The following is a 72,089-nucleotide window of genomic DNA, read 5'->3' on the forward strand; positions in this document are numbered from 1 at the left end:
TACACTTCTGCATTTAGAAGGGCAACACAAGTCTTACCGGGCTGAAATCAAGCTGCTCAATGGATTTTGTTCTTCTCTGAGAAATTCTGTTTTTGTTGTTTAGGCTTTGTGTGGCTATTTGCCTTTCTTGGAGTCTAATCTTTCTCCATTTCCAAAAACGGCCATGGAAGTTTGAATCTGCTATGACAATTGGGGAGTCTTCCTGTTTTAAAATCATTTGATTGCTGTATTTTTGCTGGGTCTCAGAGGAATAATACACAAAGGAAGCATGACAAACGTGTGTGTGAGTGTGTGTGTGAGTGTGGATGTGCAAATACACACCTCCCGTATCATGTTTTCTTTGTGAACAGTCCGTTTTCCAGCCCATGAAGTTATGACCGAATTTGAGCCAAAACCTTAGAATGTGATGGAGACAGGAGAGTGGTGGGTGTCCTACTCAAGAAAACACAAAGTAATCTCCTGCGTTGTCCTTGATGTTCTCACTCCCTAGTAGCTTTGTCCATTTACAAAGCTTTGGGGGTGGAAGAGCCCCCTGGAGAGAGCACCGTGGATGTCTAATGGATTGCATAGATAAGGGTGACCTGGCCTGCTGTGAACTGTGATGTGAGACAAAACCAATCAACCGCAATTGAAAAGTAATTGTTGCTTAGCCCAAGGGAGTTGTTTAACACTTCTTGCTCAATTCGCAGTGCCCTAAGTTTAGGAGAGCACTTCAATGTGTCTGCACTGGCTTGAGGTTAAATAAGTATTGTGTTTTGCCTGAATGTAACACACATTGTGCCAGTCAGAAAGCGCGCATATCATCCTTATAAAATGCATCTTCATACATGAACAGAGTTGTGAGGAGCAACTCTAACTGCAGCTTTGAAAGCGTGCTGACAGTTTGGACTGTCCCTTCTCTGACTCACCTCAGAGGCCATACCTGACAACCCACCCACCAAGCCTTTGCAGCCAATCCCCTTGGTCCTCACCCATCTACCAAACCCCTGCTGTTCCACCTACCCCTCACACCGCCCTTCCATCCACTCCTTCCTCCCTTACTTCCTCCACTCTCCCCCTGCTCCTGCTGTGGCTTTCCCATCCTCCTCCTCCTCCCTTCTTATTTTCCTTCCTCTTGCCCACTACCCCTCCCCTTGCAGGCAGGAGATGTTTCCTTTCGCTCTCTCCACTTTCACTCCTGCCCCTGTTCCTACCTTGGTGGAATAAAAGAGTTCCTACGTACCTTGCTGCATCATCTGTTATTTTGGCTTTATGGTCAAACTTACCCTGAAAAAAGGACCCTGCTCTGTGTAAGGACTTGATCTCACTGAGAAACTAACAAGACTAACACCAGTCTTACTCTTGTGACGGTTATTCTTTTTTTCTTTCTTATTTAAGAACTTGAGATAATAATAATTTGCCAAATTGGAGTTGAGTTATTCCCCAGTAAAAGGTGTGTTTGTGTTGAACACTACATAAAATATTTTGACTTTAATTTGGAGAGGGTGGAAGAGCTAGTATCACTGTGCCTGTGTCAACTCTTACGACAGCAGTGTCTCTCTGTCTCTATGGAATGCTGGCTTGCAAACCCATTTATTACAGAAAATTCTATTTCTTTTTTTATACTTATTTATTAAAAATTTAAATACAGAAATAAAAGCACAATCTCCCACCCAGTATACAGACAGCCACATAAATCCCCTTCCCTCTAATCCCATTCCCCAGAGGTTATCACTGTGAACAAATTAAAGTATATCCTTTGAAACATTTTCCTTTGTATATACAAGTATATATAAACACACATAAATGCACTTTTGCCTTTTACAAAAATGAAATCCTGTAAATTTCTATCTTCATTCATTCAATATACAGAAAATTCACAACAAATCTGATTATCAGTCCTCTTGGGTTCGTTTTCCATTATATAAAATTCATATTCAAGCATCAATTACAAAATGCTTGGTAATATACTTCCTGCCATCTTTGAGCACTCCAGTATGAAAAGACTGGAACATAAATTACCTTAAATTCTTCCTGAAATAAAGGCAGTACAATCAATCAAACAAACAAACTAGGAACACACTCTGTCATTCCTAGATTTTGGCCTTTTCACTTTGTGTTACATTCTGCCTGGACTTTTCCATCTGGCAAGTCCCTAATTCTTCCAACAATCAGCTTGAAAATGATCTCTAGAAGACAAGACTTCCCAACTTTTTTCAGTCCTGTTAGGTGATTGGTTCACCTGATGAACTAGGAATTACAATGAATTTTTCTTACTATCCTTAGATAAAATGCTTTAGCAAAATAATAATAACAATAATGAGTAACATAGGTCCAAGGCAGGACCACCCTGAGGATGCTTTTATGGAGGTATCAGAAAGGTTTCAATATCTTCCTAACAATATGGTATTTAGAAAATACAGTAACAACCATAACCACTCATGTATTTATTCTTCAGTGTATAATGTTTTCGTGTGTACAGAACATTTAATTTGGTGCAAACATCTTTTGAAATTATGCATGTGAGGGTTCTTCAAAAGTTCACAAAAATACATATTGTGAAAAAAAACTATGCATAGATGTAAAAAAAAATTTGCACCATAATTAGGGTATCTTTTCATTCCACTTACATGAGCTTTTTGAAGTACCCACTTATGTACTCAAAATGTAGTAGTAGTGATTCTTCCTATGAGGAGATTAACTTCATGAGTACAAAAATTTTTACCTACTATTCATTCTTTTCCAACACCAAGAATGGTGTTTGACATACATTGGAATTTGGTGGCTATTTTGTAGTTAAATAGAGGAATGTATTATCACATAGATGTTTAAAGAAAAAGATTCAGAAAGACTAAGTGATGAGCCCAAATAACTAATTCAGCTTGAACCCAAAGGTGTCTGAGAAAAAGACACAAAAATACAATTTTACAAATACTACAAGGACAAAACTGTTACATCTTATCAGCCATCAAAAATTCATATTAAAACAAACAAAAAAAACTTGTTTTATGGCCCAGGTCTGAAATGACTTATATGAACATAAAAAGAATATGGTGTTTCAGCTAAATATAAAAATGAAAATAGACATGAGACAGCTGAATAGTACCCTAAAACCATTTTAAGGCCAATAGCAGCTGGTTGTATATAAACTAAAATTGAAATGTCAATGAAGTAGTCACAGGATGTGGTTAAGAACTTGTATTTTCTAACATATTGGTCACTCAATACCAAGTCAATTAACTCCATAATGTTGTAAATTGCTTTTGTTATGTTATGGCTTTTCATTAGACAAGATGATATTCTGCCAGCTCTACTTTCAGACCAGGGATGGTCTCCCAAGGAAACTGTTGAATTTATTTGGACAATAAGATGCTGAACTCTATACATGGTACATGCTTGCAATGAAAGAAGCATGACTGGATATGAACTGCACTACTGCAACAACATGGAGGAATCCACCATGGGGAGAGGGTATGGGGAGGATATGGGGGAATCCCAGAGCCTATGAAACTATGTCATAAAATGAAATCAAATAAAAAAAAAGAATGTGGTGTTTCAAAAAAAAAAAAAAGACATAATCACTTCTCTATTTACACCTATACTTTATAGCTAGCTTCTTAATTGTACTTATCTCACAGTACTGCAGTAATTCATTTACATGTTTTGAGTTACCTTTCCATCCAAAGGCTCTGATGGAGTGTTTATCTTGGAGCAGGTACTCAGTAATTTAACTGTTGAGGAACCAATGCTTTAGGAACATTTGCTGAGTACCTACTATGCACAGAACCATATCCCAAGCATGAAAAGAAACTTACCATTTTGTCCTAAGGAACTTACCATTTTCCTATTATTTTCCCTGGGTGGATGGGGGAGGGACAGAACACATTTATTATAAGACCACATATTGCTTCTGACATACAGTTGGTTTCAAAAATCTATAGTCATTTGCCTCAAATTCATTTAGGAACAAGGCATTGCATAACCAAATAAATCACAAAATAACGAGTAGTTATTTTGTGGCTCTGTGCCACATTTAACAGACCTGCTGGACAAACTACCCGAAAATTCATTTTCTTAGTTAACTATTTATCCATGATCCCTTGAATGACTCACTTTTTTTTTTTCTCTCTCTACCCTTCATCTAAATAACTTGTTTGATTTCTCGAAGCCTGTCGAGGGCATCTTTTCCTGGGTCTACAAGCAACGGAACGGGAGAAAATCTGCACATTACACAATCAACAGGGGACTAATATCCAGGATTCACAAAGAGCTTCAGGAACTCAGTGACAGCAAAACAAACATTCTGTGAGGCAATGGGCAACGAAAATGAACAGCCACTTTTCAAAAGAACAAATTCAAATGGCTAATAGACATATGAAAAAGTTCTCAGGGTCTCTATTATCAGCGAAATGCAAATGAAAACCACATTGAGGTTTCATTTCTCTCCAGTTACATTGGCCTACACTTAGAACACCACTAACAATACCCACTAGCATGTATATGGGAAGAAAGGTATACTTCTTCACTGTGGAGGTTCGGGGGAGTGTAGGCTAGTACAACCACTACAGAAGTCAGTATGGAGAGAACTAAGAGAACTGAGAATTGACCTGTCGTTTGAGCCAGGTATCCCACTGCTGGGAATGTACCCAAGGAAATGAACTCTGCAGATGAGAAAAGGATCTGCAATTCTATACACACACAAAGTATATGATCTATATCACAGCACAATGTGCAATAGGAAAGGCATGGTTGGTAACTTTTTGTATCCCAGTGAACAACCCAAAAATACATAAGAGAAAGTGAACTGATCAGCAAGGATGCAATTGCAATAAACAAATGAAAGTGGCAGCAGTGGAAGCAAAATCTAAACAGAATGTCTGTGGGACCATAGGATGGATAGCTGATAGTAAAATTGGTAAAACCGCTGACATTCTGGAGACTGTGTACGGAAGTGTGGCAAGTTAGCTTATGGTTATGATATGCAGAAAGAAGCTATCCCAAAGCAAGTGAAACAGTAACAAAATAAAGAAAACCCTCAACCAAACCAAATCAAACAGCACAACTGTCCATTAACAGAACTCTGAAGAAATGTTTGCTGCATTTGAATTGTGAAGAATAATATTCATGTTTATAACAGAGTTATAATAGCTTTCAAGCCAAAGAGAAATGATATTTCTTTTGCCAAAGAGTATATGGCAAGGCATGAATGAGGGCATTGTTAAAACTTATTTTTGTTTGGATAAGGGGAGGGAATAATACGATAATCCTCAGTTTATCAAACATTTAAGTATTGATTAGTAGGCAGGTATTGGAAGGCTGTGAGGCTGAAGTGCTGCTTAAGATTTGCACATGCCAGACCTGTGTCCCTGTGTCCCTGTGTTTAGCATCCAGCTCTGGTCCCTGACACCCCATTCCTGCTAGTGCAGACTCTCAGACGTAACAGTGTTGGTTCATGTACTACATCTCTGCTACCTAAGTGGGAGCAAACACCTGGTTTGGGCAAGGCTCAGATCTTGCTGCTGCAGGCACTTGGCGAGTGACACCTGAGTGAGACCTCTGTTGGAATGTCTTTACCTTTGTCTCTATAGACAGAGATTTTATAAAATGAAACATTAGCACTTTTCTTCTCACTTAAAAAAAAAGATTTATTCTTATTGGAAAGGCGGATGTACAGAGAGGAGGAGAGACAGAGAGGAATATCTTCTGTCCGATGGTTCACTCCGCAAGCAGCCGCAATGACTGGAGCTGAGCCGATCCGAAGCCAAGAGCCAGGAACTTCTTCCAGGTTTCCCATGCAGGTGCAGGGTCCCAAGGCTTTGGGCCATCCTCGACTGCTTTCCCAGGCCGCAAGCAGGGAGTTCGGACTGCCAGGGATAGAACTGGCACCCATATGGGATCCTGGACATGCAAGGTGAGGACTTCAATCACTACGCTATCGTGCCGGGCCCCTTCTTCTCACTTCTGCTTGAAATAGATTATGGACTTATTCACACTAGCAGTACTGAGGGATCTTAAAGAAGTTTGTGGGAAATTGGATTCAAGTGGTAAGTATTCCATGGGCACTGCACTGCAAGGGATTGAGCCAATGCTTGATTTGCACACATTCCAAGTCCACATGCTAGTTGGAGTCATGCTTTTCTTATAGTTGTCTGCTTGGGAGGTGGCACATGACGACGCTCATACTTCAGTAGGTTCCACATGTATGGGAATCCTGATTGAAGTTCCCAACTTCTGAGTCCAGCATCTCTGAAACCCAATCCCTGTGGGTGTTTGGGGAGTGATTCAGCAGATGTCTGTCTATCTATCTGTTTATCTATCAATCAATCTCTATCACATACCTTTATTTTTGCTACTCATCGTTATGCCTTTCAAATAATTATGCTTTAATTTAATTTTTTCAAAGCTGTTCATAGAAGCATATGTAAAAACATATTGTACAAAAACTATGCAAGAATTTCAAAATGATTTTGCTCATAAGCAGCTTTTAATCACACCTCTAATAAATGTGTTTATCAAAAAGATTTATTAACCTGTTTATTTGAAGAGAAAATCAAAACACAAAAGGATAGACAGAAGTTTTCCACAAGAGTCAGGATTAGATCAGATCAGAGCCAAGAGACACACATCCCATCAGTGTCTCTCACAAGTACTAAGGCCCCATCTGCTGTCTCTCCAGGCGTTATAACAGGAACCACGGCCAGGAGCCAGGATTCTAATTATGAGCTATGATAGGCAATAGTGTCATCCCAAGCTGTACCTTCCTGTTCCACTGCACCTGACCCAAGAAAAATATTTTAAGTCTAAAAATACTAAAAATAAAAAATCAACAGAGCATGTATCTGTGTCATTGTAAACAATAACATGCATGAATAAAATTCTAATCATAATAGCAAGTGTGAACTGGAGACTTACATGACATTGGACAGTAAATTGCCGAAAATTTAAATAAAGTCTATTTCTTTGGATTCAAGTATCCATAAGATACAGATTCATATTTCTAGTAAATAATCTAATTTCCTGATGTTATGTCTCACCATTTCGGTGACTTAATAATTCCCATGTGAAATCAAACTACTTGATCATCTGTTATCTTCTATAAATTGCTTTTAAGAGTTAAAGCACTATGTGAGTCTGTGTGACTTTTGCCCATGTCCACATAGGCTGGATTTGCCATTACTGGTAATATGCTTAATTCTATAATCTCTACTGCCCTGGTAATTCTGAATCAAATAGTGCGTTTAGTTGATTTGGAAGCATTTTACAATATGAATTACTGATATTTTCCTTTTTTATTTGTATTTTCTCAACTCACAGAAATGTTTTGAATCAGGGTACTTGTAATTCTGTGTCTAAAGAAAATTCTAGGGCCCGGCAGCATGGCCTAGTGGCTAGAGTCCTCGACTTGAACGCCCCAGGATCCTATATGGGCGCCGGTTCTAATCCCGGCACCTCCACTTCCCATCCAGCTCCCTGCTTGTGGCCTGGGAAAGCAGTGGAGGATGGCCCAAGGCTTTGGGTCCCTGCACCTGTGTGGGAGACCCGAAGAGGTTCCTGGTTCCCGGCTTCGGATCGGCACAAGCAATGGCCGTTGCGCTCACTTGGGGAGTGCATCATCGGATAGAAGATCTTCCTCTCTCTCCTCTCAGTATATCTGACTTTGTAATAAAAATAAATAAATCTTAAAAAAAGAAAATTGCATTAGTATATGATATATTTCCTTTAAACTTCTTTAAAAATATATGCAAGCTAATATTTTATGTCAAAATATCAAATGAAGGGGTCAACATTTCGTCTTGGTATTAATGGCCAGTAAAAATATGTGTGTAGTGTGTGTGTGTGTGGGGGGGTTGTTTATGAAGCTACATAAGAATGTGTGTATGCAGGCATAATTTTAATTGTTGAATACATATCCATAGCCTAAATCACATCATGAGAATCACACTTAATTTTTTCTGTGTATAATTTATTGTCCAACATGTAACAGTTAGAGAAGTACCCAGTGTCCACATCTCTTTAGCATCATGCTCCTGGGATCACACTGTGATAATTCACGCTCTGCAAAGCCCTCAGTTCACAGGCCTCTCTGACATCATTAGTCCTTTTATAATGTCATGTTAGTCACGTTTGATTAGCGTTTGGATTATGGTTTCACTATGGGCTTTCTACTTATATTTTAGGAAAAATAATCACGTGATTTGCTAATTCGATTCTTGGAACAATTTCTAAGGCATGGATATTTATCTAAAATATCAGTTTTAAATTACATGTTCAGATTCTGAAAATTTGTAGGACAACGTAATTAAATAAAAGGTGTTCTTCCCAATGGGCTCTAAGCCATGTAGGTTCAAAAAGGTGTATGCTATTCCAGCAATACTGTCAGATGTGTGATTTTTTGCATTTCACACAGATATGAAGTATTAAAGCAAAACTAACATTCAATTACAGTTCAGTGGACATAATAAAACTGTCAAATTTCATTGAAATTTGGCCTATGACATTAATGTTTTAACCTTACAAAAGCTCTAAATATGCACCTACTTTTATTTGAATAAACTACCTCGATTATCCTCTTATATTAGTTGGCCAATCATTTATTTTCCTTGTTCAATGTGATACTAATTGATTATCTAAACTGTAGTTGTGTAATCAAAGTGTATTCATGCACAGAATTCATTGACAATCTAGATGAATTTCCACTTATTCTCAAGTCAGATTCTTTTGAAGAAATGAAATAAGAAAAATTGTAAAAAATATTTTAGAGAAGTATCTTGTTAGTTCCAAACACTTAGTCCCAAATGCCATCAATCCTACCAGAACAGGAAAATTCACTGTGAATTTACATAAGTTCTTCTGCTACCAATTAATACGCTGTATACTGAAAAGTAATGTATTTCTCAAAATATTGATATTGTAGATGCTTTCAAATGTTTACAATACCTCCATTAACCACCTGCTCCCTTGATTGAATTATGATTCTGTGTTCTTTTGAAGAAAAAAAGTCTGTTAAAGAATTACATTAGAATTTCTTAATGTGAAAATTGTAATGCTGCTCAAAATGTTAGAATGAAGGAAAGCACACACACTTGACAATGCTTGGTCATTAAAGGACAGTGTTCTAATTAACATTCCTTTGTTTCACTGTGCGAGATATTGTCAAAAAGCTAGTGATGTGATTGCATCATGGTTTCATTCAGGGCTGACAAAAAGTATCTAACATAAGATGAATATTTTCTTATATTTGCAGTTATGTGAAAAACATAATATAAACTTACATTGATTTTACTGCAAGATAAACATGGCTAACTTAATAGCAGAAACTTGTATTTAGAGATTGCTTTCTGCTTAAAAAAACCCAACTGTGCGGCATGTATTTAAATGTAAACTATTATCATCTTTTCTAATTGCCAAGGTTCCCAATGCCTTAACATGAAGTTCTGCAGTACTTTTTATTATTTTTGTTGACAACACTTAGAATTGAGTTCCTCTGCTGCTTCCTCTTGCCTTTTGAGAAACAGTGCTGCAGAGAACGATAAATTCGTTGTGCAAAGAGCTTAATCTGGGCCAACCTCAGCCACAGGGGAGCCCGAGGCTGAGACCGCCAGTGTAAGCTAATGTCTTTGTTGTCGTAATTTATTTTCCTAGGCTACTACAGCTGGTTGGTTGAACCTGAAGTGGAGCAGATAGACTGTGAACTCTGCCCACATGAGGTACTAGTGTTTTATCTCCTGGGACTGGTGCTGTGGGATAGCACATACAGCTCCAGCTTGTGGTGCTGGTATCCCAGATGAGAGCCTGTTGGAGTCCTGCCTGCTTGCTTGCTGCAGTGACAGCTGAGTTCACTGTTAATGCCTGTGAGAAAGCATTGGGAAATGGCCTGCGTGCTTGAGCCCTTTTATCCTCATGGCGACCTGGCAGAAGCTCCAGGTCCCGGCTTTCTACTGGCCTACCTCTAACCCTTGAACCAACAGATGGTGTCCCTCTTTTCTCTCTCACTCACTTTCTCTCTCTCTCCTTCTTTCTTTGTAAATCTGCCTTTCTAAGTAAATAACATTTTCCTCCCTCCCTACTGATTTTCCCTCTAGTATTATAATGAGTAGTCCTTCATGAATAGTTGTAAGTGCATCATTTCATTGTTGAAGTGTTCCCCAAAACTGCAGGTATGGACAGTGTCAGAGTCCAGCATGCTATTGTCAGAATACATTTCATGGTTTCATTGGGAGTCCACCTTCGGTCTGCAAGCAGAGATACATACTGCATTACGTCTCCACATCTGGGCATGTCAGTCTCTACTACACTTCTGTTATACATCCCCTTAAATAAGAGCCAGAAAACCCAATTCACCACAGGGAGAAAATCAGAAAATTTATATCAACATGAAATTGAACAGCGTTCTATAGAATGGCCAATGCATTGCTAAAGTGATGAGACAGAAAGCAACTATGCTACAGTCCTGATAGAGAAGTTTGCTGGGCATGATGCAATCTCTTAGTATTCTTGCCTTTTTGTATTGGAAATAATTAAATTGGTTAAGGATCAATTTTCTTTGTCCAAAGCTAAACAAGCTGAATATATTCATGTGACAAACCATAGATTTCGGTGCATCAGCATTAAAGCTCTTGCTGGTTATATCTGATAATTGGAGTATCTCTAATTTCCTTATCTAATATTTGGAATTTATTTTGGCAGGATTACAGCTTCATACGCTCAGGTGGGGGCTTCCATCTAAAACTCCAGCATCCCAAAAGGATAGTCGGGTCTTCAGTCAGAGGATCAATTACCGGTTTCTAGGAGCCCGTCTGGCTGCCATAGCTGGGCCACTCCTCAGGTCCTGGCAGCTGCTCTAGACTCACCTGCTACACGGATGCACAGTGCCAGGTGTAGAGAGAGGTCATTACTGCTTTTGCCCGCTGAGGTGGCAAGCTCCACCTCGGACAGATGACTGGTGCCTTCGCTCGGGATGAAGGTGAGGACCCAGACGTGGTAACATGAACATATATGGCCCACACTCATACTCATTTCAGAGTTGTCTGAGGTCTATTAGCTCATTGCGATTCGACAGAACTGGTCTGAGCCTGGGGACAGGCCTGGAATTGACAGCAAGTGCTTATTAGGGGTTTTACTGGAATTGTTATTTCATGGGTGAGGAAATGAATGCATGTAGGGTTTATGTAATTAGCCTCATAAAAAGTAATTGAAACGTGAATTGCAACCTCTCGTTTCTGAAATCCCATTTTTGTAAGCAGCCGACTGTGGGTGAGGTTTTTCTGTCATCATAGCCTATTACTGTTCTTGGCTTGTAGCATGGTTTTGCTATTGGTTACCGAGTAGCCATGAGAGCAGTATTTACATCTGTATGTGGAAAATTAACAAATAGAGACAATATGCAAGTTCCTTCCAGAATAAAAGCAGAACAGATTCACATCGTCCCTCTGTGTAGCCAGCCAGCCAGCCGTCGGTAACCACAGGACTCATAACTTCTGTGCGTTTGCCAAAGCTGAAGCTGCGTGTTTGACTTGCGTTCCTCCAGCAAAGCTTCATATGGTTGTTTGCCATCTTGACCCAGAATGCTGTTTATTGGGATAAAGTACTAGGTTGGAATCTATTTTTTATCTCTTTAATAATTTAAAAAAGAATCTTACTCAACTGATTTACATATACTGAAAATGCAGGATTTTGTTTTCATGAGGATTGTGTTGATGCACACATGAAAAGCATGTCTTGGGCCGTTATTTCCACCTCAACTCACATGCTCTACTAACAGTACCCTGCTGAAAACACTGTTCACACCCCTCTCCTGACACAGAGCACATGGTGATGAGACATGGACCCAGATATCAGCAGCATCTGATCCCTCGCTACATCCAAGTGACAAAGTTCTGTGCCCCTGGCTGTTGTTACCATGCTAGCACTGATAACATGTTCCCCTTCTAAATTCTGCAGTTTGTTCTCTGTTCTCTGACGTGTGTGTGTCTGTCTTTTGTCTCTTTCTCTTAGCAACTCTGAGATTCCAATGCCAGAGTCCGTGTCTGTCTTATTAACCACTAGGAATCTCCTTGATGCCTCAGATAAATGGTAGAAAGTGTTACGTACTCAAATAAATATTTGTTGAATAAATGATGGAAGTAAAAACGTATTGTTTTCAATGATCTCACTACTGATCTACATAAAGAGACTTAATTCTCTCTGATGTCCCTTTCTCACTTTCAAGTTTATTTTATAATATTTTAAATAATGTAAGGATTTTAAAAAGATATGCTGTTTAACATGTTTCACCTACATGTATTCAACTTCTATATCCCCAACTACAATGAACGTTCTTTGAGAACAGGAGCAATTTATGCCAAATATCTTGAAATGTGTAAATTCTAAATTAAAGTTGTATGATAAATAGAACTGTGAAATGTCCCGTAAAGATGACAGAATTTAAATATGGCAGTGGTACACAACTTTCTGAAATGGTATGGTTGATAAAGAGCATACCATAGCAAAACTTTATACGGACATATAGCCGTAGCAAAACTATATACGGACGTATAGCCATAGCAAAAGTATATCCGGACGTATTGGTACAATATATTTTTCAGGTCCAGGTAAATATTTTGAAGAGGAATATATTCACTGAGGAAAAAAGTTATTTTCTAATGGATAAGGGAGATATGAGAATCAGGAGATCCATGGAGCTAGCAATAAGGGAATTTTTAAAAATATTTTTAAATTTTTAAATTGCATTTTGATTGCACATGTTGATTGTACATATAAATGGATTAAAATTTGATACATATAATTGCTAACTCATAGACAACAGATTCGAATCAGCATTAGACAATAGTTAAACTACAAAGACATATAAGGGGAATTAAGAGCGATACTGACAACCTCTTAACAGGAGGTCATATGCACAGAGCAGGGGGATACCACAGAGTGGAGCAGGTGGACAGCAGGAGGCTTGTATCCCAACCTTGAAGACTCATGGATTCTCACCAAGGACCATCAGTACGAGCACCAAGGACTACATCCCAACTGCCAAGGAGACCACAGGGAATTGGAGTGCCTTCAGAGGCCAAGAACTCTGAGGTCATCCACTCCCGCTTGGATCTACCACATGGGATGAAAGAAATCCAAATCCTTCCTCGCAGGATCTAAGGGCATCAGAACAACAGCTAGGAGCCCTGAGCAGTCTGCAGAAACAGAAGAACAGTAAACTTCCTTCGGGACTAGGGAGAGGAACTTTCTCTGGTCCTCGCTTGGTTCCAACTTTGGGTCCCAACCCTGTCTCGCAATGACCATCAGGATCGCTCCAGAAACCCCTCAAAACAAACAAACAAAACTCTAGAATAGATAGAGAACAACCAGGAAATCTTTGAATCAGACAGGAAACAGTCAGCGGGGATACACTTATACCTTACTAGGTGGGACACAAAGATTGGTTACTCCTCACTAGGGTATTGAAGATTTCTCTGCACACCCCTCTTTAAACTGTTCTGCACCTCAATTGTTGACATATGTCTTGTTAGAGTTATAAGCCAGTCTAGACTACCCCCCCAAAAAAACCAAGTTGAGCAAAATTATGCTTTAACGCTATATAATGCTAAATACTAAAATTAAAATAGACACGAGACAGCTGAATAGTAATCTATTTTTAAGTAAGCCATTTTAAGGTGTATAGAACCTGGTCTTGTATAAACTAAAATTGAAATGTCAATGAAGGAGTCACAGGATGTGGTAAAGAGCTTGCATTTTTTTTCAACATGTTGGTTACTCAATACTATGTCAATTAATTTCATAACATAAATTGTTGCTGATGTTATGTCAGGGCTTTTAATTGATCGGGATGATACTCTGCTGGCCCTACCTTCAGACCAGAGATGATCTCCCCAACAAGCCGTATAATTTGTCTGGACAATAAGATGCTGGACTCTATGCTTGGTATATGCTCGCAATGAAAGAATCTCAACTAATCTTGAACTGTAGTAATGCAACAAGGTGGAGGAGTCCACCATGGGGGGAGGGTTTGGGGAGACAGGTGGGGGAAATCCCAGTGCCTACAAAACTGTGTCACATAATGCAATGTAATCAATTAAAAAAATAAAATGAAAATTTAAAAAATTGATGCATATTTATATCTTTCACCTAAAACATCTACTATTTCTTCCAGTGGACCTTCCAAATTCTACGCTTTGCTGTTTTGAAATAGAGGATCAGTTGTTGCTACCTGCAGGCAGCCTTCTGTGGGCCAGAACGCAGCCCTCACCAACGACTCTTCATCGTTTCCCATTCCTCTCCCCTACCTTCCTCTCTAGCTCCTTTATGCTCTCTACTTGGGTGGGATCAAATATTTCAGAGTTCATACAGCAGTGAAATAATGCAGTATTTGTCTTCCCTGCATGGTTCATCAACACAGTGACCTCAGTTCTTCCTGTGCTGTCACAAAGAAAAGGATTCCATCATTTTATGGCGAAATTGTATCCCACTGAGTACAGTATCGCATTCACTTGATCTCTTCACAGAGTGACAGATGTATTTCACATCACGGCTGGTCTGAATAATGAGGTAATAAAGATGGGAGGTACAGGTACCTCTCGACACACTAATTTCATTTGCTTTTGCTACACACCCAGCTGTGGGATTTCTGCATCACCCCAGTTTGTGTATTCTTTTAGGGAACCATCACGCTTCTTCCCACAATGACCTTATTAATACATGTTCTCACTAAGTAGGTGTTAATTGTTTCTTTTCTACACATCCTCTCCCACACGTCACTCTTGCATTTTTTTCCATAATAGCCACTACTATTTCAAGGAAGTTATATATTATTGAACTTTTTATTTGTTTACCTGATGATGGACTTTTATTTTTTACACACGCACTGATCATTTATGTCTTCTGTTGAGAAATGCGTCTCCTGATCTATGGTCCATTTTTAAAATTGCATTCCTTTTTTTCTTACAGACTTATTTGAGTTCCTTATGTATTCTGTATATTAAACCTTGTTAGATGAATAATTTTTGCAAATATATTTCACTTTTATGTAGGTTGCCACTTCACTCTTGTATCATTGATCATCAATAACTTTCTCCTTTGATATAATCTCACTTGCTTAATCTTACATTTTCTACAAAAAAAAAAATAGATATTGGGGAAAGGGACAGATATGGTGGGAAAGGAGGATGGGGAGTAGGGAAGAGAAATCCCTGAGCCTAAGAAACTAAATCATGAAAAATAAAAGTATGTAAACAGATATAGATATACACACAGATGAATAGATAGGTAGGTAGGTAGATACATATATAGATAGATCAATCAATCTTGACAACAGAATGCTGGACTCTGTACCAGTGTCTATACCTATAATGCCCTGCTACATTTAAATAGAAGAACAATGCACTCCTAGCAAACATTAGTTGTTTATTAGAAAAAGCAGAGATAGAGAGTGAAAGAATCATAAATCCACCTGTGTGTTCTCTAAATGGTTGCAACATCTAGAGCTGGGCCTTTCTCAAGTAAGTAACCAAAAACTTCTTTCAGGTCTCTGCTGTAGGTACAAGGTTCCAAATACTCAGGCCGTCTTCCACAGCCTGGTCAGACTCACAGCAGGACTATGTAGAGGTGGAGCAATCAGGTCTCGAACCAGAGATAATCCTGGATGCTGGCCTTGCGATTGTAACGCTATCGGCTACATCACAAAACCAGCCCTTACTTAATTTTATTGCCTACGCATTTTTCCTCTAAGCAGCCTGAATTCTTTTCATTTTTGAGAAAATATGTTGTAAGTTTGCATTGCGATTGAATACTCAATAATTAATTAAGAAGTTTTTAATTTTTAAATCAGCTGTGGTTTGATTTTTACAGAATGTGGGCGTTTAATGCCATTCTCTTGCAGGTGGAAATCTAATTCTCCAAATACTGTTAATTGAAAAGATTACACTTTTCCCTGTGTGTGTCCCTGTCACTTTTGTGATAAATCATTGGCTTTTGATATATGGATTTAAATCTGGGCTTTATATATTTTCTTTGTTCATGGCTCTGTTTTTGCATCAATATCCTGTTTTGTAAAATATCTATTTGGTTTTTACTTTATATATTGAAAGGCAGAGTTACAGACCTTCACTCCGATAGTTCACCCCCACATGACCACAACTGTCAGAGCTGAGCCAATTCGAAGCCAGCACCCAGGAGTTTCTTTCAAATCTCCCACATGTGTGCAGGATTCTAAGGACTTGGACAATTCCTTAATGCTTTCCCATGCTATAAACAGGGAGATGGATTGGAAATGAAGCAGCTGGGACTCAAACAGGTAGCATGTAGTGTACCAGCACCATGAAGCCAGGCTTAGTCCTCACACTGCTGTCTGGCCCCCGCGTCGTGCTTCTGAGAGAGCAGTACAAGGCATGGTCAGATTTTACTTGATTTTTTCCCTCATATTTGTGGACATATTCTTCCTTAAAAACTTTAATGATATTTAGCTACCATTGAAACAGATTTCTGGTAATTGTTGGGTATATGAAAGTAAGATTAGCCTCCCTTAATGTCATGTACAATTTGGCTTCCTCTCTCTTTCAAAGTTGGTATGTAAGATACATCGTTGTAATGAGCTAATCAAAGGAGAGACTTGATCTGACTGCTATTAGAACAGTAGTAACTGATCTGAAACACATGCAGCTCAGGAATTACATGCAATTTGGTTTTCCTCGGCTGCGCTTTGACAATGTCGGCCTGCTGTGAACATCTTACCAAATCTAATGAGCAACCGCCTGCTCCAGGAAGCCCTCGGCTTGGTTCTCTTTGTGTTTCTTGGGTCCTCTCAGCTGTGTTAAAAGCACATTCCCGGAGATCCTACTTTGATTGAGTGTTGCATTATATATGGTACTTCAATGATTTTCAAATAATTTGGAAAGACATTTTTATGTAATTGTGAATATTATACTTGACCTCCTGGTGATAGAAAGCTTCCAAGCTGTATTTTAGTGGTTACTGAGTTTCACGGGAATTCAGACATTATTCAAATACACAATCCATACAGCATGCATTTTTTTAAAGATTTATTTATTTTTATTGCAAAGTCATATATATAAAGAGAGAGAGGAGAGGAAGAACTTCTGTCCTATAATTCACTCCGCAAGTGACTGCAACGGTTGGTGCTGCACCGATCAGAACACAGGAGCAATGAAACTTCTTCCAGGTCTCCCACGCTCCAGGTCTCCCACACTCCAGGCCTCCAGGCTTTGAGCTGTTCTCCACTGCTTTCCCAGGCTGCAAACAGGGAGCTGGATGGGAAGTGGAGCCTCTGGGATTAGAATCAGCACCCATTTGGGATGCCAGAGTGTTCAAGGTGAGGACTTTTGCTATTAGTCACAGTACTTGGTCCCATACAGTATGCTTTTGGAAGCAAATCTTAGAGAACTTCACTTTAAATTTGTTTCATTTCGTGCATTATAGAAAGTTCATGTAGCTGAAATATTCTACCAAAAGCTATAGTAAGCTATTCAACCCACCTTAAAACATATTGTTATAAAGTACAGCAAATTTGCAAAATGATAAAAATGCACAGTGGACATGAACACACACTCTATGTTTGGTATTCTCTCTGTTCTCAGGTTGACCCTGATGAGCTAGTGATGCTACATGGTTCTGTTGATCAGGTTAGGCGTAAGAGTCACTGGGATGGGCTAACAACTCCTCAAATGACCAACTGTGCTATTTAAATTAAATTAGATTAGCCCTGTAGTGTGGTAGCACATAGCTGACACTTACTTAGTGCTAATTACCTGTATTAGCTATATTATTCCATCAGCTTTTAACAGCATTGCATGAGGCAAAGATAACTGGATCGAAATTGTACTGCAATAAACCAAAAAAAAATTAGTTCTGCCGTTAGCATTTGAAGAAACTCCCAGAGAGCAATGGGTCTTTTAAAAGATGCTCCTGTAAAATGTTACATAGAAGCCACCGTGATTTTAATTAAATTGAAATTTTACATTCATATTTCTTCTTCCTTCCAAATAATTGACCTTGAGTGGGTTGCATTTATTTTGTAACTGCTCATGCAGAAAGACCAGAAAATTGTATTTCTGAAAAGACAATGAGTCTTATGAGTATTATTGGAGCCCACTTTCCTCTATCGGTGACAACATGGATGAATTTGGAAGACATTATACTGTGTGAAGTAAAACACAGAAAAGGAGATACCACATCACGGCCTTTGTAGGTGAAACCTAGAAAGTCAGCTTCAGGCATTGAATACGTTGGCGGTTACCAGTCGCCACGGCAGAGGACAGCAGGGGAATCTCACTCAAATAACAAGAAGTTTCAGATAAAAGGAATAAATTCTTGCAATTATTGCATGATATAGTCATATAAGTTAGTTTGTTGAATGCTTAAAAATTACCTAATCATTTTAAATATTTACAACATATGCAATGATATGTATACAAAGGGAAAAAGTGTAAGCCCGACTTAGTCATTCTGCAATGCTGTATCAAAGCCCCACGTTTTACACTTTAAATACACACAATTCATCAGCTAACAAGTTTAAAATTAAAATGGAAAAATTATTTCTTACAAAAAAATCCATGTTAGTACAGCTATAACTTTTTGTTTGTTTGTTTGTTTTTACAGCTATAACTTTTTAAAGTTTTGCTTTCGTTTTGTTGATGATTGGTTGGTTGAACAGTTGACCTGCTAGAAAGGCAGAGTGACTGGGTGCAACGCACTCAGATCACCTGTTTGTAGTTTCACTCCCCAAGTTAGCACAGCGGGCAGAGTGGGAAGCCGAGCAAGAAGCAAAACTGTGACTCTGATCTGAGAGCACCATCACCAACAGCTGCTTACCCTGACTCACTACAACACTGGACCACTAGTAGCTCAAGTACTGAATAGGCTTTAAAAAAAAGATTCACTTATTTTCATTGCAAAGTAAGACATACAGAGAGGAGGAGAGACAGAGAGGAGTATCTTTCATCGAATGATCACTCCCCAAGTGACTGCAACTGCCAAAGCTGAGTCAATCGAAGCCAGAAGCCAGCAGCTTCTTCCGGGTCTCTCACACGGGTGCAGGGTCCCAAGGCTTTGGGCCGTCCTCAACTGCTTTGCCAGGCCACAAGCAGGGAGCTGGGATGGAAAACAGGGATGTTGGAATTAGAATTGGTGCCCATATCGTTCCTGGAATGTATGAGGCAAGAACTTTAGCCACTAGGCTAGCACGCCGGGCCCCTGAACAGGCATTTTTTAAAAAAGAAACGCATCAGGCCTGGTGCAATAGCATAGTGATTAAAGTCCTCACCTTGCATGTCCGGGATCCCATATGGGACGCCGGTTCTAATCCCGGAGGCCCCAGCTCCCTACTCGTGGCCTGGGAAAGCAGTGGAGGACAGCCCAAAGCCCCAGCTGGGACCCTGCACCTGCGTGGGAAACCTGAAAGAGCTCCTGGCTCCCGGCTTCAGACTGGTGCAGCATCAGCCATTGCGGTCACTTGGGGAGTGAATCATCGGACGGAAGATCTTCCTCTCTGTCTCTTCTCCTTTCTGTGCATCTGACTTTCCAATAAAAATAAATCTGTCTTTAAAAAAAAAGAAAAAAGAAATGCATCAATGATTTTGATTTCATGAGTCGTAAGAATCTTCCTTTTTCTTCCCAAACATGGTGGTTTTGGAGATTGTACCTGCAAATAAGTGTTTAATTTCATCTTAGTTGGGGATTTAACACTACCAGTGTGATAGGGTGCTTTCACAAGCAGAAACATCTCCTTAAAATTCTTACTACAAGGAAAGATTTTAAACTTGCCTCAAATAATTCTAACTCGCTCAAGTATTTCAAAATATCACCTTTAATCATGGTGATCATTCTAAAAATGCACTTTCTTATACCACCTAATTAACTGAACTTTCAGAATCTGCTTCCAGATATTAACTACTTCATCCACAAGTCAATATCACAGGATAAGAACGGCTTTACATAATGCACTCCACTTAGTAAAGGCGGCCTAGGATCTGGGCATCTTACAGTGACAGAAAACTTCAGCTCCCATGGTCTTAAGTATGATTATTTAGATCATTTATTCCAGAGAAAGACAAAAATTGAAATAAAAAGAATAATCAAGTGTAATCCTACTATGTGGAAAACAATGATTTTTTTTTAAACTTAAGTTTTGAAAGCTAACACTGAGCTCATTACTTTGAATTGCTCAGCCAAGACAGTTCTGAGCTCTGTATGCATGCCTTTCTATCTATCACACATCCTGTTTTGTGGATATGCAATCGCAGCTGTCTGGCTCACTGATGCAGGTGTAGAACTTGGGCATTTATCACCACCCTATCCCAAGCCAGCCTTCTGGCTTACTCAGACCATTTCTGCACCCTCTTAAATGAATATGGCTTCGTGGCTGTCACAGCTTCCCCCAGATCAATGATTAATCATGTAACCAGAATGGTCTTATTAAATTATGATGGGTCATGTCACATAGACCCAGCCGCCAGCATCCTACTTGATTGAAAGAAAGAAGTTTATTTATTCTCCACATAACTAAGCAGTTTCACATACTCTTCTAACCCCAGTCTAGCAAACCTCCTCTACTCTTTCCACTTGACACTGTTTCTTGTGCTTTTACCATCATGCCACACATTTCCCCTTGCTGCCTGCATGGAGCTGGTCCCTAAGCCTGACTGCTGATTTACTGTGTTCACATGCCTTGCTCATGTTCTCAGTAACACTTCGGATCAGGTATCAGATGTCAAAACATGCTCCCCATGACCTCTTTGTGTCATCGAACCCACATGGAACTCCTGAAATTTAGCATTGTATTTTCATTTACTGCTTCCTGTCATTTTCAAGAATAATTTTCTCTAGGGCATATAAAATATATTATCTCAACATATGGCATATTGGAAATTAACAAAGAAGAGTAAATCTTCATTTTCCTTTTACTCACACTCATCAATTAGAAAAATAAATCCATAAACCAGAAAAACATCCAACAATGTGCATCACTCAAATTGGCTGAGGTCAGAATTTAACCGATCTGTTTAAAACTTCAGCTGTTTTATGTTCACTAAAATTTTCATAATTAGCTTCTTATTTACCAAATTAACAAACTGGAAATGTTCAAGTTGATGGGCTTGAGTTGGTCCTATTTTGAATTTTGGAAGTTATCAGTTAATGACTGTACAACTTTGCCTAAACTCCTGTTTCCCTCTCTGCAAGAGATACGGTAATAGATCATCAAATGTATACAGAATAGATTGTGAGTAGTCAAGATTTATTGGAATCATTCATGTGAACCTTTCAGCAATTTACATAGCAAAATGTGTTCCTAATAAATGCTAATTATTCAGATTCATGAATGCATCTCCAGTAAGAAAATATGGATACAACACTAAAATTGAAAAATGTCAAAATCTGTACCAAAAATGGCATAATGGTAACAGTCCTTCTTCACAAAATCTAAAAGCCATAAAACACCCGCAAATGTATTAATCATGTTCATTCTTGAGCACTATTTTTGTGATTGTCACTACTACTAGTGACAATTACTAAAGTGACAATTAGTAAAATGACAATTGGTGACAAAAGCAAAGAGAACTTAAAGCCCTTTGGTGTATGCATGTCTTGGTGGAATGAGTCAACAGAGATTAACAATAGGAATCACACTACAGTACGCTCATCAGCGGTGTTTGCTTATCCAGTTTTGAAATTGCCACAGAAAGCAGAATAAAAATGTCCTTTAAGCTTTCAGCTGGCTTTATCTGGTCATCGAAGAATTAACATAATTAGGTAGAATCTGGAATATACAAGCATGCTATTATAATTGACACATGGCACACATTTTGAGTGGCCTTTCATAATTTTTCAAAGAAAGAAATATGTTAATATATAAATAGATTGACATTATGAATACATCTCTCAACCGTAATGATATCAAACAAATTTTGAGAACTATAAAAGGTAAAAGAATAGAATTGCTCTATTATTAGCTTGATATCTTAGGAGTTACAAGAACATACTATGATAAATTTTCATTTCCAAAAATAGGAGGAAGATGATTTTCATAAGTTCATATAGCTAGGAAAAGTACATAATGTTGAGTTCTATGCCCCATGAGAAAGGAAATAAAGAAATTTAGGAAGCTGTGTAGGAATTTGTGGGAGATCGTCCTTGGAGTTCTGCTAGCTTAGCCCATGTGGGAGGGTGTAGGTACATGGCACACAGTGTCGCTGCGAGACCCTCTGAGAAGATTCTCAACTGAGCCGCCAACATGGCCTGTTCACTGGGCATGCAGCACGTGTTCTGGGCTGCACACCCATCTCTATTATCTGCCTCTTTAATGAAGTAGGTTAGGGTTTTCCTTGGTAAGCAACGCTGGGAAATCAAATGCTGCATCCATCCTGCAGGTAGTTAGTCTGTCCTCGGACTTAGCTTCCTGCGCTTCCTGACCTTGAACTTCATTGGAGGGTCCACAGAAATACATGCATTAGCGAGTCACAATGTTGTTGTTGAGTGGAAGTATTGCTGGGACTGCCTTTCTGCCTGCCCCCTTCTCCTACCCTATATAAGCTCATGACTTCTCTCAAATAAACGGACGTCTCACACGCCCAATTTGTCTCCAGTGTTTCTGCTGCAAAAGAGCACTGCAACTTCACCCTTTGTTGGTCTTGGGGACTGATACATGGAAGAACCCTAAGAATTGAAATGAATTCTGGAATTTTCCACTTTATGTGTACAGGCATGTTCAAATTTTGTAGAGTTCAAACACATCCTCACTATAATGCATATCCAATCTAGTAATGAATGCCTTGTATTATTGAGCTGAACCTTGTAATCATTTTTAAACTTTTTTACATTATTATTCCATGCCTTTAAAAAACATATATTTGTTTTACTTTATTTTTAAAGAAAGAGTCACAGAGAGAGAAGAAGATAAAGAGAGATTTTCCATCTGCTGTTTAATTTCTCAAATGACTTCTGGAGTTGTCCCAACCTGAAGCTGAGAACCATGAGCCTCCTCTGGGTTACCCATATGAGTGCCGGGGACTCCGCTGTTAAACTGAGCCATCCACCACATCTTTCACAGGCGAGCATGGAGAAGAATCAGAACTTGAGCAGCCAGAACTGGGATGTACACAGCATGTCATGATGATGGCCCAAAGCCAATGCCTTTTTTTAATCTCATCTTTTAGTTTTGTTAAAATGTTGAATGTTTCACAGGGATAACTGTTATCTCAAAATTCTTTTGTAAAAAATAATGTAGCAAATATTTTCCCAAATCAAGGAATTGCTTCATATTTTACAATTTCATCTACAGATATTTGTTTATTAATAGTGTGTTTGTTAGTACATGGTGAAATCTTTATATTACACAAGTAGTTACTACTTGATACTTTTGATGAAAGGACACATCATAAATTTCCAGAATATATGTGTTGTGTTTATAATAATCTAGAAATTTTAGTCTCAGTTTTGTAGTATAAATTAGCAGATAAACTAATACTGTGATCAATATGATACAAGAAAGTGCAATAAGAAAAATATGTATAATAAAGAAACTACTTTGTGCCTTATTTTCTTTCCCCTCTCAAATTTAAGTTGACACGCTACGCATCTTGCATAATGACACCAATAGTTCATTAATTGCCGTATCGTTAATAGCAATAAGAATATATGCTACTGTCTTAAAGGAATTTGGACTGCTTAGTTTGGGGGAAAGATGAGATCAACTTTCTAAATGTTGTGCTCATCCAATTATTTGGGAAGGACAGCTGTGTTAGATTTGCCACTTGCCAAAATGTTAGATTCACTGCTCACCAGGGAAAGACCAACTCAGCTGAATACATGAAAAGAATTTAGATGGCCTTTACTTCAGGGAACCATGGTCACGGGCTTCCCTTCCCCACGCAGTAGAAAGTCAGATGTGAAGGAGTGGGCTGCGGGGAAAGACCGCGGAAGAGACAGGGAAGGGCCTTGTTAAAGCAGTTGGTTAGGGAGAGGGAAAGCAGCCTCAGGACAGCTGCGCCTGTGGATAATTCCACCATTTGTTCAGGGTTTTGGTTGGAAGCAAACTCCGCCCTCCTCTGGCCCCTGTGACAGCCATCAAGCTGATTATCTTAATGTCCACACAAGACCAGGGCAGTGGAAGGGTCAGTAGCTCATGATACATATTCACATATCTGTGGGTTACAGTTTAACATTTTAGAACACAATGTTAATCAGGCCCAATGTCTGCCCTCATTCACAGAGGAAATGGCATCAGAGTTGATCATGACACAAATTTGTTTTGATTCTGTGATAAGTGAAAGCGGATATAATGCTGAATGATATATGATGTAACACCCAACATTTAAGCTTTAATAATCAAAGAATTAACCATTCTACTGAGACGATTTCAAGTGTAAAGGATTATTGCTTACCTGACAGTAATTATTTTAAGATTATTTATTTTTATTGAAAAGGCAGATTTACAAAAAGAGAGACAAAGAGAAAGATCTTCCATCTGATTTACTCCCCAAGTCACTGCAACAACAGGAGCTGAACTGATCCAAAACTAGGAGCCAGGGGCTTTTTCTGGGTCTCCCACGTGGGTGCAGGATTCCAAGGCTTTGGGTCATCTTCAACTGCTTTCCCAGGCCACAAGCAGGGAGCTGGATGGGAAGTAGAGCAATCAGGACAGAAACTGACACTCATATGGGATGCTGGCATTAGCAAGGTGAGTAATTATCCACTGAGCCATCACTTCAGGCTCCCTAACAGTGACAACTTTATGTCTAACTTAGCTTTTGTGGCTGGCTTTATGTCATAGTGGGTGTAGCCGCCACCTGTAACACTGATATCCATATGGGCTTTAGTTAGGGTCCCAAAAGCTGCAGTTCTGATTCAGCTCTCTGCTAGTGTTCTTGGGAAAGCAGTGGGGGATGGCATTCATGCTTGGGCCTCTGCACCCAAAGAGAACACGGAAAAATCCCCTGGTTGCTGGCTCAGCATGGCTTGGCTCAGTGATGCCATTGCGGGCATCTGGGGAGTGAACCGTTGGGGAAGGACTTCGTGCCTGCTTTTCCTTCTAACTGTCTGACTCTGCCTTTGAAATAAATGAAATAACTCTTTTAAAGGTGTATCTTAGCTTTCATGGAAGTTCATTGTGTGGGTACATTGCATTTTCTTTACCATTCATCTGGTGATACATACCTTGGTGGATTCCATGGCTTGGCTATTGGGAACAGTGCTGTGATCACAGGGTGGAATAGGTGTGTTTCTTTCATAATGGGTCCATGCCTTTGGGTTTAGTGGCTAGGACTGGGTTTTCTGGATCATATAGATAATGAGTTAATATTCTGCTATAAAATAATAATGAAATCCTGTCATCTCCCCAAATATGGATATAATTGGAGGACAATGTGTTGAGCAAAAATAGTGACTCAAAAAAGTGACTCAAAAAGAAAAAAATATTGCATGGTATCACTTCTACTTGATGTAAAATGTAATTATTAAATAAAACTGGGGGAATGAAGAGTTGGATAAAACCGGGTATTAGAATCTGTGCGTAGTTTGTTAACTTTGACAAAGATATTAATATTGGATATTAATAGGAGAAATCAGCTGACCAATACATGGAAAATCAACATTACTACCTCAGAATTTTCTTTGTGTAAATTTAAGGCTGTTCTGAATTAAGATGTTAAAGAAATGTTATTTGGCTTTTTTTTTTTACTTCCTTTAAATTCTTTTTTTTTTTTTTTTGAGAGGTAGTTACAAAGAGAGAAAAGAGACAGAGGGATGTATTCCATCTACTGGCTCACTCCCCAAAAGGTTTCAACAACCAGAGCTGGTCTTAGCTGAAGCACGGAGCCAGAATTTCATTCCTGATTTCTCTCATGAGGGCCTGAGGACACAGACTACAACATCCACTGATGCTCCAGGCCATTAACAGGGAAGTATATTGAAAATGCATAGATGGGCAACAAATCTGTGTCCAAGTGGACTACTGGTACTGCAGATGGAGGTTAAACATGCTGGACCATGGTACCTGCCCCCAAAATTAGCTCTTAAAATAAAACGTTAGTATTATGTTCCATGAACATAGGAAATTCATGATGTTTAGCAGAAATAAAGATGAATGTATGAAAAAAATAACAGGGCTGGAGAGTTGTTCTTACCTGCTGAGTTGTCTGCGTCATTTCCATCAATTCAAGTATCCCTGTAACAACTTCTAACAGCTGCTTCTTTGTTTCTCCCTGTCTCTGCCTCTCTATCTCACTCTATCACTGTGTTTGTGTATCTTCCTTTCAAAGAAAATGTTTTTAAAATATTTATAAAAACCCGAGCAGGGTTAGCATTTGGCCTAGCAGTTAAGTCAAATATTAAGACATCCAAATATATGATATTAATTTCTGGCTTAGGTTTCTGGTTACAACTTCCCACTGAAGCAGTTTCTGAGAGGTAGCAGTGATAGCCGAAGCAGCTAAGTTCTTGTAATCCACATAGGAGAACTTTCTTTTTCTATCAGTCTTTCCTCTCTTCATGAAGAAATTTTTTTCTCAATAAAAAAATACTAAATTTTGTATTTATGTTGACTAACGGACAGATGTAAACATGGTAATCTATATGTATGTGTGTTGCTTAGTTTAATGGGTATCACAATTCATTTATATTTCTATTTAGGTCATTAATTAAATTTTGCAATCTATCTTTTCCCCACAACCAAGTTGTCTATTTATTTGCTGGTTGCAGGCACTTTGATTGTAATTTATCCGTTATTGTACTACTAGGCTCTGGGTGCAAATTGGGTGGACTAAAACAATAAAAAATGTATTCTTAGCCCACTGGAACCTGGAGGCTTGAATGGCATTTCACTGAGCCAATGTCAGGATGTCACACTTGGACTTATGCAGGCATATATGCAGAAGCATTTACAGGCCATGTGCGAATTTTCATCATATGCTTTTGCCATGAGCTTTTTAAAGATCCCTCTTATGTGTTGGTTTCATTTTTTCCACAGGCATGTACATCTCTTAACTCTATTTTCCTTGAACTTCTTGACTACTCTCATATTTGTGTATCTCTTGTAACAACAATTCCTAGATGGTTACGAATTGTTGTTTGCTAGGGAAAGAATTGCCTACATCTTCCCAAAAAGTCATGCACAGTACAATGTCCTCTCAGTGAAGAGAAACGCAGGCTTAATGGTTACTTTTTTCACATCAAAGCACAGTAGAAATTTTAGAATGAGTAAGTCTGAACTCATTATGCATTAAGTAAAGTTCAGAGCATGATTTTCATTTCCAGTGTGAAGGATTTATGATATGGAATAACTAGGCAGGGAGTTACTCAAGTCGAGAAGACCTGAAAATCTTTCAGCCTGCGGTGGAATGCTGACCTCTTTAACTGTAGGCTGGATATTCTCCTTCCCAGGATGACCTGCATTGCATCAAGGAGGAAGAAACAGACGCCACCACGGATGACCGTATGGACCTTAACATCTTTTTTTTTTTTGTTTAAGGTTTATTTATTTTTAGTGGAAAAGCAAATCAGATTTATAGAGAGAAGGAAAAACAAAGAGAAAGATCTTCCATCTGCTGGTTCATTTCCAAAATGGCTGATGCAAAGCCTGGTGACAGGAACCAGGAGCTTCTTCCAGATCTCCCATGTGGGTGCAGAGTCCAAAAGCTTTGAGCCATCCTCCACTGCTTTCCCATGCCATAAGCAGGGAGCCGATGGGAAGTGGTGCAGCCAGGACATCAGCTTGTGACCATATGGAATTTTGGTGCTTGCAAGGTGGGGATTTAGCCATTAAGCCATCACACCTGGCCCAGAATTTAACTTCTACATGGAGGTGCCATAAAAATTCCAAAATGCTTTATGCCTTTGAACATCTCATCCTGTTCATTTATTCAACAAGTGAGGAAACTAAGTGTTTTCTGCTTTTGTAACTTCTGCCTTACTTGTCTTCGTGAGGGGACTGTGTGAACACCAGGCCTGACAGTCTATGTGACACCTTGGCAGGTCACGTAGGCAGAACACTCCTCAGGAAGGAGACCCCTGGTGTTAGATAAGACTTATTCACTAACCCGTAGCCCACTAATTGGTACAATCTGAAAGTTGCTTGCTTCAAACCCACCAATAGAAGCCTGCCTACTTGCTCTTTTTAAGAGTTAACAGTTAAACTGAACTATCATGACTGTGTAATTGTGTGGAATTGGCCTAAAATGTATAAAAACCCTGTGCTGTCCAACCTCTGTCCTTCTCTGGCTTCTGACGCCCCTTTTGCTGCTGCTACTTCTTCTGCTACTGCTGCTGCCACTACTGCTCTGACCAGAGCGTTTCGCTGGGCTGGGGTGATGGCTGGGGGATCTAGGCTAATCTGAATAAACTGCCCTTATGCATTTGCATCGATTTCAGACTCCTGATGATTTCTGGGGGATCTCAAAATCCAGGTACACTACAAGGATACAGCCCCGACACGTAAACTAGCTTCATAGTAGGGGAGATGGTATTTCTTGTTCAAGGCTTAAAACTGCTTCTCTTTCTCATAAGCTATTCTCTGACCTACTCATGATCCATGTTTTCTCCATGTGTGGAAGACCACATTCATGTCTGAATGTATAGTCAAGCTCTGTGTTTTAAGTAAATTATATTCACATTTATGAGTTACATGTGACAACATTTTGAAATGTATCTTATGGAAAAGGGTCTGAAATAAAAATTAAGGTACGTAGATACATATACCCACCCAGCTTTAATTTTGGATGTGCATATTTCGGTAGCAAAACTTCTCCCACATTCCCAAAAAACAAGCACACAAATTGTACCACCACCACCACAGCAGAACATCCCATTGCCGTGTTAATATTCATGCTATGAAGAGGCAACTCACAAGTTCTCAGGTTTCTAAATTTTCCAACTGTTTTTTGTTGGCCATCCTTTTGGAGCAAATGAACTAAGGAAAGCCCTGAGAAGGACATACTCTTAAGGGACATCAAACGTCACTTACGGGGCCAGAATATATATGCAATGGGTACAGTTTTGTATACAATGTTAAAGTATAAGAAATTGCTGTGTAGCGGCATAGTGAGAAATCAAGGATAAGAACACTGCACAAACCGCAGGCTGACCTATATTCTGAATATTGCCAGCAAGTCAAGTGAAGAATGAAAAATCACAGTTTTATTTGAATGACCTGAGTATGGTGTGTTCAGTGTAAAACTTGTTAAAGAAACCACAGAAAAATTAATTCAAAAAGAGTGAAATTTGAGGATGATGATGGAAAGAAACTAACATTATGTGTAGCAGCATATTGCTGGGCAAAAAAAACATCTAAAGTGTTTCTGCTTTTCAAACATTCCTCCTGTTTCGAAACGGTTTATATAATTTGCTAAGTTTTCACTTAATGCAAATAGCATAACAATTAACAATAAGAAAGATATTGTTATTATCAATAAATTCTAACAACCAGTCACAGCTAATAGATTGAAACAAATGTCTATTGAGAACAGTATACTTCAAACATGAGTATTTCCATCTTATAGTTAATTTTTTTCTAGAGGTAGACATCAACTTTGCTTTCTACCAGCCATTTTTTCAAAGTAAATGGAAAATATATCCTCATGCTGTAAGTGAAAACAAAGGAAATATGGACCAGATTGGTAGACAGCATGGCATAAAATATAATAAAACAAGATAAAAGTATGTGTCTGATGACAGTAAGCAATACACACTACAAACAGGGCATTTTAAATTTATAATACTTAACAATTTTTTTACTGAAAGTATAACTCTGCAACAACTCTCATATAAATAGTTAACATGAAGATATTCACAAAATTTAGGGACTATGTACACATTCAAATGGTAATAAAGCGTACTCACATATATTTTTCAATGTAACAATTTGAGATGCATATTCATCAGAACTAATTCATCTAAGTTCAATCACATCTTATTTTAAGCTTATTACTGCTAAGTTTTGCCTTATTCTGAGCAGAGAACAATCACATTGGAGAGCCTTGTCGCTCTCCCAGTAATGAGTTTTATGTGACATTTGGAAAGTGCTTTGCTGCTACTAGAGTGGCAATGTTGATTTTATATTTTAAAAGATGTTTCAAATACACACAGCGAGAACAATTTCCCAGAGGGGTTTACTTTCTTCCCCATTTCAACTTGAATGTGAGCTAAATCCTAAATCATAGTAATTAGGAACTGTTTTCATGTCGCCATGAAGTTTCAAATTGTAGGCTAAGTTTTCTTCTGAAAGCAGAATCTCATCAATAGATAACAATTTTCAAAACTGCTATTATTGAGATATTCTAAGATATTTGCTTTATATTCATGACCGACTTCAGTAATTATGTATTAAGCTACATGTATTAAAATCAACATAATTGCTATAGTTCAGTCACAGTGACAAAAATTCTTAGTGCTTCAATGATTTTAAGTTACTACATTTAGCTTTGAGTTAAAACATGTATGACTATTTGCTCAAAGAAATGTTTAGAAAAAGATAAGTTTATATTAAATATTTTTTCTGATCCATATTGTTCATTGTTGTTTTCCATATTATGCCACATTTTTAGAGACTGTGATATCGTGGAAGCAAATGACATTAAGTACTGTCAAAATGAACTAGTACCTAATGCAATGAAACGAGCATGGAAGACGCTGAGGTTATTGCAGTAGAAGAGAGCGAGGTTGGAAAAGTTTGAGATCAACCTAGCTGAAGAATAGAATCAGGGAGTTCAGAGAGTAACTGTAGAATCTTAGGCCCTCCGGTGCTAACAGGCCTAATGCAAAAGGGAAGAGAATGTTTACACATCCTAGTAACGGGAGTGAGTTGCACACTAGAGTTGGATTCTAATGCTACCCACACGCAGGGACTAGGAGAGAGGGGATGCTGGTCTTGACATTTGCACTTCACAGAAATGGTGCTCAATTGTTTTAAAAAAAAGTACTTGTAAGATTATTCCCATTCAAATTGACTACAGATAACTTAACTACCTTGTGATAATTTTAACCAAGGATGAGAAATATCTCCTTGATGAAAAGTACAAAACGTTAAGGAAAGAGATAGAAACAAATACAAAAAAAAAAAAGGAAAAAAAAGAAAGAAAAAACTTTCAAATTCATGGATTGGAAGAATTAACATCCTCAAAATATTCATATCATTGGAAGTATATCACAAATTGATACAGTCCCGATCAGAATACCAACCACATGCTTTTCAGATCTGGAAAAAGTGACTAGATATTGCCTATGAAATTACAGCAAAATCATAGAGTAAAAGCACAAGCATATCACAAAATATGAATCAAGCATTGCAACTAAAAGATAGCAATGATAATCTTGTCATTTATAGATCTGAATTCAAATTAGAAAAACGCAAGTGTATTTCAACAGCGTTGGGAGCCAGGTTCTGGTCTCTCCTGGAGGTTTGGTTGTCTAGGGGTGACTTGGGTAATTGTAGTTGTCAGGATGCTTGGCAATTGGGGTGAAAAGAAACAGATGGGGAAGATAAGCAAATGGGCAAACACACCACAAAAGCACTTAGAGCACACACTGTATTTCTTCTCAAGATGAAATTGACACAGGAGGCTGTAAAATGAGTTGATCATTGCTGTGTCTTTCACAACTATTTTAATAGGCACATATGAGCTCAATAATGCCTTTGTTAACAGACGCTTCAAAAATCAGCCTGTATTTCTCTTTGAGACGTAGTACTGATTAACGAAGCAGTGCCATAGAAACACAGGAGTGCTGTAAAGGTTTGAAAGCAGGATTTTTATTTCAATGTTTATGATGGGTTTTGCCCTTCAGCGTTATGTGAGCCTCCACAGTGTTAAGGAGACTCTTGTTTAGGATGTTACATATGGCCTTGAGATGAATGACAGGCAGCAGAGGCACACACATACGATTTCTTTCCATCGATTCCGAGTCGTGAGGCCAGCTTCCAGGGAGCAATGCATCATATTTTGCCAAGAAATGCTTAAAGAAGTAAATCTTCTTTGGCAGCAAAGATTTAAAAGCCATCACTAAAGCCTCATGTGTTGGCAAGACACTGTGCAATGGGAACTAATTGACAAGATTTTCACAGTGGCTTTCGAGAGCCCGTGTGATTTTTGGCACCGCATGGAAGGCAAAGCATGAAAGAAATAGCAATCTTTGGACCAAACTAAAAGTATTGAAATGTTGCTGCCCACATTCTGAAAATTACGATGGCTTCCTCTGTAGTTTACCCTTTTGTTCTCAGCACTTTCTCTGCCTCCGGCTCTGCAAAAAGGCTGCCACATGCTGGATTCTTTCTGCTACTTAATGTCTCTGTTCAGATTACCAGCTCAGGAACCTGGGTGGACTTCAATTACACTTCATGACATGATCTGTTTTACTTTCATAATATGTGTTCTTGGTTCTGGAGTGTTGTTAGCTAGTTTCCTTCTGGAGTATTGCCTGTATTGCTTAACAGATGGAACGTTCCATGGGGAGAGGGAAGTTAGCTTTGAGCGCCATGTTTGCACTCTGGCTGGAAGCTTCACATTCTGTAATTAACAAATGCCATGTTGTTTCATGGAAGCGTTGAGAAAATCCTTACATTCTTAATTTTGGCTTTGTGGAAAACATTCTTAGTAATTTTGTTCCTGTCAACAAGGGGCTATAAGGTGGTATGTAAATAATGAAGCCCTGTGCATTGAGACTGGCTTGTCTATGGCGCCCACAGTCAGAATTTCGGAGATAACACAAGTTTGCAAAAATTTTGACACATTACTTTCAGTAGATGTAAATAATACAGAAAACAAAGGATAGTTGGAAGAAACACCTGCTGCCTTCTAAGTTTCTCTCACAAGATGAATATTCCTTAGTTATTTTACTGCAATAAAATACTGAGGCTTTATAGTGCATTCCAATCTGCAGCACATAATACTGAGGCTGAATAGTGCATTCCAATCTGCAGCAATTATTGGTGTTAGTGTGAAGCAGACTCTTACACTGAGGACACTGAAGGCCCAGGGAATAACATTCAGCAAACATGGCATCATGTCCTATGAACTCCAGAACTGTCTAAACTCTGGCAGGTTCAGTGATCAGACCCTAAAAACCTCAGAAAATGCATAGTTTGCTCTACTTAGCTGAAGGAGCCAGACAGAGCCCTGTGTTTGCAAATCTACAGGAGCAGGAATACTGGGAATACTGGGCTTTGGGGACAATTCATACCCACTGGACAGCTATAAAGGAGAGAAATGTGCAATCTCACTGTTGCGGAGAGTTCAGCAAGGTTTGATGAAGCTGTAGGATATGCAGGAAGATTATTCCCTGCAACTCTCCTGCTAATCCTTGACCTTCTTATCACAATCCAATCTCTCACTTTATATTCACATACCGTTCCTCCCATTGTGAGCCACTGTGTAAGACTTCTTCCACATTTTGTAAGGATTAAAGGACAGAGTTTTAAAGCTTTTCTAATCTATTATGACTTCCTCTAACTGTTTCTGCAAGAACTCTATGTACAAGTAAAACCCCATTCTGAAGTTCAGGTAGACACATATTTGAGGGTCACTAATCAACCCAGTGCCCTATTTCTGGGAGAGACAGAACTTCGGCCTTCACCAAGCAGCTCAATGCCATCACACATTAGGGAGGTAAGCTGATCTCAGTCCCGACCAAAGAAGCATGAAAGGCATTCGAAACAGAAGCTGTTTTGCATTGCTACGTCGTGGAGATATTCCCGTCAGTCTCTTATGGGTGGCTCATGTTCAAAGTGCATCAATCAGTGAACTCATTCATAAGTGAAGAACAAAGCAAACAGAAGGAAGAGATCCCCAGGGTCTAATATATTGACTCTCCAAGAAAGATATTCCAAATGAGTCAGCATAAGCACCATTTCTGATTAACTTATAAAAACATATTATTTTTCATGATACGGATGTCTGGGGAGTCCCCCATATACCTCCCTTCCTTTCGTCTGTTTCCTTCCTACTCTTCCCCATTTCATATTAAAACAGTAGTACAGTCCTTCAGCAATAGTCCCGAGTCTAACATTCTGCTATTTAAGTGTATCATGGTGTTGCAGGTATAGGCAATGGTGGAAAGTCTATTATCATATTGTCAAGCTATGTTTATTAGTTCCATAGGCAGTCCTACTTGTGTATTTGAGAGTAGGGATGCTTACTGCATCATATCTTCTCTTCCCAATGTGTTAGTCTGCTTTGCCAGGCACATTATCAGGAAGCTGTGAAAGGATCAGAGTAGCTGGGATTAAAGTCAGTGTTCAAAGAAAGAATGCCAACGTCTCAGGTGGTGGTTTTTCCCACTGTGCTACAATGCCTGCCCCTAACAGTTATCATTGCTTACTTAAGATGGTGGCAGACAGACAAAGAGAATGCTTGGATCCATTGGTTCATTCCTTAAATGTCCCTAGCAATGTCAAACTTCAAGTTTGTGCTGTGGTTGGGAGAGACTCAACTCAAGCCTTCCTCTTGTGCTTCCTAACATGTGCAGGAAGCTCGAATCAGAAGCAGAACTAGAACTCAAACTCATACACGGGGTATGCAGGCATTCAAAGTGTTCAGATGGACACAAAAGCATTACTCAAATGCAAGTTGTGTGCCTTCTATCACTTTCAAGAAAAATACGTACTCATATACTTATTTCAACAGCAGCATGACCTAGAAAGGCCAAGAGAAAACGTGGGAGAGACAAGACTCCTCCATCTATTTGCTCATGCACTGATTGAATGCAAATGCCAGAGCTAGGCCAAGCCCAATCCAGAGAGAACTCTGTCCGTGCCTACGGACGGCTCACAGCGACCCTCATCCTTGGTCCTGTCCACTGTCTTCTCAGCCACATCAGCTGGAAGCTATTGGGAATTGGACTAGTCAGGTTTTGAAGCAGTAGTCCCAGTCTGGTATGCAGCACTGGAACATAACATGCTCCTATAGCACACTGGCTCACAAAATGAGTCACTAAAATTGCTCCTCTCTTATATAAATATCCGTAACTTTTTTGCTATTCTCATTAGTCATTTGCTGTATATATAATAAAGAACCTAACCTTTAATGCTTATTCATTTTACAAAAAATGGCAACTTTGTGGAAATGTGAATGAATGATAAAGATTCAGATTTTTTTCTTAAACGGTCTTATGCCTTATTGAACACAAGTGAGTTTCAAAAATCCCATGGGAAAAATAAAGTGACTGGTTCATTTTTCTGTAAAATGATTTGAAATTCATGCATATATTTTATGTTTTCCAGAAACTTTCCAAAGACCTATCGCATACACAATTTCAAAAAATTCTGCACAAAAGCAAATTTGTGTATTCATTCCACTTCTTCTCCTGGTGTTCAGATAGATTAACTAAAGTTCAGTCTTTATTCTTCCAAGAATAGAACTTGTCAAGGCCACTGTCAAAGAAAATACACTTTCTACTTTGTCCCAATTACACTGTTAGCTTTTGTTTATGTTGAAGTATCTAGTCTTGAATGTTGGTCCTTCACCTCTTAGGTGCTAGATCTGTATCTGACAAGGTATGGAGAACAGCTGGTTTCTCCAGGGATATACACAGGCTGCTTTGTGTTCCAAGGAGAGGAAATCAAACAGGTAGAAATAATATGGTTGTAGCTTTAATCTCTGTCCTGGTGTAGTCAAGGCAGGAAAGTCTTCTTTCTTCTCTGCCTGGCCTCATTCTCCCTAACCTTCAATCAAATCTGCCCTGCAAATTTATTGTGAATATTGTTGAAGCCATGTGTAGATATAGCTCCTAAGTTTCACTAATGTGTTTTAACTTTCTTTATTGAAGCAGACATGACATTTTTTTTATTATTCTTTGGAATCACATAAAAGCACTAAACATAGCTATTAGCTGTAATAGTTGTACACATTAGAAATTCAAGGTTGAAGGAACTGAAATGAAACAGCAGATTTTAAAGGAGCAGGGGTGAGGGTGTCAGTGCTACAATTCTATTTATCAGCTCCATTAACTTCATGGTCAAAGAGAAGGAATTCTTCCTACTTTCTTGTTCCTGGCACACATTCACCCCACACACATCTAAGATAAGGCTAATCGAGAGCAAAGTGATGCTCCCAGCATTCTTTTATGCAGCTCTTATATTTTCCATAAAATTTTGTCTCTGGGATAAAGCTAATTATTTTTTTTTATATCCGGCCAGCTGTGCAAACTCTGATTTCTACTTTTCCAATTTTCATCCAAATTTTCCTTTCTTCTCCTTTAAATTCAGAAACCTCGTTAAGAAAAGTCGTCCGCTTCGCTTCTGTTGGCTGCCACCTCTTAGGTGAGTATTTACCTTGTTCTGCTCATTTATATTGCAGGCAAGTTTCACAATAGATTTCCTGCTATTTAATGTTGAAAAGTCCAATTGGTGATATTGGTGATGTGTAGTAAAATTTTACTGCTTGTCTCAGTGAAAAAGGAAAGCAATTCCTATACCTCCTTTGCAGTTGAAAAGTTCAGCCTTTATCTATTCAGCCAGCTTTAATTCAAAACTTGCTTTCTCTCCGCGGAGAGAAGCGCTGAGGCACCACGCTTTCTCTTCAGTCCCGCAGGTGGCTGTTTCACCTACAGATGCTCAAGCAAGATTTCCCCGCTCTCAGGAAGCTTCAGCATTGGATTGTCTCAATGTTCTCTTTTTTCAGATTTTGTCAGATTTCTGTGTGTCACTGTGTACTAATATTAATGATGTCATTTCATTATTAGGGTATACATTTTAAAACTGTATGAAATCTCTTGAGAGTCCATATTATGTACAGACTGAGTTCAACGTATGAATCCTTTTGACATGCATACTATCGTCCACAATCTGGACACTGGTTTAGCGCTTGATTATAATAATTAGGTATGCTTGTTTTCTCTAACACATATATTATAAAATATTGAATTGAAGCTTCATTGCTTTTGTAGTTATCTAAGTGATGTCATAAAAAGTGGTTTGTTTCTACCTCTTGCAAACTGTATGGTTTTAGTTCAATCATGTGAAACGTTATTTGCTAAAGGTTCAAGGGAATAAAGTAATTGTTCATATTACAGAAATGTTAAAAAAAATAATGTGGTGTAAAATACAATGACCTTTTATGAACACTCTACAAGGTGATGCCTAAAATGCGAAATGGCTATATTGAAACATATTCAGAGGCAATTCATATGCTTTCTCATAAACACCCATAGTACCACATATTATAATATATGCTGCACATTAAGTGAAAAAATTACAATATCACATAATCATACATTTGGACAAAATATTTTTCAACACTGTGAAATGGAGCCACTGGACACACATAAATAAAATCAGATATTCTTGAAGACTAAAGGATTAAAGTACTAATTTTTAGGATTAATTTTATTTATTTGTAAGTCAGACTTGAGAGGAGAGAGAGAGTTGTCATCCTTGCTTTCACTGCCTGGGCATCTGCAGCGGCTGGGAATGGGCCAGGTTCAGGTGGCCAGGCTCTCCACCTGTGTCTCCCACCTCGGTGACTGGTGTGCTAGCACACGCAGCATCCCGATTCGCTTCCTAGGCACATGGGCAGGAAGAAGCACAGGAGGTGGTACGCCCAGAGCTAGAGCTGCAGATTAATGCTGCACTCCAACACCAGTCCCTAAATATATTTTTAGAAATTAAAATGCTTACAAATACCCCCAGTAGTTTTGCTCTGGCTGACACGTCTTATAAATGTTCTGAGGTAAGGAGCAGCGATGATGAATTGCTGGATGGAAAGCTATGGGAAAAGGAGTTTTCCCCCATGATAGAATTTCTAGCTTTTTACAGGATGTAAGGTGAGCAGCTATAAGAAATAGTGGGTCAGAGCTGTTCATTTTCCACACATGAAAAACCTGCATTTAATCAAATGCATTGGCTCTCCCGAGGTTCTGCCCTGTACGTGGTACCTGTACTCTGCATAGCAAGCAGGGATCTGAGATTCCAACTTCAATCCTACATTTCACTCAAATGTACTTTACCAAATTGAGATGGAAAATGTGAAGTGTGACTGGTTTCCATTTTTAGCTTCTTTTACCAGGTGCTCTTAAAACTTGCCAGGAGAAATTTTAATCACCTGCCAAAGTATTTGAAATCTAGAACTCACCTGGCACAGTCTTTTCAGACTTATGCTCACATCCCAAGAGTGTGTTTGTGCCAATCCTTTACTATTCAAACATGCTTCTACTAATCATTTATAAAAGCACTATTAATTCTGGAGTCTATAAATGAGTTAGGAGGCACAGACTCTCAGATTTGGTTTAAAATGCACATTTACTTCCAGTATTGTAGTACAACACCAAACTTCAGTTGGAAGTTTGAGAGGAAGAAAAGGTCCAACACACATATATATATACATACATATATATATATATATATATATATATATGACTAGATTTTGCATATTCAAAAAAAAGACAAGTATTTTTTGGCAAATGTGATAGTTTTGAATACCATATACGAAATAATTGAAAATAAGTAAAACTATTTCAAATTTTAAGATTTTGTTTCCAAAGCATTTTATATTTTCAGTCACTGATAATTTTAATAAAGTAATTATGGTTAGAAAATACTTCAGACATTGGTATCTGATTTTATGAATAAAATCAGCTTTATACCTTGAGACATGCAACAAATATAATTAAATTCAAAATGATAAAGACATAAAATAGAAACAAAATACTAGCACATCTTTTTAAAAATTTAAATTGGCTTTCAGAGTAAGGGGTTCCTGATATCACTGATGAAAATGATTTGACACAAAGCTACTGGCCAGGCAGTCACAATCACAAGGGGAGGCAAGTTTTGTAGGGAAGAGACTAAGTACAAGCACTGCAAAGGTGTGTCTCCAGTGCACTGCTGAGACATTGCCTGGGGGTCCTGAGTCCCATCCTGCATTACCAGGATTCAAGTCTCATCCTCACACCCTGCTAACACACTAACTGACACCCTGCTAACACACAAACTCACACCCTGCTAACACACAAGCTCACACCCTGCTAACACACAAACTCACACCCTACTAACACACAAACTCACCTAGAGAATACCCTCATACTTGAATTTTCTGTGTACCAGCAAGTACAAGGCCAATTTCAATCTGTCACCTACACCAGCTTAGGCACCTAACAACGGGTGCAGTGTGGCTCATTTGTATCCCCAGCCCCATCTCCCACATGAACAATGGGTGCTACAGCCTAACCCAGCTCAGCCCAGCACAGGCCTGGTCTTCACATGCAGCATGGGGGTGACCCACAGAAGCCCCACCGTGCCAGCCCCCAGCCCAAGTTTTTGCACATGCCAGCACGTGCTGTAATCTAGTCCATTCTGTCCTGCTCCCAACCAGTTCTTGCAGATGCCCATGGGTGTTGCGGTCCAACCTGCACCCAAACCTGACTCACGCATACAGCGATGGGACCCTCAGCCTTGTCCATCTTGGCCCGTCCCCAGCCCTGGTTCTCATGCTCACCAGCGGAGCTGCAGCCCAGCAGTATAGTGGCCATATTTCACCTACCAGGACCTCTCCTTGTGCTTGGCAGGGGGCACTGCGGTCCAGCCTGGTATCACTTACACCCAGTCCCAACACTTGCCAGCAGGTGCTGTTGCCTAGCCTGGCCAACCCATACCCATTCTGACTCTTGAGTGCAACTGTGGATGTGGCAACCTAGCCCAGCCTGGCCCAGCCTGGTCCATCCCCAGTCCCAAGTCCTATGTTCACCAGTGGAAGCAGAGGCCCAACACGGCATCTCTGTATTATTCTGAATGCATTTTCAATTGAAATGCCATGTAAATAGCAGTTATGCTGTATTGTTTAGGACTTGACAAGCAAATGTCTCATAAGGTTCATTTCTTCAGATGGAACTAAATGCTTTCAATCCCCAATTGGTTGAACCTGTGGAAGCACAGCACTAAATGCTCTAGAGCCCAAAGTACCAGGACATGCAATTTATTTTTCCTTTCTAAAAAAAAAAAAAAAAAATCTGTGATCTTGGCTTTTAAAAAAGCATTTTTGGATGATGTTTTTATTAAATTTTAAATTGAATTTCCAAATGTGAAAGTGCATGAAGTTATATTTGAAAAAGCACTGACTTTTGGAGGTTATGCTAATCATGACAAATGTATTAGCAAAGAGATAACACTTTATGAACTGTGTAAAACTAGGGCACTAAACTTACTTTATTCATCATTACAAATTTGAATTAAGCTATTTACATGTGTGCCTTTTCCACTCTTGCTGTTTCCATGCTTTAATTAGGACAATAAAGCTGGAATCTCCAGACAGGTCACAGCTTTCAACTTTAATAAAATAGAATAAAATAAGTTCAGTGGACACTCATAAATTACAGACATTATTTCAAGTAACAAATACATACTTGAGTTGTTATCAATTCTCATTGCATTGTGGACATTAAATAAAATGGAAGAAATTCATGTTTTACATATTTGCATTATGCTGTTTGAGTATCTTTCACATCATCAGAAAATAGTACATTACAGCCATTTGAATTAGTTCAGCAGGCATTGTTTTCGCAAAAGAAATTTAAGTTGATGAATTGATAAACTGATTTAATATTAAGGAACAAGAAGCGATGGAGCCTGTTATTGACACCAAAATGTATTTAAGAAACTGCTGGCATGCAGATTAAACACAGATCACATCCAGTAACACATTCGACAAGAATATGGCATTATTTTGGAAATAGTAAGATTTATCATCAGGATTTTTGTTATAAAAGGCATATCCTGTCAACAATCCTTTTAGCCACCAGGACAATGGATGACATAAAGATCAAAAGAAAAGCATCACAATTATGAAATGATAATAAAGCATCACTAAATATTTATTTAAGCATTAGATAAAGATAGAGATTATTTCATAGAATTGTACTTAGGAAGTAAACAATTTTACTACAAAGTAGAAATAATTGCAGGAGAGTACCTGGAAACGTTGTTGCTTGAGTCCCTGGGAGCAGGTGTTCCACAGATGGCTGGGGGCACTCGGGATGCATTCACCTTATTGCAGAGTGCCACTTTCAGCCCTGGGACCTCTTCTTCAAACCCTAACTTCCTACTGCTGTATCCTGCGAGGTGGGGGCTGACGGCTCAGGTGCTCACACTTATGTGGGGACACATTAGCCTTGGTTGATCTGAGCATGTTGGAGCAAACCAATAGATGGTGAATCTCTATTTCTTTGGTTCCCTGCCTTTCAATTAAGTAACTGAAAGTAAATAAGAAAAAAATTTAAAAAGCAATGTTCACACTAAAGAAATTCCTAATGTTAATGCATTTATGAAAGGCTAAATATGTTGCTAATCATTGAGCCCATGCAAGTTAATGTGCAAATGAATGAGGTACCAGTGTCTCCTTCGATTACTGGTGCAGTGTCAACGGTTCCCTTCCACCCTGTGGTGAGAACATCATGGCAAATTCCTTATCATAATTCTTCTCAGTATGTGGCTCCTTGTCCCTTTGAAAATTCTTTCAGAAAAATGTGAAAATAAAGTTTATATTTCCCTGTCTCAGAATTTCGTTTTTACCAATTCAAGCTAAAACAAATTTAAAGATCAATGCAATGACATAAAGATGTGCATATAAAAGTGACCTTTTTTTGTAGTGACAGTGTCATAAATACATTCATTTGCCTAAGCATTTCCAAACTTGTATATTAAAGCTGTGTATAATGTCATGATACATTTAAAAGAATGATGGGCTTATTGCTGTTGATGAAGGACTGTGTTATTGCAATAATGGGGGGGCAGTGGGGAGGGGGTAAATGGGAAGGGTGGAAGGAGAAATTCTTGAGACTATGAAAGTGTATCGTGAAAAATAAAAATTAAAAAAAAATCCTGTGTATTTTCTTATGTAATTCAAGTACACCACAACAAAGCTATAAAGATTAAAGCAGTAGAAGTAGCCCTTGCCCGGGAAAAGCTCTTTAGCTTTGGGTTGTCTGGATTCAGATGTTGTCAAGATAACTGAGGCTAGTTAAAATGAGAATCATCACCTTTACATCAAAGCAATATATTTCTGTTCAAATTGATGGACAATGCATGTGTTCTGATTTTCATTTTCAGGCCCTGATGAAATAAGCATGATTTCATAATAATTACCAAAGCAAGTAATACCACAATGAGAGCAAATCAAATTTTCATAAGCATATTAAATTCAAAAGTTCAGAAGGTTGGAGGACTGACTGTAAAAATTGGGTGAAAAATCATGGGATGATAGGGAAGTAATGGAGATGGAATCCACAGATGGATCTGTTCAGGTCCCACTGCGGTGTTTGGAGTTGGCAATAGGGCTTCAAATGGTAAAAAAATAAGTTAAAATTTATTTAACAGGGAATTATGAACTAAGGTAGAACAAATAGTCAAGTCAACTCATATGAAAATAAAACCAATGCATAGCAAATATAAGTAAGCAAACTAGCAGGCCACCTTTCAACTAACAGGATTCTAGAAATGTTGAAGAAAGAGAATAGTGAAATACAATCCATCAGTAAATAATAAGGCAACTGTCCTTAACATAATTTATATAATTCTCCACAATGAAAGACTCCTTCAGTAGCTAGAAAAAAATGATGAGAAACAAAATGAACTAAAATAAAGACTATAAAAATCACATGAAAAGTCAGAATTATAAAAAGTTACTAAAAGTTAGCATAGATGAGGAAATTGAGTGTTCATCCAGTTACCATCTTAGGGTGAGGATAGAATCAGGTAACACAAGACAAGGCCTAGACGCATCGGAGAAATTTAGCTGCCAGCAGCTGTTCAATGAAGGCCTGACTCAGCATCTGTTCTAAGTGCTTCTGGTACCCTGTGGGGAACCAGGATGGAGTGTCTGGTTACTGAGTTTGGTTTGCCCTGGGCTTGGCTTTTGAAATGATTTGGGAAGTGAACTCAAGGATGGAAATATTGTTCCATCTTTCTGTCTCCTACTTCCTTCCTGTCATTGTACCATTCAAATAAATGAACAAATGAATAATTTGAAAAATATACATCTGGAAACCAGGAGGTTATATTGAAAGCAGTAATGTAAAAGTACTAATCCAAGTTTCAATGAAAACTGCCAAGCACTCAGAAGGTCCTATTCTGTATTTCAATTTTAAATGGAAGTATGATATTCTTAGAATTCTCTTTGTGAAATACATATATCTATTCTCTTTAATTCAATTAAAATAGCAATTTAAAATGATTGCTTCTCATGTTTTCTAAAGGACAAAATTTATATGACAAAGAAATTAATCGAAGAACTACCATTTAAAACTTTTGGCCTGTTTGATATGTCAAATGCGTTCCATGTTCTGTGAAGTTTATTCAGATTACTTCTGAGCGCATTAGTGCAACCTGAGGAAAAAACATCCCAGACATTTGAAAATTGTGTGTCGATTTCTTGAGCTGGGAAATACAGGGGAGAAGTAGAGTGGGGCCAGTTGATTAACAGGCAATAGATGAGGCTCATCTGTATTTTTCTGTTGTGCAGTGTGTTCATGGTATTTGAGTTCTGATTTGTAAGTCACACATATATTTACATTTAATTGTTTTTCTTAATCTAATTATGGATCTTTAATTAGGAAGACTTGTACATTTGTATATAGTATTGATTGTGTATTAAGCTCTCCTTCAGAGAGGAGTTCTGGACATCTTTGATTTGTGATCAGAGGAGAGCCAGTTGTATATTCATACTTCCATGGTTACAATGTAATATTTCGTAACTTTTATTAATTCTGTGCTGTAATTATTTTTTTTTCACTAAAGTGGTTAAATACCCCCACAATGTATCACACAATGTATTTTTCCTTTGCCTATTTGCCATGAACTTATTATACATCACTTACATTTCATAACCTGTAAGTATCTGGTAAAGACATGTTGAACCTGCTGGAAATGATCATGAAAATGATCATGAAAATGATCATGAAAATCTCTCTCTAGACCACATCTTTGCGAACCTGTACATGTATAGGATTGCTACACACAACACTGAGACAGTGAGGTTTGTATCAGTGTTAAACAGGTTCATCAACAGTTTGTCCTCATCTGCCTTTGGCCAACATAGCCAGTTGATTCAAGTGAAATAGTATAAATGGTTCGGCATGTTTAAATGGAAATGTCACTTTTTATAGACAACGTATTTGTTAGCTGCTGTTTGTTTTATCTTCGGGTTAATGATTTAGCGAAATAGTTATTTCCCTTTAATATTTGAGCTTTACAGATTGTAACCAATTATTATTTACTAATTGACACCTATGATACCAAACTCTGGCTTTCTTGTATAAGGGTATTGACATCTGTTTTATCTCCTGATTAACTCGTAGGATATTGATTGTGACAATTAGCTTTGCATACTTGGATGATGCTCTCATACTTACAAGTTGTTGTGAGTCCAGTGGTGCAGCAGACAATTAATAACCATATCATGAACAACTGAGAGAACTTAATGGGAGGCATATTCTTTCTGGGGACAGACACTGAGTGTCAAACTGAAAAGCTATTGGTCCTGCCCAAACATAACTGATAGAGCATTGTTACCGTATGATAGCTCATTTTGGTTTGTATCTTTTATCATCGGCTGAGGCTTCTTAACAAGTCTAGGATTTTATCTGATTGAAGATATTATAGAAAACACATTGTCTGTTTGTTCAGCTTTCCTTCATGCTTTTCAAAAATTGTCCTTGCAGTTCGTTTCCCTCATCAATACCAAAGATTGCCTGAGTTTCTGTGTGCTAAATTTTATGGTCCAGTGGGGAGAGAGTCATGTCACTCAGGAGTCCCTGCTGGGGAGAGTGACACATTTCATTTTCCCAGGATCCCTTCAAGCAATTTCAAAATTGTCCATGGTAGAATTGAGTTTGGTAACGTTGCTAAAGCATGGTGCTAATTGAGGTTCAGCACTGATTCTGGGATGCCTTGTTGCAGTAAGAGAGGAAACACAGCAACAGAAGGACTTCTAGAAATTGGGAGACTTTAAAAAATTAAAAAAGGAAAGCTATAGTTATATTTCCTGATTAGAATGCAGAAAAGCAGAAGAGTGTCTGGAAATAAAGGGGATAAAAAAGGTTGAACACTTAAGTATTAATACCTGTAAGACAGAATTAATGGGCATTTAATGTTTATGGGAGAACTACCATTGCTTATTTACTAATTTGCAATAAGGGAAGCATGCATCCTGTTCGTCTCATTGAACCTGATTCTCCACTTACAGGGAATGACAGAGACGCTAGGACCTACAGAATACTGCTAGGGTGGTTCACATAAACAAGAGACGAGGTTATTATAACAGTAAAGAAATGTACTCAAACATCATTCCATTACATGCACTATTTCTTTTATGTACGTGAATATATATATATATATATATATATATATATATATATATATACATATATATATTTACTTATTTATTTTGATAATCTTTGCATAGTTGATTAGGGCACAAAGGGTTACAAAAAAGTGGGTAAGACCATTGCTTCCACATTAAAATCTTTTTTTTTTTCCTGTATCTGGGGTAAGAGGAGAAACAGAGGGAGAAGCCTCACCCAGCCTCCCATCCATCCCAGCTCCCCGATGTAGGGCATGCTCCGAGGGTCCTGCTCAAGCAGTTTTAATAGTTCAACAGTTTTGAATTGCTGCCAATCTCGCCATTCCAAGCACGATGAAATCTCTTCAGAATCCACTGGCTGACATAGTCTCTTCATGGCTGGAGTTCTGAGAGAAGCAGTTCAGTTGGAGCGATCTCCAAAGAAGCTTCGTCTGAGGTGATCCAGACCTGATTCTTGTGTGTGCTTGCCAGTACAGGGCCCAGCAGTCTATCATCCCAGTCAGCTGGTGGTTGCAATTGCTGGGTCGGTTCTGTTTCCAGCCCTGTCTTCCACTGGAACCAATGGGTGTTGCAGTCCAGCCCGACCTTACCCACTTCATACTCGGCCCTCACACAAACCATGCAAACACATACATGCATTATTTCGTTATCCCATCTTGCAGTTTGATTACTGTCACATAAAAGTATTGATTTGAAGAGTTTAAACAATTGTAGAAATTCAAAATGCTAGCAATTTTGCAGTGGCAGGATAAAATCTGCACATTCAGAGAGAACTAACCAGGTGAGCTTTCATAATCCTTGGATCCTCTTGTCTGCACAGGCACTTTCTGAGTTCCTACATGCTGCTTGGTTCTCATCCTCCCAGTGCTTAAAAATTACACATGGAGTGGCCATAAAGTCCACATATGTTGCAGGGTGCCAAATATCTAAAACAAACAAGATTCCACCACGTCTTTTAAGTAAACTACACTACAAATAAAAATGTACACAACTAAATGTAAATGATTATGTATGTTAGATATTGTGCAGAAATTTTACTATTATTCATTGAGAACAACCAGAAATAAAAAATTTGTATTTAAATGCAAAAATAGTTAACTAGATAGCAGCTAACAGGGAAAGAAATATTTTGGAGGAAAATGGCCCTATTTTTAAAAAGAATGTTCATACACACTTTTATATTCAAAATATGGCTGCCAGTATTTAGAAACACAGTAGAAAGCCAAATTTTTCATTAAAATAGTAAAAGTTTAACAAATACAAAATGGAATAAAATATCACATATCTGTAAGAATAAATTTCAATCTGAGTAGTTCCACAGGAGAGATAAATCGTGTATGCATGTGGCTATTGCAAAGTAAGCGAACTTTTCTTGGCAGATATAATAAAAATGCTAGAAATAATCTTTTTTGAAAGAAAGTATACATAGTGTGTTAGTCAGCTTTATGTTACCATAACAAAATAATTGAAGAAAGCTGCTCCATAAGGAAAAAAGAAGCTCATTTACCTCATAAATTTGGAACATGTAAGTCCAAAGATCTTGGTCCAGACTTCCCACGGCCCCCTTGTGGATGGTGAAGTCACACAGGTGTGTGTGTCAAGGCTCTGTGTGACATCGGGGGTTATCAAAAGTGCAGGTAAAATGGACAACCTCTGCTCCTCACCTTGGAGGCCCTTCTCCACCAAGACCCATTGTTAAAAACTTGGGGTCCTGAGAGCCAGCTAACAAGGATTAATAAAGCCCCCTCTTGCTTTCTGCGTTGGGAATGGTGATGTTTGTCTTGCTCTGCCTGTGTCCTTTCCCTGGGATTGTCCAGTGCATGAGATTTGAGTAAGGTCTTGGAGTTATTGAAGATTTCTCATCGGAGTGGTTCCCTGATACCATCTAATGGATCTGTGTTGAATTTAGACTGTGTCTGCTCTTAGGGAATTGTGTTAAAATTGACATCCTTCTTTCTAGAACTTTCCCTGTCCTTCCTCAGTACTGCTCTTCTTCAATGAATTCAAAACACCAAGAAGAGAAGGGACCATAAAAATTTCCTCAACTAAGCTAGAAAAGCAAGGCCTTAAATAAGTCATTGTCTTCAATGTGATAACTACTTTTCTTCACACTCAGCAGTACACGTTTGTTTAAATCAAATTTGCTATTCAGTTGTTGACAAAAGGATTATTTGATTCCAACTATTGCTTGTCATGTACCTTTTTTGGGTGATTAGATCCTAGAAGCTTTCATTGAAATATTCAAGTTAAATGGGTCATTACCAGGTTCTTTTGCTTACATGGCTTAAACCTATGATATTTCCTTATATTTTAAGATCTTAACTTTTTTTTAGATTTATTTTATTTTTATTAGAAAGTCAGATGTACAGAGAGGAGGAAAGTCAGAGAGGAAGAGCTTCCATTTGTTGATTCACTCCCCAAGCAGCTGCAACAACCGGAACTGTGCCGAACTGAAGCCAGGAGCTAGGAGCCTCTTCCACGTCTCCCACGCAGGTGCAGGGTCTCAAGGCTTTGGGCCATCCTTGACTGCTTTTCCAGTCCACAAGCAGGGAGCTGGAAGGGAAGCTGGACTGCCAGGACACGAACCAGTGCCCACATGGGATCCCAGCACGTGCAAGGAAAGGACATTAGCTGCTAGGCCACTACGCTGGGCTTTAATTTCGTTTTAACCTTGAGGCTTTCAGTTTTATTTCAGAAGGAATCAAGATAAGCCTCTCAATAGGTCAAGATAACAACAGTTTGAATTAATTTAAAAAGATGCCAAACTTAGGTCCTGCACCTGCAGAGTCAGTTGGACACATTTCCAGAGCAGACCTGTGCATAGTGGATCTATATCGGATAGCTTGTCCCACATGTTATGTTGGTTTTGTGATGATGGGGTTAGTTGAAATGAACGTTGTCCTTGATGATCCTCACCACCTACCTAGGGCACGCCCAGCACAGAGGCAGTGGTCGGGCTGCTTTTGCCTCTGAACTGCTCCCTTTCCTCACAACCCTCCCTGCCAGGATGCCACTGTGAGCATTCGTCAGGTCTCTGCCTCCTGGGTCATCACTGATGCTGAATAGGCCCTCCCCCCCATCAGGGAGCTGCCTGGTAGACATAAGATAGAGTCACACCCAAGCAGCCTTTTGTCTGTCAGCCCCAGCCAGTTGAGGGGAAAAAACGATGAATTGTGCTTTGTGCTGTTCTGTGAACAGTTGTATCCTTTACAGCGGCACTAACAAAAGCACAGGCTACTAAACCGAGTAGCTCGGCATTGCCAGGTTAAATATGGAACAAAAAGTGAAGTGCAGATTAAATAAAGGGTCAGATTGAAGCGCAGTTAGAACAGCTGCACTTACTGACTTAACCTTCCCAGACCTCAAAACCAGGTCACATGTACTCACTCATGATCTGCAAAATCAAGGGCTCCAGAGGCACAAGGGAAGGACTCTTCCTGCCTTTGGAGCTCATGGAGGTGTGCGCTCACCCTGCAGGCTTGAGGGATGAATTAAATGGACACACACCTTCTTTCCTGTAGTCTCATTTCAGATGTGTGCAATTGTCTTCTGAACACTTCATTCTGCACTGGGATTCTTTTAAACCTCACATGCCAACACACAAACTTAAATAGTTTAACCAGTTAAAAATGCAAGTTTGAAAAACAGCTGGCTCAAAGACAGCCTACTTGTATGCGAAAGAAAAAACCCAAGCTCTCAAATAACTCCAAGCTGTCCTGGATAAACTAAGGATCAGAAGAGAATCTGTCTGCTTCCCTAGACAGAGCGAGGGGGTTTTAACAAGCAAACTTCTGCATCTCCCATTTGGCAGGCCATCTTGAGGAATGAGTTCCTTATTCAGTAACTGCAAATATTAGAAGGTTTTCAAAGACAGGCTACTGGACCTCAGAGATCTAAAAAAAAGTTCAGGAGGTAGCCACTTAGGTTTTTCACAACTAGAGCCACAACAAGGCTAGAGAAAGGTTGAGAAAAGGTTGCAGCTCTGGTATCAGTCTTCTGACCATATCAATCACACATTCCCACGAGCCTCTGAAGTCCTGTGGCAGTGATCAAGAAGGGCTATCTGTATTCTCACCCGCAGGTAAAGCACTTGCATCCCTGGATGTGTGCTTGCAGTGAGAACTCATGGCTGGGTGTCTGCCCTGGGAAGCTAAAATTCTAACGTTGCACCGGACTCCTTGGATGACTCAGACAACGAAGGAGACCAGTTCTTCACCTTCACCTTCCTACCCCCTGGGACGTCAGCACTCAGGAAAGCCAGGTGATCCTAATCTATAAAGGGATGACGTTAATTTCCTCCTAGACTCAGAAGCTACCTTTTCCATCCTATTGTTACATCTCAGTCTCCCATATTTCCTTAGGAGAATCAGGAAAAGTATTATCAGGAAAGCCTGTCTTTGCACATTCTAACACCCTCCCGCCAATATTTATTTTCAAGACTTACACAGATTGAAGGCTTTCTTGGAGACACTGGTTTTGTTCACTGTGGAATCCTGGATGTGGGGGAATAGCTATTCTTTGGTACTAATATAAGATGTGCAGGTAGTGATCCATTTTGATATGGATCTCAGAGGCTGCACAGACACGTATCTAAGTTAAACAGACTTCACTCAAGGCCCTGGATTTTTATCCAGGACACAAGCATAATCTTGAAACTGTATGCATCATATAGTAAAAAGAGCGACTTAGGGTGTTACTCAGCCCAAGGGACTAGCCCAGCAGTTTGTGTGGTGCCAAAGCAACGAACTTGACCTAAAGTGTAGCTAGCTTACCTGTCAGTGATAGCAGGGGGCTTCCCAGTGACAAATGGCACTCTCCCAATCCATGAAGACATCAAACTGACCCTGGGACAAAATCTAATAGTGTACATTTTATGTAATGTGACAGAGGTGCTAGCCTCAAAACCGATGCTCTGGTTTACAGACATTTATTTACCTTTGAAAATATCAAGTATGACTTGCTGGAGGGACTTAATACCCAGCCCAAGGCCTACTTTTCTCTGAATCTAAGAACAAGGTTATAAACAGGTAATTCTGCAAACCTGTGCAACCGGAGTGGACCTCGAGGATAGTCCTTGTTGGGAGCCATATATTATAGCCACGTTGAAGTCATTTTTGAATATAGATCTAGGTCGGTGAAAAAATACCAGCTAGCAAAGTGCAAGAGAAACCAAGTCTTAAGACTTGTAAACTCTGTGGTTTACAAGTTATCCAGCAACCCACCCTGCTCTGACCACCCTTGGTGCTCATGACAGGATGTTGGCTTATGCCCTACCTGCCAGCATCCTCTTGTGAGCATAGGAGGGTTTTGGAAATAGCTACCCAAAAAGAGTTGTGAAACCATGCCTACCTCTTGCGAACATAAGGGGCTTTTAGAGATAGCTATCCAGAAAGAGCTGTGAAACCATGCCCCAGACCCTACTTCCTCTTCCCCCTCACCCATAGATTCTGCTTTGCAGACTATAAAGCCTTGTGTGTGAAACATGAAGTTGGTCAGCTTGATGAGACATACTGTCTTGCTGTCTGTTCTTTGTGTCTCCTGTCCCCCATTCTCCCCTAGGCTGGTCGCGACCCCCGTTGACTGTCCTGCTGGACGGGACAAGTGGACCTCAAGGATAGTCCTAATTTGGAGCATTTGTACAAAGTGCTGTACCCGAGATCAGTTCATACAATCTCCTGCTTGATCTAAATAAGTACTTCATAGAGGTTAGAATATTCAGTCCAGTGGCTGGCTTCAGTGTGAGGAAGAAAGGATTGTAGTGCTCCCTCCTGCCAGAGGAACGCACTTACGACTCTCCATCAAGGTTCCAAACTAGGAAATGACAACACTTTTAGCTGACTCAGAGGCTATTTATGGGAAACGGCCATGCAGGATGATCAAACAGGCTCAGGGAGCCTGTCAGCTTTATCTTACTAACAGCGCCTTAAATGTAAGGCTTCTTGTTCCCGGAAGACAAAGAGAAGGACACTACTCAGTAGAGGACCGGCAGCTAAATTTTAGATCTTTCTTAAAAGAAGAAATAGCGAGAGCTCACGGTGGCAACCTAGTGGCTAAGATCCTCGCCTCGAGCACACCGGGATTGCATACGGGCACTGGTTCTACTTCCGGAGGCCACTTCCCATCCAGCTCCCTGCCTATGGCCTGGGAAAACAGTTGAGGATGATCCAAAAACCTTGGGACCCTGCACCTGCATTGGAGACCGGAAGAGGTTCCAGGTTCCTGGCTTCGAATCAGCTCATCTCCAGCCATTGTGACCACTTGAGGAGGGACTCAACATAAGGAAGGTCTTCCTCTGTGTCTCTTCTCCTCTCTGTATATCTCCCTTTCCAATATAAGTAAATAAATAAATCTTTTTAAAAAGAAAACAAAGTATCTAGTATTTCTTGGTGCATTAGACATATTCACTAGTTGGCTTGAAAATTCCTCTTATAGAAATGAAATTATGTAAGTATTAAGATGCTGATATTCTAAATGGTTTCTCAGTTTGGTCTTAAAGTAGTAACAGCAGCGCTATCTTCCAAGAGGCTGTCACTGCAGGCTATTATTGGTACTAGATTTTGTGATACTATTTCTTTGTGCCTGTAGGCACAATTTCAGAAACACACACACACACACACAAATCCAATAATATCTCCAAGAACCCAATTCATAAAAAAGCATTCTGAGAGGTTTCTCCTTCCTATTGCCTCGGTGAGTATCAGAAATGCCCCTGTCGTGTTTTCCTTACAAATGGTCACCTAATGGACAGCACAAACTCATACATGGTTGTACCAAACACAACCCATGCAAAATTACATCAGCTTATGTTATGACCACTGAGAAACAGCGTAGGAGGTTAGGAAACACAACGTATGCCCCAGGAAACTCACAGTTGGCCAAGGCCCTCCAGCTCACTCCCTCTTCAGGGGAAGTTTGTGAGAGACCATGTGCTGTGCTGCTTCTACATTCACCACATTAAAATCTTGATTGGTTTGCTGGATAAATTATTTCCAAGTGAAAACATGGGCTTCTGAACCAGCAGCAGATTCAGTGCTGGAGAATGGCTGCGATTCCTCCAAGGAAGTTGAATGTCCCTAACTGTCTCTGAAGTACTCAATCCCTTTTGAAAATTAACTCAGTGTTTTCTGCACACTCCTCTCTAACATGTGTCCCTTAGTTCCTGAAACCCATGATCACGCTTCAGTCACTTAAAAAAAAAAAGCCTTACTACTTACGGTGCTAGTTCTTTTCACCTGAGCAATCACCTGCTTACCCATGCTAAGGGTTTAGTGCCACGGCTAGATTATCCTTGGCTTTAAGCTCTTTCTCTTTATGTAACATAGTGGCTGCCTATAAACACTCCCTTTATTTGGGGGAGAGGATAACCGTGATCGTCTGCTAAGGTATTTTTATGTGGTTTTCTGCTCTCCTATATTTACTATCAATCTGCAGATGGTCCTAAAGATGGAGTAGTTCATGTCAGCCCTCTGGTGATGATCCCTGGAGACGCCACTGGGGCAGGAATCATAATCTGATGTCCCAACGATCCACACTTCTCCAGTTGGAAGTAACCAATGTAGTCATCTCCCTTTCTGTACAGTCACTCAGCTTAGGTCTCATTTAGAACAATACCTCTAGGGAAATTGAAATGTAGCAGGCACCTCAAAATCCAGGACACTGGGGAATTTTCTCCACTGACAGTCATAGCTGCAGAAAATGTCAATTGTGCCTGTTAGTGAGACAAGCATGAACCCTCTTGCAGAATATCTACCTGCTGCAGTTCATTTGCCAAGAAAGTATGCCCAACTTTCTCAAAGGTTAGCAGACAGAACAAAGCACAACAAGCACAGTTTTAAGAAATAGATGAAGTGCCAGACAAGAGTCAAATATGACAGAAATTTTGGGAAATGTTCTCCATAAGTCCAAGAAAAGGATATTGAACTACTAAAAGGCGTGGAATTCCTTGTTGAAGTGTTGAAATATTCTGACATTGGGTAGGGCTTACATATGCCAAAAATTCTCAATAGGATCATTCAAGGGAAGGACTTTGGTGGGCATTTAGCCTGTTTGGGTGCTAACACATACCCTGAATTGAAGTAACTGGGCCTGATATTATCTCCAGTTCTTGACCCCAAATTTCTGGAGTTCAGAAAAGTTGAGTCCCTCTTAAGCAAGGGTTGTTGTACAGCTGACTGGTCCGTTCCGTCTAGTGTGACAATCAAATGACATTGTGATTTCATTCACGCTCGCGGACATTGGGGAGTATGCAAAGTACACCAGCAAGGCAAGCATCTTCCCTCCTACCTCCCTGTAATCCACTTTCCAATTAGCAATTGATAACTAGAAAGACGCATTTGTGCTGCCAAATGTTATGTCAGAAAAAAGCTGTATTACAAAAAGAACAAATATAAAAAATATTGAAATTATTTAATAAAATTAATAAAATGCATAATTTCCTGTAGTACAATATCTAAAGTCACATTCTAATACAGTCAAATACATATTATATCATGAGTTATTCGAAAATGAAATCACTTCTTGGTTACATGTGCCTTCACTGGCCAAAAATGACAGTCATGTTGTTTTATCGTGAAATGTCTTAATACCTAAGCACATATTCATTTTTACACTGCTGTTAGAAACATGAAGCCTACAACCAAAAGAAAGACAAACTTTTTGATAGTTGAGAAATTACTCTAATATGTGCAAGATAACAAACATATTCAGTTTGCTGATATAATATATGGCATGAGATAAAGTTAAAAATGTATATGATATCAAACACATGGGTGTAGAATGGTTGTGATAAAGACTTGAGTGTAGAAAAAATTTGGATGTAACATGGCATTTGTGTATTAATCTGTACTTCATAAGTTGCACAGTTTCCTTACATTATTTAAAAATTCAAACCAGACAGCTTAAATGAACAGGTTTCATTGTCCTACAGTGAATCATTTATATGTAAAAGAATCAGTTTTCAAAATCAATCTGTGACTAATTTGAGAAAAAATATCCTGTTTTATATTTTAATGACAAGATATATGTATTAGAATATTCGTTCATAATAGAATAGCTATTTTCATTAATTACTGCCCATCCTATTATATACAAATGACTACAATTTCATTGTAAAAAGATAGAAAAGGCAAAGCAAACATGGAGAAAGAAAAATTGATAAAATGTTTACATTTAGTAAAAATTGGACAGCTATAAGTTGATAGCGTTTGGAAGAACTGCTTTACAGTTCTGCAAATAAAGAAAGCTGAAATGTTCCAAGTCACATGAGCAGAGCAACAGTGCGGACTACTAACTCTTTCTCTTAGCAGCTTTTGCCGTTCCTGCAGTGTGCAGGAGAGTGTCTCAGCCAGCCAACGGCCATAAAGCAAACCATGTAATCCGTGAGAGAATTCCACATCTGTACATAAAGTGGGAAATACGGAAGAAACAGTATCTTAGGAGATTTACTTTATTTTTATTGCAAAGTTAGATTTATAAAGACAAGGAGAGAAACAAGGAGAGAAAGAAAGAAATATCTTCCTTGTACTGGTTCACCTCAGTGGTCACAATGGTGACCGGAGCTTTGGCCCATCCTCTACTGCTCTCCCAGGAAACAAACAGGGAGCTGGATGGAAAGTGGAACAGCCCCATACCGGTATGGGATCCTGGCACAGGCAAGGAGGGGTTTCAGCCACGAGGCTATCATGCCAGGCGCTGGATAAGGACCGTTTTGTGAATGCCTCCTCACAATGTTACATAACCTTCGGAAGCAGAGTGTTCACAGAAGAGTTTCAAGACATCGTTACAAGCAGTGAATGTGTAGAGCACATGAATCGCCATGCAAGAGTCACGAGCAAATGCTCACCAGCCACGCTTGTTTTAAAATCGGGCTATTCAAACGCACACAGGTAACTGCAGTGGGTGTGTGTAGACAAGGGCGAGTACTTGAGCAGAACAATCATCATCAGTTCCTGGGGGAACACGTCCTGACTGGGAGAGGAACTGGGGACACGGTGGGAAGAAAGGAAACCCTTAGTTCAGAACCCGCTTTGCGTTTAGGTGTTCCCACCTCCCCACTCTTGCCCACGCTCCCCAGATCGTGTTAATCCCAACACAATGCTTGCTGAAGGCACACTCCGCACCGCTCCCGTCTCCAGTCCACCACGGCGTCTAAAGGCTCAGACGCACATAAGAGCCTTTTATACTTAATTTGGGAAAACCATTCAATAGAATATGAAAGACATAAAGTCCTAATGTACATAAGCTTTCTTAAATTTTTTTTACTCTCAGGTTACTCAACTCCATTTGCGCCAAACACGAAGGTGATGCGAAAAATATATTGCAAAAACAACTAAGAAAGCACAGTAGTTTGCCTCTTCTTTATATTTATGAATTGAATTAGCAATGTTGGTTTTGGGGAGATTTCTTGTTAAATAATACTTGACAAAATTATGACTTCAGAAATTCACCTAATTAGTAACTATCAACTATGTACATAATCCATATTTTATGTATATTATTTACAATATGTATATTTTGATATTTTCATAGTACTTCTTTTCTTCTTTCTTTGCCAGTGTTTGCTATGAGTTCCAGAATAGAAAAAGAGAGGCTGTGCAAAGATTCTTTAGAAGTTTCTGGATGTTTGAGTAGGCACTAGCATTTCTGCGATTCACATGTGTTCAGCAGGAGTTCAAAGTCCTTTGATAAATATTTAATGAGCTCTCCCTTTCAGCTCCTAGTTTCTGATCAGACTTATTTTCTTGTATGTTTATTATGAGCTCAATTTAGAAATTCAGTGTTTGAAGCACAAATTGATCTGAAATTTTTGAAGGTTTTCAATGAGAAAAATGAACAGTGTGCTATTTAGATGCAATTTTCTTAATTTTTCATGTTTTTGGGGTAAAGTTTTATAATTTGGATCAATTTGTTACCATATTTTTGTTATACATTTGATAGATTTTATTGCTTCTGAGAATATAATATCTTTATTACACTTACAATTGTTTTAAAGTGTCAGTTTGAAGGATGTTCAAATTTTCTGCTCTTGGAAATTTTAGAATATGAAACCTGAAATGGTTTATACAATATTCCAACAAGTAATTTTTCATGGGTTGTATAAAAGAATAATCTATTCTGCTTTTTCATGGTTTTAATCAATTTCGGTATACTTTACTTTCTTAAAAAATTCTTCAATACTGCAGACTTTATGGTTTCAACATAGACAATTATATATATTTCATAATATACAGAATTTATGCAACTTTATCGTTTTCTTTTTTAGGACATGATATTTGGGTGCAGATAACTTAGTTAGAATTGGGCCTTCTAGGACAGGCTTCACGAAGACAAGCTTCCATTGGATTCAGTCAGTGGAAGTGAAAGGTTCCCTCTAAGAACTGGAGGACTTGGCCCCGAGGAGAAGATGCTTCTACGGCCTGGCAGTGCCTGGCTGCTAAACCAGTTGACAGCCACAGGAACGTGACTCATACCACTTCCAGCTTCGTGACAAGTTGATTTTTGCCTTTGCCTGCTGTCACTCCTGACAATTTGAATTCCTTCCGCAGTATGCTGGGTAGGGATTTGACAGCTAACAATTCCAAGAGCGTGTCTCAATATTTCACCCCTGACAGTTGTCTAAGTTACTTGAACTCAAGTTAGTAGCCATTTATAATTCCAAGTGTCTGGGCTCTCTAATCTAAGCAGCATAGAAAAAAAAAAAGCAGAAATTCAGAATTTATCATTACTGTGGATGAGAAGTGACAATCATCTGTGAATGGAGATGTGCCGGATCCAGACGGAGATGTTCCAGAGTTCTCTTTAGGTGGCAGATCTATGAGACTTAGGGACCGCGACCTCCCCAGGTCGGGGAGCCGCTGGCAACTGAAGCACATGCCAGGTGGACCGGCAAGAAGTGCATGTTATTTCACAAGCACACTTAGGCTTCCTCATGCTGGGTGTGCGGTTCAGTTCTCCCATCAAAGCAAAATCAGGCCAATCAAAACCAAACCAAACAACAAACTCTTTAAATTGAGTAACACATTCTATCATTTCATTTACAGAATGCCATATCTAAATCCTAGAATGTTCTTTTTTTTTTTCCTGATTAACGAATAAAGGGGCCATTTGTCTGGTTGGTTGGTTCACTAACTTGGTTTAAAGATCTTGGTTTTCCTTGTTCTCTCTAGGTTTTCATCAGGCTGTGATGCATTGCTGTAATTATCTAGGCTTTCCTATCTTTCAAGGTAATCAGGATAATTTTTCTGACAGAGAAGGGGTTTCTGGGCAGTCAGATCAGTTGATTCTGGAAAAACTCCTCCAGTCCAGATATGAGGACATTGAGAAAGCAAGTGTTGTCTTCTTTAATATTGTTTTGTTTTCACACTTATCAGTAAACACTGCTTGCAACTACACTTACTCAAAATATTACATTATAGCCTGGTGAGATGGCTCAATGGCTAAATCCTCACATTGCAAGTACCATGGTCCCATGTGGGCACCAATTCAAGTCCTGGCTGCTTCACTTCTGAGAGCTCCCTGTTTAGAGCCTGAAAAAGCAGTGGAGGATGGCCCAGAGCTGTGGAACCTGAAAATGCAAAAAAGGCCTGAAGGAAGCTGTTGACTCATGGCTTCAGAATGGCTTAGCTCCCAAGTTGAGGCCACTTGGAAGTGAACCAGCAGGTGGAAGATCTTTTTTCGGTGTGTCTTTCTCCAATAAAAATAAATAAATCTTTTCTTAAAAGAGTACATTTAGACTTAAGAATATATATTTTAAGAGTTTCCAATCATAAACCAATTCCATGTTCAACATTTGTTTCCTCCTTTGCAGACTGTCCTGACATTTTATGTATCCAAATTACTACTGTAATTATGATTAACATTATCAATATTTAGCTTAATTCAAACTGCTCCTTTAGCATGTTTTTTGCATTGTTATTTTCCATTTTTTTTTACCTGTTGTGTAGATGGTTTTAAAACATCTCCCATTGGGCCAGGCGAATTAGCTTAGTGGCTGAAGTCTTTGCTTGCACAAGCTGAGATTCTGTGTGGGTTCTGGTTTGTATCCTGGTGGTCCCACTTCCCATCCAACTCCCTGCCTGTGGCCTGGGAAAGCTGGCTTTGGGACCCAGCACTCCTGTGAGAGACTGAGAGGAGGCTCCTGGCTCCTGCCTTCAGGTCAGCTCAGCTCTGCCCATTGCGGCCCCACTTGGGGAGCGAATCAGAGAACGGGACATCTTGCTCTCTGTTTCTGCTCGTCTCTGTATATGTGATTTTCCAATAAAAATAAATAAATCTATTAAAAATCTTCCATTTCCTTTTTAATTGCTAGCAGCTTCATTTTTGTTTCATGTATTTGTAATTTCTTCCCTATAATTGAGTTTCCTACTTTCCTTCATTTTATTGTGTATTTCTTCCTCTATTTTACGTTAATTTCAAGATGTTTGTTGTAAGATTTCTTGACATGCTAACATTTTCTTTCAAAACAGAATTACCACAATTTAGAAATTTCCTTAATTTAGTTCTAAATTCATATAATTAACTAGACTAGATTGGTGTGATTACGTTTCATCCCCCCTATATCCCCTACAATTTTCCCCCGTATTGTAGGAGTGTAGTCCTCCAGCAGCAGTCACAAGTCCTGTTTGTTGGGGGTCTGGGTTGTTGCCACGTCATTGCTATTGTGGATTTTACTACTGTAACAGTGAAGATGCAGGCTACTTTCTCATCTGCAAATTTCACTTCTTTAGATATATTCCCAGAGGTGGGATGTTTGGGTCATATGGCCTATCTATTTTCGTGTAGAATGTACTTTCTCCCATTTTGTTGGTTGCTTCCTCACCTTGTTGATCATTTGCTGTACAGAAGCTTCTTAGTGTAATGTGGTATCATGTGTTTCCCTTGCCCTGGACTGCCTGTGCTTCGGACGGCTCGTCTAAGAGGCACTTATCAATGCCTGCATCTACACATGCATTTTAGCACAAACATTCTTTTTCTAACATGTGTGATTAGAGGCCGGTTTTCAGCAACTGTGGCTGTGCTTCAGATGTGCAATAACTGCCTGTTGTGAGCGACTGAAAGAGAGAAAAAACCCACATATTTTTAACATTACTGACGCGTCAGTTGGCTAGTGCTGATTGTGAAGTTGGAGAAGGGAAGAGGGCATTTGGCCTGGTGGCTAAGATGAGTGCGTGTCACGATGAATTGCCTGGCTCTGGTGCCTAACTCAAATTTCCTACACTACAGGACCAGAGGGCATTGAGCACAAGTCAAATGATTAGGTTCCTTCCTCTTGGATGGGTACTTGAATTGAATTCAAGGTCTTTTACTTTTATGCTTCAAACCTTTACCAAGCCCAGGAACATTGCCAGTATTAGGGAACTGAGTCAGTAGAGGAGATCGTCTCTCTTTTGGTCTATTTCTCTTTCCAATACATTAATAACAGCATGTTTGCAGACCAACAAAATTTCAATGTTTATTTTTATACCTTGAAATTTACATACATCCAAATAATCATAGAATTTAAGTTTTATATTAACAATGCATAAAAATATCAAATTTCTCATATTTTATCAAAATTGTTATTTTCACATCTCTTAGAGTAGTTTGCTATTATGACTTATATCTGACACATTATCAGTAAGTTCCAGAATTTCTATGGCTGATTATATTTCAGATTTTTTAATTTATTGAAGATGCTGTGATTAAGCTCTCTTTTTCTACATTTTTTTCTAGCACTTGTACTACTTTTTCTAAAGGACTTATGTTACTTTCCTTCCATTTGTCTCTGCACTAAAAACACTCCTTCCTTTCTCAAGAGGGTGACAGAGTCGACCTTGAGCTGAACCACCAGTCACCTGGCACGGTTTTCCGGTTCTATTTTCAAGTCTGTAACAGAAGGGAAGGGTGATGTGCAGAGTTCCCACTTCAATTCCCAGTTCCTGGCAGTTCTTCATTGCCAGGCCCTGCTCTACTTTGATTAAGTGCTTTTCCAAACATTGTTTCCAGATTTCCTGGTCCTGTGCCAAAGAACTAAGCCCACGTTGTACACTGAGGATTGCGTTTGTCAGCCAGTACTGCTACAGGTTGCATATTCTCTGTCCTTACTTACAGTGCTGGGCCCAGGGGAGCCACTCCTCTCTCCAGGTGGCACTTTGCCATTGCCTCTTTTTATTTTTTTTCTGTGTTTTTCCTATATTTAGCAATGATTTCAAAACTGCCTCAAAGAACAACTCCAAAGTTGAGCTGTTTAGAGGATGTCTGGCTCTCAGAGGCGCTATATCCTGAACTCCACTGCTTAATGAAGAATAATCAAGAAGCTTGTCCTTCTCAAGCTGGATTGTACAAATGGGGTCTTCATTAGATGAGAGACTGGCTGCATGTCCTCCCACTTTTCTTCCACCTAAACATAACTACTTCCTATAAGAGTGAATTCCTATAAGGCAGCAGTATTGGCACATCTGTCAAAATTATTTTAAAAGGTTGCTAAGGGTTTTATAAATATTTCATTGAATTTTCATCAACATTTAATGAATAAGTGTGGAATAGATCTTTGTGGTTTGTAAACCAACTGTCATTTTAAATCAGAAATCTCTGATCACACGATTTCAAAAATAATGTATTATACCTTGAAGTTAATTCAGAGTTTGGTCCCTGAGGCAGAGAATCATTTTTGATGAATTGAACGTGTTAAAGCTTCCCCTCCATTTGGTATGTCCAGGGCTTTTATGAAAATATCTCAGTTCTAAGGATCCCCTTGCAAAACCCATATGAGAAAAGTCCTAGAGCAAAATATTACATGTATTTAACAAAAATTCTTACAAAAATAAATGAGCATACTGAGATATGTATGTAATCCGTTGATACTCTTTAATGTTGCAAATAAAATATTTTATTTTCTGTGAATATTTTATACTACCAAATTGCCCATCAGTTTTACTGACCTAATTTAACACTACAACTCTGTGCTTCGCTGTGTATCAGAAACTGTCCAATAAATGCAGGTGGTGTGTTTTATTGTCCCTTAGAAAATATTTTTAAAAATTTCAGGGCAGATCATGCAAAATGCTTGAGAAAGAGTCTGAACAGCATACAACTTGCCTATTTTCAAGGAGAAAGGCAATATTGGTTTATCCTTCACAGTCTGAATATGGTTAATGAAGTATAAGGGTTTTTTTTCTTCTCCATAAAAATAGTGATTGCAATAGGCTTGAAGAAAAGAGAGGGATAGAAAGAATCTGGATAAAGCTAATAAGGTGGAGTTAGGTATAAGTATATAGGAAATCTTTCACTTTATCAGAAACTTTCTTTTATAAATTTAAATGAATATGAAATAATAAGGTAAAAAAGGAATAGACAGAATAGTGATAGAGTTTTGTCCTGTGCAGTGTCTAGCTGTGGTGGTGAGTAACCAAGAACATGATTATTTTGAAGGAAAATCATTCTTTATTACCAGTAGTCATAATAGCAAATGATTATGGGAGGCTATAAAAACACTTCTTCTACCTAATATATTTATGACTCACCCTTAACTTTATTTTTCAAAAACAGGTGCTGCAGTGTGAAACAATAATACCTTTGTCATACTATTATGCCAAGAAGTGTTGTAGGAATTCAATAAATCGGCTGCTGTCTTCTCAAGTACTCAGCAAAGGGAGAGACTGGAAGTTCTGTGGGCTTTTATTTGTTTTTCTGTTTTTCTCTAAGACTCAAAGAACTGCTGAAGTGAATTGGGAAACAATCATCAAGTGTCAGTACTCTATAGTGCTTAAAGTTAGTTCTCAAAAGACATTCAATATCCCAAGAAATACTCAAGATTATCCTAAATATTGTCTTACGAAAGTTTTGTTTCAGCCTTCAGCCCATCTGCAGACAACGCCAACTTGAACTTCCTGTGCTTTACCCAAGTTTAAAGACTGAGCGACATGTAGGATAACACTGACCTTGATCAACCATCCTAATGTAGACCATGAATTATCAGCACAAAACCTGGCGGAAGAAATTGTTCTGAATCTGTTATGACACTTCTGGGGTCTTCGTAAAGGGGTAACAAATCTTTATGTTTAAATTCTCCTCTTTTTTGTTTGTACCTGAGAAAATCTCTTCTGTTAAAACAATCACTGCTAAAGCTGTTTATAATGAGTCTGGTCCTTGTTTTGTTGAGTAGAAAAGACACAAATGTTATTCAGCAGCATAATTGGTAAAATATATTGAAAAGTGATTATGACGTGTAATACCACTTAAAACTGAAGCAAAGTAAAACTGAATGCTCCTACTTAACTATATTAAATGGAAGCATAACACTCAGTGAAAATTAAATCAAAAGAAACTATGCTATATACACACATGCATTTAACATATACACAGTTTAAATATGTAATTTAAGAATGTAAAACTTAATGTATCTTCATAGGAACATATACGTGTACAGAAATAGGTTTAAATGCAGTGTGGGTATAAAAACGAGGATATTTCAAAGGTAATAGCCACCTCACATTTCAAAAAATAGGCACCGTCTATATTTTTGCTCTCTACCTTCCAACGTAGTCAATACATATCTTTACATCTATGCGTATCTGTGAAACCCTTGAATTGGATATATAAAAGTGACTATTAAACACAATATGGACATAATACATGGAAGAAGAGAAGACAGAAGAAAGGTTTTCTCTCTCATTTCTTAGGTGGAAAAAATGCAATGAACTCTGTGGAACGTGTACAACTTCAATCTTACTCTACGTCTTCCCAGCGCCCGTTCTTGCTTCCTAAGCTCCAACTTTTTCTCCTGGGACTCAGTGTCCTGGGACTGCCTGATGCTCTTCCTAGAAACCAAAGCTATCTTCTTTTTTCCTTGTAAGATTTTCAGTTCTGTGACTGATATACTTTGTGTTTCACCAGTTTTTGCACTCACAATTGTTTGAAAATTTTCTATTATGTGAGAGTACAATTTATTTGCAAAACTGCAATTACATATTGCTTTTATTAGGGATAATTAAATTGATAGAGATTTGTTTGTGTTAATTTAAAATGAAAAGAATTCTGAGACACCCAAACCTTTTGCATTTTAGTAGGGAATCCAATAATCCAATTGGAAATCTACTTTCTGAGAAAAGAGTGAAATATCCCAAATAAACACATTCCCTAAGAGCCATACTACTGTTATTAAATGATATTTTTTGCCATTATCAAACTGGATTAGAAGTATAAAATCTTTCTTTATTGTATGAAATAAAAGCAATTTGCTTGAAGTTATTACAATCTAATTTATTAACCATACATTGAAGTACAATACACTTAACAATTTATACTTTTAAAGTACTTCTCTGTGTGTTGTTTTTATAGAGAAATACAACTGCCAGCATATGGAGAAGCCATTATTCCAATTAGAAAAATACAGAGAGCCTAGAGTTCATCCAACAAATCAATATTTAATTAGCAACACGTCAAATTGCAGTTACCTATTACCATAGTATATGTTACTAAAATGAGATGTTCGTTTATCAGTGATGTAGCTGTAAAGAATAGGTCACAGAGACGCAAATAAAAGTGGAATTAAGTACCTCCTGGCACTGGCAGATGGCCCAATCCCCTCATTCACTGTGACCTCAATAAGAGAATCGTGCCACGAGGTGCCGAGGAAAGCACTGCAGCCAATGCCATTTTATAACTGGTTTGCATATGTGATTAAAAGGACCTTCAAAGGGGTGAAATCATGTGCTAGGCTTCTTGATGTCTTTTCATTTTGATCTTTCAAAAACAAGTCATTCATAACTCATACTGTTTTCTTCATAGCTTAAATGCATATAAACAAGGAAAGCAATTATGACCCTTATGCTTGAGAAAGTAATCAACATTGGTATTAGATGAATATCTCGACATGAAACAAATGTTCATATTTTTAAACTACAGCAAGGGAATAATGATTGTATAAGTACATATTGAAAGTTTACGTGATAGAAAATTTACTTCTTTAAAAATATGGTAAAATGATATATGTCTAAAATGCACATATTCAGATTTTGTACAAATATATTTATTAAAATCAACAAATCTATTAAACATTTATAGTATATTAATTTATATATAAAATCCTGCATTTTTACTTATAGGACAGGCATTAATGTGGCATGTTCACATGATAGAACGCTATGCCTGTGTTGCTTAGGAAAAATGAAGGTAGCAGCAAAAAGAAACAGAATTATGAGATGTATCACTAATGTCGGGGAATTTGAATTTTGTATAACAAAATGACTTTGACAGTATTAGTTAGTTATAATAAGAATAATCTGAATGTTGTTAAAGTTTCATGTTTGAAAGATAAGAAATATGCAAGTAGGATATGCCGACATACTGTTCAGTTAAAAGTGTCAGATTCAGTCTTCAGAAACAGATTCATGCTCCTCAGCACATTTAAAAACCTATTGCAATCTTTTTTTTAAAAGAATCTTAAATGGAAAAGTAAGATAATTTTAATACATATTTTCTCATCCTCTCTCTAAATAATTACATTGCATTTGTTAATTTACAGTCTTTAAAGCAATGGCTAGTCTGGGCACATATAGAAAACTACTTACCTTGTGTTTATTCTTATTTAGGTTCACCTCTCAAGGTGAGTGACAGCAATGGGAGGCCTAGCTTTCCCATGCCCTGTTCTGGAATCTCTTCCTTTCCTCATCCCTGCAGCAGGTAATTCTGTGGTGCTGGCTAGGGATAAGCTAATCCTCATTATCTGTTCATTCACACAGCCGGCTACTGGCAGGTGGCAGAGATACCTTCTAAGGCTGTGGCTGGTAACTTTTTTTCTTTTAATTTTTGTTTTATGATACTGTTCCATAGGCTCTGGGGTTACAATGAATGGCCCTTCATGAACACTCATAGGTCTATCGTGCAGTTTTTAAAGTGTTTCCTGACATTGTAGGGATGGACAATGTCAGAGAGTCCTGTATCTTACTGTTAAGATATATCTGTAAATGTGATATAACACATCAAGAAACTGAAGAGCAAAAATCATATCATAGTCTCAATAGATGCAGAGAAAGCATTTTATAAAATCCAACATAATTCCATGCTAAAACCTCTAAGCAAGGTAGGCATAGATGAAACACTCCACAACATAATCAAAGCAGTTTATGAAAATCACAATGCCGGGCCCGGCGGAGTGGCCTAGCGGCTAAAGTCCTCGCCTTGAAAGCCCCGGGATCCCATATGGGCGCCGGTTCTAATCCCGGCAGCTCCACTTCCCATCCAGCTCCCTGCTTGTGGCCTGGGAAAGCAGTTGAGGACGGCCCAATGCATTGAGACCCTGCACCCGCGTGGGAGACCCGGAAGAGGTTCCTGGTTCCCGGCATCGGATCAGCGCGCATCGGCCCGTTGCGGCTCACTTGGGGAGTGAATCATCGGACGGAAGATCTTCCTCTCTGTCTCTCCTCCTCTGTGTATATCTGGCTGTAATAAAATGAATAAATCTTTAAAAAAAAAAAAAAAGAAAGAAAATCACAATGCCGGCATCATACTGAATGTGGAAAGACTGGACATTTTTCCACTAAGATCTAGAACTAGACAAGGAAGTTCACTATCACCACTGATGTTTAACAAAGTACTGGAAGTGCTCGCAAGTGCTATTAGGCAAGAAAAAGAAATTAAGGGAATTCAAATCAGAAAAGAGGAAGTCAAGCTATCTCAGTTTGCAGACTATATGATTCTTTATAGAGAAGAAGCAAAAGACTCAATAAAAAAAACCTGTTAGAACATGCATGAGAGCTTGGTAAAATAGCAGGGCACAAAATCAATGGCCCTAGCGTATGCAAACAACACCAAGGCTGAAAAAGAACTAGGCAATATGGTACCCTTCAAAATAATAGAGAAGGTACTGAAATACCTAGAAATAAGCCTAACTAAAGATGTGGAAGATCTCTATGAGGAAAATTATAAAGCATTGAAAAATTAATAGAAGAAGTCTTTAAAAAGTGGAGAAATATGCCATGTTCGTGGATGGGTGGATCCAACATCATCAAATTGGCCGTATTACCAAAAGCAATATACAAATTCAACGTGCTTCCAATCAAAATACCTAAATCATTCTTAATAAAGCTGGAAAAAAATTATACAAAAGTTCACCTAGAATCACAAAGACCACCAATAGTCAGAACTATCCTGAGGAGTAAGAACTTAACTGGAGGGATCATAATCCCACATGTTTGGGCATATTTTAAGATAATAGAAATAAAAAATAGGTTGGTTCTGGTACAGAAACAGAGATGATGACCAAAGGAGCAGAACAGAAACAGTTCAAGGGGCCCCACACATGTACAGCCATCTAATCTTGGGAAAAGACACAAAAAACAACCCAGGGAAAGAGAAAAGTCTCTTCACTAAATGCTGTTGGGACAATTGGATAGCAGCCTGCAGAACTAAGAAACAAGACTCCCACCTTTCACCATACACAAAGATCAAATGTAATCGAACAAAGGATATAGACCTACACCCAAGAACCATCAAACTTCTAGAAGAGAACATGAGATATTCTCTAAAATATATAGACGCAAGCAAAGACTTTCTAGAATAATCATCAAAAGCAACGGCAATTAAGATTAAAAAATTGTGGCTGGTAACTTTCACAGAAGTCAGGGATGTGATTACCTTGAAAATGATCAATGCACGGCAGCAATAACTAATTTTTAAGATGTAATCACAGCCTTAATACTAATAATTTTAAGGTTAAAATTATGCTCCTCTGAAATATTTAAGATCTTCAAAATTTTCATTCCTCAAATGTGAGATATGATTGTTTTTGGAACTTAAACAAGATGAGAATCATTTCTTCAGAAACAGTGACAATTGATGCCAACTTGTACTTTCTTCCTAAATGTGCAATTATCTTCTTGAGAGTTAACACACTTATTGAATATTATAACGTGTTATGCTACTGTCTCTTGCTATTGCTAAAGCAAAACTTAGATAATTTTTTGCACTATTTGAAAAATCAACACTCCAAAATGATGCTGTGCTTTGTGGTAGCAAGCAAGTTTTTATTGTGCAGTACAATAGTCTGGGAAAAGCATGCACTGATTTAGACACTTTCATCACTGGTTAAGATTTTATTTGTATTTATTGGAAAGGCAGATTTGCATAGAGAAGGAGAGACAGAGAGAAAAAGATCTTCCATTTAGTGGTTTCTTCCCTAATATCCACAACAGCGATTGCCAGGCCAACCTGAAGCCAGGAGACAGGAGCTTCCTCCAGGTCTCCTGAGGGTGTATGTGTGCGCTTATGTGTGTTTCTGTGTGTTCATGTGTGTGTGTGTTTGTGGGGGAGTGTACATGCGTGCGCATGTGGAGGTGTGCATGTGTGTACATGTGTGTAGAACTGTGTTTGCGTGTGGTGTATGTGGTGTGTAGTTTATGTTCATGTGTATGTGTGTGGAGTTATGTACAGGTGTGTGTTAGTGTATGTGTGTGGGCATGTGTGTTTGTAGTGGTGTGTACCTATGTGTGTGTAGTATGTGTGCATGCATGTGTGTGTGGAGGTGTGTACCTCTGTGTGTATATGGGTATGTGTGTTTGTAGAGGTGTGTTCCTGTGTGTGTAGTGTGTGCATGTGTATGTGTGCATGTGTGTGTATGTAGAGGTGTGTACCTCTGTGTGTGAATGCGATCATGTGTGTGGACATGTGTATTTACGTGTGTGTGATTTCCTGACCAAAATTATTACCCCAAATTTGGATTCTGGTAAGATTATACTGAATGTAATGTTCAAAGTTTTCAAATTGCTGATAATAAGGAAGCCATATGGAAACTATTTTGTAACCCTTTAATTTGAAAAATAGATGAATATGGGGAAGTTGATGGAATAGAAGTGGAATATTATGAATACTGCAAGCTCAGTGCCAGTAGCTATTTGCAGAGGACACATAGCCCAAGAGAAACATTTGTTGCAGGTATTTGTAAATATCGCCAAAAGCTAAGGTCACGAGACCAGGTAAGACGTCATGGATGCAATGAAGGTAGATGAAGAGTCGAAGAGAGAATTGTGAATGATGTTTTATACAGGGAATAATGGCCAGGGAAGACAGAAACAATGTGCGAGACATAAGAAGGAAATAAAGAACCCCATAGACTGAAATGGGAGGAACCTATGAATGGAAACACTAAGCCAAAGGGAATTGATATTGCAGAGTTTGGCTCTAACTACTGTGGCTGGCAGCATTTTGAAAACGTGTTTCTATTGCAGGAGAGAAGATCTGTGAAAGTTCTAAGTCCAAGAAAAAATTAGTGCTGAGGAATATTTGTATTTCTATTTTCATCTGTCTAGCACTGAAGACATTTTAGAATGCGTATGAGCAAGTAGGAAAAAATTGACAAAGTTATCCGAGGTCAGCGGATGAGAACACTTGTAATGAGAGGAAAGAATGTAATTCAGACTACGGTTCTTCCCTTTGCAGCTGGAGCTAGAAGAAACGCACAACAAGCCAGGCTGTTGACTTTCAAATTTTTTTTAAAATAATTTTTGGACCTTCTTATTTGAGAGAAAGATAGAGAATACAGAGAGTCAAAATGCATTTCCTGAGTCAGTATTGCCCACCACAGTGATGACTGGACCAGGCTGAAGCCCAGAGCCTAGAGGCCCATCTAGGTCGCCTCATAGATCACGGTCCATTTCTGCCCAGGGTGCACATTAGCAAGAAGCTGGAGTGCACAGTAGTGTCCCTCCCTGCATCCTCCTCTTCTGCTCTTCCTTCCTCCCTCCCTTCCTTCCTTCCTTCCTTCCTTCCTTCCTTCCTTCCTTCCTTCCTTCCTTCCTTCCTTCCTTCTCTCTTTCTGTCCTTCCCTCCTTCGTTCCCTCCTTCCTCCCTTCCTCCCTCCCTTCCTTCCTTCATTCTCTCTTTCTGTCCTTCCTTCCTTCCTTCCTTCCTTCCTTCCTTCCTTCCTTCCTTCCTTCTTTTTCCCTTTAGTCACATTTTCAGATGATTCATGTTGTAGTGTCTGCCATTTGGAGGGTTGTGTGGACTTCTGAGGATCGAACTACCATGTTGGCATCTTGCCATCAATTCTCTTTCCAGCACAACCTCAGCATCTGTCAGAAGCGTTTGAGCATCACCCACTAGCACATGTCTTTTTCAGAATCCAGCTTGGTTTTGAACTCTTAGGGTTTTTCCCTACATTTAATTCATATCAATTTGCTTTCTATCTTTCAATATGTGTTCCACGATATTCTGTTATTCTGAGATCCTGTGAGATCTCACTTTAAAAATTCTTTTCATATACATATTACTGTTATTTGAGAAATTAATAGAAAAACAGACTCTGTTGATTTTTAAATGACAAAGATGCTAACCTGTTGATTTAAAATATACATACATTACCATGATAGGGACAACATTCCAAGCTGATTTACTTACTGTTCATGTATTTAGCTATTATTCTTGTTATTTGCAGTTCATTTCTTCTTTTAAATGTATTTATTTATTATTTTAAAAATATTTATTTTTATTGGAAAATCTGATATACAGAATGGAGGAGAGACACACAGGAAGATCTTCTATCTGTTGACTCACTCCCCAGCTGACCACAATGACCGAACATGCCCCTATCTGAAGGCAGGAGCCAGGAGCCTTTTCCAGTTTTCCCAAGCAGGTGCAAGGTCCTAAGGCTTTGGATTGTCCTCAACTACTTTCCCAGGCCACAGGAGGGAGCTGGATGGGAAGTGTGGCTGCTGGGATAGAACCGGGGCCCATACGGGATCCTGGTGCGTGCAAGGCGAGGACTTTAGCCGCTAGGCTACTGCACCAGGGCCAGTTCATTCCTTCTTAATATGTGTGTGTCTTTTTTTTCGTTGTAGTCAAATTGTACATCCTTTATAACCTATATGCATTCTTTTTAATATCTGAAAATTTTCCAAATGTTTATCCTTGTTTAGAGTAAGAAATTTCAATGCTATTCATAAATGACATTGTGGGCTTTTTGTATTTTAAGCAAACTTATCATATATCAATACTGAGAAGGGCCCATACTTCTGCTAATTTTATTATATTCTTGAAGGAAAATATGTATGAGTTTTTTTGAACAGCTTGGTCTTCTGAGGAGCATTCGTCATGAAAATTATCCTGTCATTGTATCATTTTTTTTCCAAAACAATCGCAGAGCAACATATGTAACTGTACTGCTGAATTTTAAAGTGGTCATAAACATTGTCCCAAAGTGTCACTAATTAAGGCTTATTTAGCATAACTCAGTGAGATTTGTGGATATGGCTTCTTTCTATGTCCAACATTTTTCATGTAAATTGTAAGTAAGCATTGCTCTGTGTTGTGCAATGCTCACGCACAGACAGCACTCCTGACAAGGGCACATCCTTAGAGACATTGATTAATGCTTGATTAAAAGGTGGTCTTATTTGTTTGCATTTCTGCTTATATATTATATTGTGCGTCTGATCATGAACTTAGATGATCAAATGAAAATGGGAGGCCAAGCATGTTTAAAGACAGATGCAATATACACCAACCTGTAATTTGGAATTCTTTTTGTCCTCACGTTACTTTTCTTCGATCTTCATTCTTTTTTGAGATTTTTTTTTCCTCCAAAGCACTTCTTGTGGTTTAACATCTTAGTCAACATCTATTTCTCATGCCTTCTCTTCGCTGAATAATTCAGCTGAACAACATCTCACTTTTCATTGCATGAGACACTCGGTATTTACTGCCTGACATTGACTGCTTAACAATATGCACTTAGAAAGTGAAGAAAGACTGGTATCTAAGCACAGGATGTGTTAGTGCAGCAAGAACAAAGAAATGTGTATACACATGTGTAATTTCTCCTTTAAGAGATGCATTTTGTTATAAGGCAGTCTGTATGGTAGCAAACATACCTTGCTTGTACGATTTGCATCATGCCACTGCTCATGATCCACTGCAGAACGTATCTAGCATTACCCTCATCAACCCTTGGCTGCCTAACAGAATCTTAGGAATGTTGTGCAATAGAAGAAACAGGTGTTTAGAAATAAAGGGGTCTTGTTTATTTTAAGTAAGAAGCTTACATTCCTGGTGCTTTATCTAGCAAATATCATGCTATAAGGCTATACGTTTCCATTTTAACTGATGCTCTGAAATAGATCACTGAAGGACTTTCCAAATATTATTGCTACAAAACTGATCAGCAAGATTTCAGCTTTAAAAAAGAAAGAAGGAAAAAAAGGAAGAAAAGATGGTTCTTTAGAGATGCTGTGTGTTGTCCTCCATCATCAGAGAAACCAGAACAGAGCTCTGGAATCCCACGCAGAAGTGATGGAAATTAGACAATACGGAGCCTTGGATGCCAACAAGGACTCAGGATCACCACATCTCTGTAGAACACCTGCTGCATTCCTGGCCAGGGGAACCACACAATCAAGGAAGGGTGAGTGGTCACCCCAGTAATGGTACTGTCACCCCAGAACAGCAGTCTTCAAGTTTCTACTAGGCTACTACCTGGTTTCTCATCAGAAACTTGGCATACCAATAGATACAGGGATAATATAATCGAAATAAGTTCCAACAAAAATACACTTTCAAGCAGAGCTTTGATTCAGAAAAGGAGGATGCATAGTTTTTCAGACACAGGAAAACTGATGAATGAATTACAAGCAGACAAGCCAGATAAAATTAATTAAGAGTAATTTATACATAGAAGCAGAAGTACTATGATTAGTGAAATATAAAAAGCAATAAAAATCACAGGTAAAGCAAGAGTGAGAAAAAATGAAAAACAAAGAAAGCAGAAGAAATATTCGTATATATATTCATAAAAACATACCTGCAGTTATCGCATTTCCTTATGCATTATGCTTGTATAAAGTAAAATAAAAAAAAAACAGA

The sequence above is a fragment of the Ochotona princeps genome, chromosome 10 (genome assembly GCF_030435755.1).
Source record: "Ochotona princeps isolate mOchPri1 chromosome 10, mOchPri1.hap1, whole genome shotgun sequence".
Classification (NCBI taxonomy): domain Eukaryota; kingdom Metazoa; phylum Chordata; class Mammalia; order Lagomorpha; family Ochotonidae; genus Ochotona; species Ochotona princeps.